Raw genomic sequence first — 72,089 nt, forward strand, 5'->3', positions numbered from 1 at the left:
TAACAGTATTGGTTTTCCTCACTGCACAAAAATTTCTAAAACATAAATGAACTTATACGCATCAGATTTTCTTTCACCAGATTTGGCTGTGTATATATTTTACCTCCTGTTTTTTTTAATAAAATGAATTTTTGGACTTCTTAACAGGAAAGTAGAAAATAGAACTGGCTTTCTCCCTCTCAAAGTATGATTATAACATTTAGACTGACCGTTACATAAGGCCGTGTAAAACTTATTCACTCAGTCAATAAATATTTATTATATACCAGGCACTGCTCTGGGCACTGGAGATACAGCAAGAAACAAAGCAAAGTTATTTGCCTCATGAAGCTTATAAACCATAAATAAATAAGAAAAATGTCTAATGTAAGATATGGTAAAATGCTATGGAGAAAAATAAGCAAGGAAAGCAGACAGCGTATGGGGGAGTTTAACTAGGGGAGAAGATGACACTTGAGCAACGACCTGAAGAGTGACGAGGCAAACCAAGTCATCTACAGAAGGACATTCCAGACAGAGTAAATAGGACATGTAAAGGCCCTGAGGTAGGAACATGCCTGTGCTGGTTGAGTATTCCTGACACATTCGTATATGTCAGAAAGTATGCATCTATCTATAGGAAAGAGAGACTTCCTGAGCCTCAAATGGCCTTGCAGATAACACAAACTCCCTCACCCCGAGTCTGAGAGAATCTATGTCACTGTCTTTGACCTGGATTAGTAATAAGTCTATGCAATCAAGATCCTGGTTCTGGGTCCATTATTGGCACCATCTCTAATCTCCAGGATGTAGTTTACTTTAGCACTTTGGGATCAGTATCCAGGTCGGGTATAGTTCCCATCTGGCAGTGCAAATGGCTGGGATAAGGGATGAGACATCCATTTAACCACGAATATCCTCATTAAAATAGCCCTGAGGACTGGTGGCTCAGTTTGTTAACCTGAGGGACTGATGGGGTCAAGGCTGAAGTTGGATCTCTCTCAAATTTCTGAGCACTCATATGACACAGAACACATAGGTAAGCCTAACCTGACAGCTCAAAGAGGTCAGCCATTGGTCTAATAAGAAATTGTGACTGAAGTCAAGCAAACAAACCAGAAATGTAACCCGCTTGAAGTGAAATTAGTATTTGAAACTCTAGCTTTTTCAAAAAAGGCTAAACTGGAGATTGACACAAGGATTTACCCCACACCTCTTTTAAATAGCAAGTTCTCTCCAGATTCATTGCCAAAGCGAAGCATATCTCTTCTGAAAGCATATTTTTCTTAATACTAAAAGACAATATTAAAGTACAAATTTAAAGCAGACATATAGTAGTTTAGTAATTTTATCACTGAATATATAGAACATAATGTACACTTGGTCTCTTTAAATTGGCATGCTTAACCCAAATAGGTGAGCTCACAATCAAAAATTACAGGAGTACCATTAATTATAAGACTCTTACAATAATAGCAGCAAATGACATTGTTTTCTTCATAACTACCATATCTGAAACTATAAAAGCATTGCTCCAACCACTGTTTTTGAACCATTTCTTGGTTCATACTAATAGTGAAAACGGACTTCCCTATATAACATTTCTTCTTTGTTTCTGTGCAGAGTGAGTAAGAAACATTTCAAGTGTGATTCATCTTTAGTAGGCCTACTTTTCCAGTCAGAAAACAAAATCATTTATTACCATAGATCAAGTCTTTCCATTTAAAAAAAAGTATTTATTTATTTGCCACTGCCATTTCAAAAAACTCTCCAGCTCTGTCATTTTCAAATACAATCTGATAAGTGGGATAACTGTGTGCCCAAGAAGCTGGCAAGTGGCATAGGTGCAGGGCAAATCCAACAGTTCTTCAGCACCCAAATACTGCTGAGTTTGATCTTCTTGGGACTGATTAAATTCATGGAATGGAAGCCCATTTTAAAATCAACCAAAGTACAGTATTTTCTATCTGGAATCTCAAGATTCCTACTCCTCCCCTCCTCACATTAAAAAAAAAATTAAAATACCTCTTTCTATACATAAAAGTGGGAGGTGCCCTATATTCCATTACAAGATAAACTATTTCAAGAAACAGTAAAATGATGGAAGTTAAAAGGTCCTCATATTATAGCACCTCATCCCTGCGTAGTGGGTTTAAATTTGTGTTACAATATTCCCCCCTTCTTAGGCTATTGCCCAGTTTAATTTTTATACATAATTTATCTAAATGGCAATAATACCAATAGCTAAATATGTCAGGCATACTACTAAATGTCAGGGGTAGGCAGAGACAGACAGACTTGGGACATGCCCTCATGGAGATTATACTATAGGAATATAATGACCATTATCTCCATTTTATAGTTGAAGAACCATCATCTTAGGTGGACAGTGGCTTGCCTGAGGCTATTCAACTACTAACAAGACTTGAACCAAGTCTATGTGCCTCTAAAACCTAAGCTCCTTCAACACCTGAATTAACTGAAGCATGAACAAATGGTGAGGGCTGCTGAAGGGCCATTCTTCAAGGTCCCCAGGCATATTTTAGTTGACTCAAACTGTAGGCAGAAAAATATCCATAGTCATTTCAGAGTCAGGCCTTACCCAGTCCCTTAAGAACTTTGACGTTCTCTTAAAAGACACATTCCAAAATACTTTCCCATGTTACAGGAGCAGCTGAGCCCAGAGTTTTGGAATTCTGAGCCCTAAACCACATAAAGTCCCTGTAAAGGAGTTCTCACCACGGCTCCTTCTGCCTGACACCCTCTGGAAGATTGTCACCTAATGCTGGCCACCTCCTCAGCACATGGCAAGAATTTCATCATTCCTCTTCCTTCCGAAGAAGCTTCTTGGGACTCATCCTCATACTTTAATGAATGCTAACATCCCTTTTTCACAGTATTCTCACTTCTCCTATGGACACTCTTTCCACATCCTACTTTGGATCTCCACAACGACAATAAAGAGACCAACTGTGCAACCCTGAAACATATGAAACAGGAAAGCTCCTACCTGGTCTGATTGGGATGAACTGTTAAACAAATAATCCTTCATAGTACTCAAAAAAAAATTGTGGTTTTGTTGTTGTTGTTGTTTGAGACAGAGTCTCACTCTGTCACCCAGGCTGGAGAGCTGTGGCACAATCTTGGCTCACTGCAACCTTCACCTCCCAAGTTCAAGTGATTCTCATGCCTCAGCCTCCTGGGTAGCTGGAATTATAGGTGCCTGCCACCAGGCCCAGCTGAATTTTGTACTTTTAGTACAGATGGGGTTTCACCATCTTGACCACGCTGGTCCTGACCTCAAGTGATCTGCCCACCTCGGCCTCCCAAAATGCTGGGATTACAAACATGAGCCACTGCGCCAGGTCCCATAGTACTCAAATAATTTCGACATAAAGTGACCTTATTTCCTGACATATTCTTTCTTGGTGTAGGAGAACTATTTTATTCTTTTGAAAGTATATTGTGAACATTAACACTGAAGTCTCATGGCAGGGAATGAGGAAAGTAAGTTGGTTTACCTGATACTGCTTTGAGGGAATCTCTCATTTGACCAAATCCCTCATTTGGTCAAAATGACTAAATATGATCAGAATTCATAAAAGACAATGTCTATATATTTCTAAACTAAGAGGAAAACAGCATTAAATAGGAACTAAGTGGCTCATTTCATGAGTGGGAGACAGTGTTTTAATGGTTTTTAAATATGTCTTCCTATCCCTCCCCCTACTCTAACTTACCCCATTTAATTCACTAACCAAAAGATTAAACACCCATTTAACCAAAAGGAATGATTTCCTAGCCTTTCTTCTACAACTAAAATGTCTGTGGATACCACACTTTGCTTGACTGAGATGTTCTGATGAGTGAGAAAGGAAAGAGGCTCCCAGAATCCACTCCCTTTTTGTTTTCTACCCTAACTTCTCAGTCAAGTCAATAAATACGTGGTAAGTTGGAATGTGGGTCATGGCACTGTAAGACTTGGCCTGCCACAAGAAATGTCTTTTACTTCATTTCAGAGTCTCAAAATGATCTTGATATTTGGTCTAGTCGCTCGAGAAAAATTGGCATTGGTGGCCCAACGGGGGCCTGAGGTGGCCGGCTGGAGATGAGGCGGTCATTTCCTATCCAGAGCAGTGATATTGAGCAGATGGGGGCTGCCAGCCGGCTGGCTTCTGGATAGGCGTCCGTGTCAGGAGCGATAGGCTGCAAAGTCGCGTGGTGGGGCATAGGGCTGGTAATGCTTGCGGGTGGGCCCGGGGCGGCGAGGAGTCATGTTCATGTAGTCGCTGTGCAGGAGCCTGCTCCTCTTACTCCTCATCTGCAGAAAAGAGAAGTGTCAGTATGGAGGGACAATATCATGGAAGGAGTTCTAAGACTTTGGACACAACTGTTGATATTATTAACTGTCAAATGACAGAAACACTAAAACACTAACCTTTTTTGAGCACCCTGGACTTCAGTAATGACTAATCACACCCAACTACTGACTCTTCACATTGAACTCGAAAAAATCTCAAAGAAAGTATTTTAGAGAAATGCGTCCCTGTTACTCTCAATGCTGTCATTTGACCTGAATTCAAAATGCATACTAATCAACATATCCACTATTGATATGTAAATACACTTGAAGGCCCTTTCTCCTTTGACTAGGTTAAGCCTGCCCACATTGGATCTTCTTACATTAGCATTTGCTTAACAAGCTGTTTTTCCATAATTAACCAAAGAGGACCTTCAGCTCCTGCAGAGTCTGGAATAATCACAAATTTGTAAAGATGGAGTCCAAACTAATGGCAATTTACAGTTCTAGACAACTAGCACATTCCTATTTCTTTATGGGTATGTATTTCTATAAAGACAATACTGTCACTCATCTCTCTTTCATAGGCTTGGCTCCCTCAGGATGAATTTCCACCAGAAGTGAGGGAAATAAGGGCAGTCACTTTGCCCACCATGAATCTTAGCAAAATTTTTGACTAAGGGTTAGGAGCATCATTTCTGGATCAACGTGATAGTAAAATTTTACATTTCTTACAAATGACCCAGAAAACATCTAAAAACAGAAAGCCATCAGATTTCTGGATTCAGAATTCTCTATTATGACAAAGGTGCCTAGTTCCTGGCATACAGGCCGATACCTAAGTAGATATGCTGTACATAAATGACATGATACCTAAATGAATAAATAAGTGAATGATTTCAGCCCTGGTTTTGTTTCCATACACTCCTGCCTGAGCACTTCACACCTTCCTCGTCAAAGGGGCATGAGTAAGTGCTAAAGAAAGGTTTGAAAAAACACTGACCTCCAGGTTACTAAACATAGCTAACATGTTTTAAGTCCTCACCTTCTTCAACTCTCAGCAGCATTCTATACTATTGATAACTCTCTTCTTTTTGTGATACTATTTCTCTTTGCATCTATGACATCCCAGTTTTTATCCTACCTGTCTTGTCACTCCTTCCCTGCCTCCTTTGCAAGCTCATCCTTCTCTAACCAGCTGTTAGAATTTTTCACTGCTTGGTCCTAGGCCTTCTTCTCTACTGTATCCTCTTTCCCTAGGCAATCTCATCCACATTCACAGCTTCAATTACCACCTACTCACCCAAATTTATATCTCTGGACTAAACCTCAAAGCCACTGTAAACTCAACATGTCTAAAATAAATTCAAGATTTCCCCAAAATGCTGGGTTTTTTTACTAGTGTTTCTCATCTGAGTGAATGACACTACCATACATACAGTTGCCCAAGACAGCCCTCCTAACCTCATCCTTGACACCTCAAGCTCCCTTAATCCCTGTCCCAGGGGACATTTAGTGAAGTCTAAAAACATTTTGGATCATCACAACGGGGAGGGATGCTACTGGCATCTACTAGGTAGAGGTCAGAGATGCTGCTAAACATCCTACAATGCACAGGGTAGCCCTCTGCAACGAAGAATTGTTTTGGTTCTACATCTTTTCTGTAAATGAAAGACTAGAGCTGTCTTGAGCACAGGATCACAGCAAGGCAGGGGTAAGACCAAGGAAATGTCTGTCCCCAGATGAGTGTAGAAAACAGCTGATAACCTGGGAAGCATTTTTAGTACTTACTCCAACCCTGCGGACTCCCTTTGCCAAACCTCCAGTGTCAGCCTCTGCCTCTGGACATCCAAACCAAATCACAGCTGGTAGAGAGGCCATAGTAATAAAGATGTCTTGATTCTCAGGTTCTTCACATTGCACGTAAAGATAATGAAAGGTCTGTTGCAGTCAACTCCCATGCTTATCCTCAAGCGATTGTCGATGGTGGACTGACTTACTATCACCCTAACTCTAAACACAGCAGTGGGATGAAAATGACAAATGCATGGCTGGGAACAAATACCATGAAGAACCTACAGTACCCATGTGTATCAAGTATGTGTGATATGTGTGCGGGAAGTACCTACCCTATGTGTCTATGTCATCTCTACCCCTTCAACAGTGAATGTCAGCTAATGGTATGTGATTTCTGGACCATTCCTCCTTTGCCCTTCTCCCCATGCCAGCCTTACCCCCTTGTTTCCTGGGAACAGCAGCAACACACAGGGCATACGCAAGGTAATCTACTTAAGTACATGGTCTTTAAGAATCTACTGGATTATTATACAAAGCAGACACTACCTGTACACACACTATCTACATTCCTCACATTGTGATCTGCAGTGGGGAACATAATGTTTTCTTAAAAGATTTCTTTAGACTAGGAAAACGGGCAGCTTTACCAGCACAGCTGTGTGAATGGAGAATTGAAAGACAGTGACAGGTGCTGGCCTGTGACAGCTTGACCGAAGGGAGCTCTTTATTTACTCAAATGTCAACATCAGGTCAAGAACTGAGATAGAATCTGCAGCTGCTCCCAGAAACCCACTCAGCCTAGAAACCCACTCAACCCAGAACTGCCTACAGTAGCATATCATAGGCCCTCAGGAAGTTCCGGAAAACAGCAACTTACATCAAGGCACACTGCAGACCGGCCAAAAATAGGATCTCAGAAAATTACCCAGGAAATAGCTAAACTCCAGGGATCCATAATGGCCTAGATGCCCAGCTCAGCAAGGTACTTGTTGCTTAAACAGCAACAGCAGGAAAAGATAAGCCCAGAGTAAAAATACTATGTTATTCTATGAAATATAGACAAACTTGTATTTATACTCTTTTGGTAAGAGAGTACAAAGACACAGGTTTGAGATGCAGATAAGTGGTAGTTTTTATTGGGTAACTGAATTGACTATAAGAGGCCACAAATGACAGGCCTGCCCAATTCACAGGGAGTCTGTAAGACAAAGTAAAACAAAAATAAATTTTTTTAAAACAAAGCAAGATGAATCTCACTAGGAATTAGTAGTGCTGCCAAGGAAAAACCCAGCGTGTCTGTGATGTGTCTGAGTCGAAAGCGAACAGTTTAAATTCATTGAAAGTGAGAAGCTGTTTTTGTCCCTTTGGGTGACTCAAGTCACTCAGCAACTTGATGTCTCATTATAGTAACTGGCATTCTAATGCACATTTATAATAAGTTTTCAACAATGAGCAGTGTCCTCTGCCACTGAAGGTTAAAGTAGTTCTCAAAACTACTTTCCGCAGAGCTAGTAAATTACTTTGACCTAGGTCAGCATATCACAGGGGAATGCCTTTCCTGGAGGGGTACCCAAAGGGCCACTGCACCTGGCCTTTAAGTTAGAAAGTTGAGATTCCCAATGAGAGGATTGAAAAGCCATATGGTAGGCATAAAAGCCAATGTCCAGAGATTAAGAAGAAACAAGAACTAAGAATTCTAAAAACTCTAAAATTAGCAGCAAACACCACGGAGGATCAAAGCTAGAAGTTAAGTTGGATGAAGACACTAAGATCTGGAAAGATGAAAGTAGTCAACTAACATCAGAGGCAGAATTCAGGCAATATTTTACAATACCAAAGTCCCACCTTCAGGGTTGGGCAACTTGCAGAAGGCAAGCCCGGCAAATTCTTAAGATGATACCTAGTATAAAGAATTTCCAGGAACAAGCGACCACTTTCTTTCCTACCCTGCAGCAGTACAGAGTAAGCAACAGGCAGCCTGACAAATGTCCATCTGAGCCCTAGGGTCTTCTGAATTGCAAGGAGCATGTGGGAAACAATTGAAAGGTAAGCTTCGGCAATAGGCCAAGAAGAGTCTAAAAGAATCTAAGACTGGATAATAGGAAGGCATGACTGTGGATCCAGGTCTGTACCTGCAGTCATCAAGCTGATAGTAAACAGAATGACTTCACATGATAAGGCTTTCAGAAATCACTGACCCATCTACGAATTAGGTAAATATATGGATTATGCCTTAAAGATGAGTATCATACTTCAGGCAGACTCATTTAAATCCTTAATTTGACCTCTCTGGAGGTTATCAATTCATCAATTCAATAAGCGTTCATTAAGCACCAAATGTACTTAATATCAAATGGAGAATATCAAGATAAATAGTCTTTTGGAGACTATCAAGAGAAATAGTCTTTTATCGGCCGGGCGCGGTGGCTCAAGCCTGTAATCCCAGCACTTTGGGAGGCCGAGAAGGGCGGATCACAAGGTCAGGAGATTGAGACCATCCTGGCTAACACGGTGAAACCCCGTCTCTACTAAAAAATACAGGAAACTAGCCAGGCGTGGTGGCGGGCGCCTGTAGTCCCAGCTACTCAGGAGGCTGAGACAGGAGAATGGCGTAAACCCGGGAGGCGGAGCTTGCAGTGAGCTGAGATCCGGCCACTGCACTCCAGCCTGGCCGACAGAGCTAGACTCCGTCTCAAAAAAAAAAAAAAAAAAAAAAAAAGAAATAGTCTTTTATCTTTGAAGAGAATACATTTCTCATTGAAGAAATGACTCATCCTTGCATGTAACTTCTAGAAAAAAATTCAAAGACAACATGGAGTCAATACATTCTGTACCATAACTGTGTACCTAAGAAGTTTCTGAGTATGAATAAGTGTCACTCAGGGGTACGTTCTTAACTGTAAATGCGTTCATCAAAATATGTTCAAACCCAGGCCAAAAATTCAATGTTGAGGAAGGTAAAGAAAAATACACCACATTTATTATGTAAACATTTGCAAAAGTTGGTACTTCAATTCAGTGGTGAGAGCTCAGAAAACTCTAACTCCCATTATAGTTTCATAATGACAGCACCATACTTGGCCTCACACAATTCAACTGCTTCAGAGGAGAAAAAAATATGACTCAGATAAACAGATCTAGTTTCTTTGCTAGGTTTGAATACACAATTTCAGTAGCCAAGTTTCTCATGATTTTTGATCAAGCCAACATTGTCCATTGGCTTCAGTTGCCTAGCTTCCCAAGTTGCCTAGGTGTTTATACATATATATGCATTAAAACTGTTTTATGTGTCATAATTATATTGCAAAATGGAGAGAAAAAAGGCAACTGCTCCTAATCCCTCTACCCTAATTTGCCCATTTAGCTTCTTATTTTGTCTCACCACCTACTCAATGCCTTCTGGGAAATCTAACTCATATCAGATTTTTATCTCAGATAGACTTGAACGGGCTAAAAGAGAACCTACTCAAGCATGGGGAAAAGAAAATCATCATCATATATTAAACAGAAAATAAACCACATAGACAAAATTCTTGAATGTGTTCAGATTGCATGTGCAGTGGAAAAGTTACATAAAAGCAGTGCTGCTTCTCTTACCCAGAAAATACAAAAGGCCACTGTTACTAGCAAGCTATAGCAAGCCAGGACTCCACCAACCACCACCAGTGCCCAAAAGGGCTTAGAAGGTCCAGGAAATAGGGGGCTTGGACAAAGGTGTTTCCCTGAAAAACAAAATAGAGTGGATTAAATGATACAGGAATAGCAATTGAGTACATTTCCTTCTTTGTGAACATCAGAGAAAAATGTGAAAGAAATAAAAATATTAAACATATTACCAGCTTAGAGTGAATAGATTTCCTGTTTGAGACTTACCCAACCCCACCACTGACCATGACCTGGTCAGTTTTCATGACTACAGTTGAAAGCCATTACGTTAGGATGGTACACTGGTAGACTTGTATTCACTTGACTTTGTGGATTCTACTGTGTGATTCAAAATGGTGACTTCCAATGGCCTTAACCTACTTTACCCCTCTCTCCCATCAGAAGGTAGTTAATCTAGACCCTAAACTGCATCGTTGGAATAAGTTAAATAATATACATGTTTTCAAGCCTTAAGAAAATCATCAGCCTAATATGGCAGTCAGAACACTGGACTGCTAATCAGAGAATAAATTTCTAGCTCCAACCCTGCCTAATCGATTATATGATGATGAACAAGTCGCTTTATATCTTTAGGAATCAAAAGGGGATGAGAAGGAACCTATAGAATTCTATTCAAAATTAGAGAAAATTAGAACTAGAAAGCATACCAAAAATCCTCTAGTCCATTGATTTTCAATCCTAGCTGCATATTATCTGAGGAAATTTGAAAATATAATGATGTTCAACACCCCTTCCTCAACCCATATCAATTACATCAGAATCTCAGGGCTGGAACTAGGCATTGGTATTTCTTTTAAAACCTACTCAGATTTATAATATATAGACAGGACTGAAAATTACTAAGTACAGGAGCATTGGTGTCCTCAGTTCTACTATAAATGATATGTGTATATGTGTGTATACATATATATAAAATACTATCCTAAAGTAGTATATCATTCATATAGGAAAAAATATTTCACTCTTAACTACAAGCAAGATAGCATAATTTTTAAACCTTTGACTTGATACAAGTGAAATATTCTGTTTGGACATTATAGATACTAGAAATCTAAATGGGACTCAGCAAACAAAATATTCACACATTAATTGTCTCTATTTTGCCAGAACACAAAATCTAACCTGCCACATTAAGTTAACGGTTCTTTCCTTATTTAGTATCCTATTTTTAATCAGCATGGTTCTGTTCCAGCATAGAAGAAAAACTATTTAATGGCATCATGCTAGGATTCAATACAAAACCGAACATATACATTTCTTATTATCATTCCACAAAAAGGAAAACCTATGATATATCCACAAAGTATACCAAAAAATCAAATTTTACTTGTTGCTACTAATAAACTGTATTCTTCTGAGTTGAGGAATCACGATTTTTTTCCCCCTAACATTTAGGCAGAACATAACACCAACAAAAACTCAGCAGACTTATTTTCACTAATTCACAAATACCGCTTAATAGTTGTACTGAGTTTTTGACTATGAAAAAGTTAGGTGACTTATCCAAGATCGCAGAGTTGATTAATAGCAAATTTTATGTCCCCTAGTTTCTAGTTCAGCATTCTTTGTATATTTTAGAAAACGGAAAGGTACAGGCTGGGCGCGGTGGCTCACGCCTCTTATCCCAGCACTTTGGGAGGCCGAGGCAGGCGGCTCACGAGGTCAAGAGATGGAGACCATCCTTGCTAACACGGTGAAACCCCATCTCTACTAAAAATACAAAAAATTAGCCGGGCATGGTGGCGGGCTCCCGTAGTCCCAGCTACCTGGGAGGCTGAGGCAGGAGAATGGCTTAAACCCGGGAGGCGGAGCTTACAGTGAACCAAGATCGCGCCACTGCACTCCAGCCTGGGTGACAGAGTGAGAGTCCATCTCAAAAAAACAAACAAAAAAAAAAAAAAAAAGGAAAGAAAGAAAGAAAAAGAAAATGGAAAGGTACTTTTACAAAGGAAGATTACGAAGCACAAAAAAAAGAATTAATTAGAAATAGAACTGAGTCTTCCTGAGTCTTAACCCATTAGACCCAGTTGTTACTTGAGGGCACCTGGGCTTACATTTTAATGGTAACCTCTTTTCTGTCATGATCCACTCGAATGGAGAAAAATGATCTATTCCCACATGCGGTAACTTCATCACTTACTCTCTCACTCAATGTCAGCAAAGGAAAATAAAGAGATTCAAAATATAACCTTAAATCTCCTCTACAGTAAAAGGAAAAAATTTTCTGAAAACGTTGTTTGTCTTTGTTAGTATCAAATCACTTAGGCCTTACTCAACCCCACCACTGACCATGACTTAGTTTTCAGGACTGCATTTGAAAACCATTATTTTAGGGTGGTACACTGGTAAAGTTGTATGTTACCTTTCACATGGATAATGGTTCCATTGCTCTTCTCATTGTCTAGGTAAGGAGGAGGATACATGACTTCAATTTTGCAGAAGTAAATATCTGTTTGGTTAACATACAAATTCTGGAGATAGAATGTCACTGATTCATTGCCCAATTTCCCATCACAGTTGAATCCCGTCTTTGAGTAAACCTGAAGCTGCTGGGAGTAATTCCCATACACAACACAGACTTCCACAGCACTATCCAGTCCTTTATGAAGGGATGCCCGGAACTCCCTTGAGAAGAGATTGTAGGAATACTTGCAGCTAAGGTTGACTGCATTGTCGTACGCTACAAGCATGGGCGACTGCTTCACCAAAATCTTGTTTCCTGGGGGGAAAAAAAATCATTTGCTTAGAACAAGAATATAAGGATAATTTTTCTTCCTGAAAGAAAAATGTATTAATTAACTAAATGAACAGATCTCCAGCAAAGGTTTTCTCTTGGCAGAAGATGTAGGACCTCTTCGAGGGATAATTATACTGAGAGTTCAAAAGTTAACATTTTGATATTATTTGCATCCTCTTTTGAATGGAGCAATGGAGCATGTTTACACCTAGAAGGCAGTACATGGCTTTCTGTTGGCATTGAGCACCACAGCTATACACTCAAAATTTTAAAATCTATATTCCTAAGACATTAATATTAATCATACGTTGGGCCAGTTTCCTGATTGAGTGATATATTTGGAGGTGGCTTTACTGCCTGACAGACACACAAATAGATTTGTTTCTTTGTTTGTTTGTTTTTGAGACAGAGGCTTGCTCTGTCGCCCAGGCTGAAGTGCAGTGGTGCAATCTCAGCTCACTGCAACCTTCACCCACTGAGTTCAAACAATTCTCCTGCCTCAGCTTCCTAAGTAGCTGAGATTACAGGCATGCACCACCACGCCCAGCTAATTTTTGGGTTTTTTTTTTTAGTATAGATGGGGTTTCACCATGTTGGCTAGGCTGGTCTCGAACTCCTGGCCTCAAGTGATCTGCCTGCCTTGGCCTCCCAAAGTGCAAGGATTACAAGCATAAGCCACCAAGCCCAACCTACAAATAGATTTGTTTTTAAGTTGTGATACAGGCTTTTGTAAAGGAATTAAAATATTTTGAAACATTTTTACTTTGTTTATTGACCATTCCAGGAGTGGGATGAAGAAAGAAGAAAAAATATACCCAAGAGTTTGCTTTAATTTGTTTTCCACACCAAATTCAGAGAATAGCCTCCTCAAGAAATTCATAGATTTATTCCCTTAAATCATAAAGGGTGAAAGGCTCCAGAGGGGAGTTACCTCTCTGGTCCGTCATCTACCTTTACTGCTATCCCAATAAAAGATCAAAGAATCTGGAGACCATTTAGTTCAATCTTTAAAAGCAAAGAAACTGAAATTAGGTTATCAACTCCATAAGAGAAGATAATACATAGATCTCATTTCCCATGGTATCCTCGGCGTTGGCACATGACAATATTACTTTTTTCTTCTTTTCTAATGACTGTATAAGGCCTAGAAACATTAGCTGGTTTGTCTGAAGTCACCAAACAAATGGTAAACAAAGCCAGAACTAAAACCCAAGTTATCTACAACCACCTGAGAAATAGACCACTGAAGCACTGAGAAACTGAGAATCAACTTTGCAACCAAGAGACCTTCCAAAATTTTTCTTTTTTTTTTTTTTCTGGAGAAGGAGTTTTGCTCTTGTTGCCCAGGCTGGAGTGCAATGGCATGATCTCAACTGACTGCAACCTCCACCTCCTGGGTTCAGGTGATTCTCCTGCCTCAGCCTCCCGAATAGCTGGAATTACAGTCATGCACCACCATGCCCAGCTAATTTTCTATTTTTAGTAGAGATGGGGTTTCTCCATGTTGGTCAGGTTGGTCTCGAACTCCCAACCTCAGGTGATCCACCCGCCTCAGCCTCCCAAAGTGCTGGGATTACAGGTGTGAGCCGCTGCGCCCAGCCCTCAAGAATTTTTCTAAAACAACAAACCACTTTGTGTCTTTGATTCAAATTTCAATGCAAACAAAAGCATTTTTTTTGTTCTTGTTTTGGGGTGTGTTAATAATTATTTACCTACTTGCATTTCTTTTAAGTTTATTTGAAGCAACATCCGTATACTCACACTGAAAAACCAAACAAAATCAGATTCATTTTTAAATGAAATTTACAATTTAACTGAATTTGAATTCATACACACAGGTGTTTTGTTTTGGTTTTGGTAACAAGGGAATGGCATAGAACTAAATTAATAGTAACTTTTTGTCTCCTATATAATCAACAATGCTGGCCAGGCATGGTGGCTCTCACTTTTGTGATCCTAGCAATTTGGAAGGCCAAAGCAGGAAGACTGCTTGAACCCAGGAGTTCAGACTAGCCTGGGCAACATAGAAAGAACCCATCTCTACAAAATTCTTTTTAAAAAATCGTTGCTGGCTTTATATCAAGAACTTTAAAATGAAAAAATATCTGTGCCCAGGTCCTCCCGCTTCCAGAAATTCTGATTTAATTGGTCTAGGATGGGGGAAAGGATTGATACTAAGTTTTTTTCTTTATTTTAGATAATAACTTTATTGAGATATAATTCAGGTACTATAACATTTGCTGTTTTAAAGTGTAAAATTCGGAGACTTTTTAGTATATTCACAAAGTTATGAATGAATCACCACTATCTGACTCCAGAATATTTTCATTACTCCATAAAGAAAGACCATACCCATTTACCATCACCCCACTTCCTCCCTCCCTTAAATCCCTGGAAACCATGAATCTACTTTGGCCCTATGAATTTGCCTGTTCGGGACTGTTTTTATAAGTAGAATCATACAATATGTGGCTTTTTGTGTCTGACTTCTTTCACTTAGCATAATGTTTTCAAGGTTCATCCATGTTGTAATGTGCATCAGAACTTCATCACTCTTTATGACCAAATAATATTCCATTGTATTGATATACTACATTTTGTTTTTCTATTCATCACCCTTTGGTTATATGAATAATGCTGCTATGAGCATTTGCATCCAGATTTTTATGTGGACATATGTTTTCAACTCTCTTAGGTATTTGCCAGCAGTAAAATTGCTGAATCATATGGTAACTCTGTGTTTAACTTTTTGAGGAATTGTCAAACTGTTTCCAAAGCAACTGCACCATTGTACATTCTCACCAGCAGTGAATGAGGGCTCCAATTTATCCTCATCCTTGCTGACAGGTGGTATTGTCCATCTTTTCTATTGTAGCCATCCTAGTGAGCATGAAGTGATATCTCATTATGGTTTGATTTGCTATTTCTCTAATAAGTAATGATGTTAAGCATGTTTTCATGTGCTTATTAGTCATTGGTCTATTCTTTTTAGAGAACTCTCTATTCAGATCATTTGCCCATTTATTAACTGGTTAGGTTATTTCTCTTTTTATTATTGAATTATTAGAGTTCTTTATACATTTTTTACACTTTTTTTTTTTTTACTTCTTGACAGTCTCAATCTGTCACCCAGGCTGGAGTGCAGTGGCACAATCTTGGCTCACTGCAACCTCTGCCGCCTGGGATCAAGCAATTCTCCTGCCTCAGCCTCCCGTGTAGCTGGCATTGGAGGTGACCACCACCACTCCCAGCTAATTTTTATATTTTCAGTAGAGATGGGGTTTTTCCATGTGGGCCAGGCTGGTCTAAAACTCCTGACCTCAGGTGATCTGCCTGCCTCAGCCTTGATACAAGTTTCCTATCAGATATGTGATTTGCAAATGTTTTCTCTCATTCTGTGGACTGTCTTTCATATTGGCTTAAAAGTTCCCCCACCTAATTCTAATATTCAATCGGGTTGAAAGCCACTATGGCCTAGTGGAATTCACCTGACAACATATTTAGAATCACATGGAGAAATCTAAAAGCCTTTGGTTTTCCAAGGCCAATTAAATCAGAATCTCTAGGTATAGGACCCAGACATCCATTCATATTTTTTAAGTTTCTCTAGTAATTCTAGATGGCAGTCAAGTTTGAGAACCAGTGGCCTAACAGAGGAAACCTAATTTCTTATCCTCAGATAGGCCTCCACAGGCTTTTCCAACCTCATTTCCTTAAATCAAAACCCTCCTAATTAGACAGACCATTTAAGCCAACATCCCAGGAACACACTGTGAGCATTCCTACCTCCGTGCTTTGTCTACTAACTCCTTGGAACGGAGCACCACTCCCTTCTCAGGTATCAAAGTGATTACTATCTGTATCACTCACTTGACATTTGGTCGAGTTCTACCTTTTGAACAACTCTTGTTTCACATGCTTCAATTTGCTTAGCTTTGGATTCACGTACAATTCCCCTAGGCCCCTGGTTTCCAAGTCTCTTGACAGAAAGGACCACATATTATGCTTCTTTACATAACACAGTATGACTAATAGACTCTCATTAAATAATTGTTGAGTGAAAGATGGTGATCCTGCTGTACTGTTGTTATCAGCAGCTAGGTTTGACTACCATCTCATTAAATCCTTGTTCAAAACCTGTGTCAACAACTTTAACTTCACTTATTATTTGTTCCACAAATATTTTGCAAAAGCACTGAAAAGTAAACATGCAAAGAATTAAAAGGTTCAACCTGTCTTAATACAAACATCCAATTTTTTTTTTTTTTGATTTATTTTTTTTGTTTCCTTTTTTCACTTTGAAGGAGACATTAGGTCAGTTCTGATTGGAAGAGCAACCAGCTCCAGCAAGCAATGCCTGCATCTCCCCTCCTTTTCAGAGAATGCAGCTTAGGCATTTGTATTCTGCTTGCTCACCCCCCTGGGAATTTTGTTTCTATTGCTAATTATTTGGATTTTGTTTTAATGCACATTCAAATTCTTGCTGATCTGCCTTTGTTAGCTGATTTAAAGAAAAAGATGAGAATGGCAATAGGACTTCTTCATGGGGATAAAAAAGGGAGTGCGGATGGGCTGGAAAGAAACCTCAGATGGCTCCCCAGTTTGACTCTCTCCCAGCACCCACAGTGAGGTGGAGAGAGGGAAGGGAGAGGGAGGAAAGAACAAAAGCTATGGCATCTAGAGTCCAGTGGTTTGCTGAATATGTCCTGTCTAACTCAGGGTGTGACGTGTTCCTAAGATGCACATGGGAGAGAAGAATTGATTTCCCAAAAATGAATGGCTTTCAATTCCTGTCCTTGGGCAGCTCATGATCTGATGGGGAAGAAAGATGTAAATAGACCCTACTTTAAACATAGTGACACAGTGATCTGCACAAAACTTCTGAGTTGGCATCTAGAGTCCAGTGGTTTGCTGAATATGTCCTGTCTAACTCAGGGTGTGACGTGTTCCTAAGATGCACATGGGAGAGAAGAATTGATTTCCCAAAAATGAATGGCTTTCAATTCCTGTCCTTGGTCAGCTCATGATCTGATGGGGAAGAAAGATGTAAATAGACCCTACTTTAAACATAGTGACACAGTGATCTGCACAAAACTTCTGAGGGGAACTGGGGAACCAGCTAAGGATCTACGGAGATGACTGCTGACCTGAGTCCTGAAGGATTATGCATACATGGATTTGACCAACTTTTACTAAGTAAAAGTTAACCTGGCTAAGATGTGTCTTTGTGTTGGGGACTGGGGTGAGGTGGGAGAGTGTGTTTGGCCTGGGGGTGAGTTAGGGGACTGTGGGGAGGATAAGACAAAGAGAGAAAAAGAGCAGTCTGGGCAAGGGAGATGAGGAGGGTAAGAAAGAGTGTGGCAGACTTGGGGAATTACAGCTACCTTCTTTTTGCTGGGCCATGAGTTATGAAAGGGAAGATTGTCAAAGTGAGCATAGTTCACTCCATTAGAGAGCCTGGGCTCTCTTCTGAAGGTGATGAAGATCTATTGAAGGCTTTTATGCAGAAAAGTGCTAAGATTTTGCTGGAAAAGAGCTTGAAAACTATTTGTTTTGAATAAGGCCATTTGATGAAAAGCCATCCAATTTATTGTTCATGTTTACTTCCCTCCCTCTTCTTTGTCAACATAGATCATTTTTAAATTAGTTAGCTCTCAAGCACAGATACTATACTTGAAATAGTTTGCTTACTATGTGTTAATATGTGACGAACAACCTCCTAGTTTAGAGTTCAAGCTGAGTTCAAGGTTGGCTGATAAAATCTCGTTTCTCAATATTTATATCCTCATAACATTTGGTCCCACTTTGGTTCATGTCAATAATTCAGGGAAGCCTAAATGGGAAACTATCTCATAAGACCTCAGAATCTCTATCTGCTTTGCAAGACACTAAAATGAAAGAAATTTACTTTTGGTGCTAGAAAAAGATAACCAGTGACTCTCAGTGATATTGAATATGTGTGATCATTGTGACTTTGAGTAAACACAGTAATTCTGATTTCTCTTATTTTCTTTTAAAATGGGGCATGTGTAAAAATGCACACCCCTTGCTCTATGACAGTGAAGTAAAAACATGGAGAAATCAAAGTAGCTGATAATCAGAATATCAGGTGACATTTGGCTTTGACATGTATTTTGGTCCTCTGAGTTTCTGAAAATCCACAGTACTTCAAATAATGTAAGAACATACTACAAATGTAAGGACATATCTAGACTCAGAAGTAACCCAAATATTTAGCTCCCTTGTCCTAACTTCTGTTTGATTTCTTTTTGCTTTCCAGTTCATGCTAGGAGTAGAAGACATTCTTCTTAGGCTACTTGGGTATTAGCAGACCCAGCCCTTTCCCTATGAATATTTGATTTTCCTTCTTGTGGGTGTTCAGGTAAGGTCTACCTAGGTCAAACCTACTAGGTTAAAAGGAACATTGTCAACCCATCCATTTTCTTTGCTTACGTTATCAAAAGATTGGCCTGACTGACATTTCTCTAACTGAATTGACAAGTTGTTTTGATGATGAATTTAGTGCTTTGCTTTTCAAAGCCTTTCCTAGCAGCTAAACCAGCTAAAGGTGTGGAGACAGGAAGCACTAACCTCAAACCTCTTTCCCTCACAGCTCCTGCTTAACAACAGGCAACATGAAGAGTGAGACTGGAGGTGAGAAGGTACTTATCTGCTGCTTGTGAGCAAGGTACTGAGAGCTAAAAGATTTCCCACAGATAATCTGTGAATCTTGTGATATAGTCGACTTCAGGAAAATTGAAGTTGCTTGAACTTCCATGAGAATGGCAGTGGGTGGTGGGGAAGCTTGGTTACAAAAAAAAAAAAAAAAAAAAAAAAAAAAAAAAACTTGCCGTTTACACCTATTATAAACAGGTCAATTACCATATTTAGTAACGAGGTCAACCCTCTGCACAGGTGGGGTGGTAACCACCTCTAAGGTGTGGCTCCCAGCATCAAAGAACTCTGACCTTAAAAGGACCCTCCCACCAGCTCAGTTAATGTTTAGATTTCCAAAGAAAATGAAGCCTAAAATGCAATATGGGAAACACATTGGCTTAATTTAGTATCTATGGCTTACATTCATAGGGCTATAAAATGCTCTTTCTTATTTTATCTCATCTGAACTCTATATTATCTCATCTGAACTCAGATATATATATCTGCACTGTGAAGTAAATAGGCAGGACAGTCATCTTTATGCCCATCTTACAGACGGGGAAACTGAGGTCGAAGAGGTAGATGAGTTGTCCAAGGTTACAGGAAACATAAGTGATCCTTGAAATTTAAGCTCATACCTCATGACTTCTAATCTACTGTTCATTTCCCTCTGCCATGTTGCATCACAATTTCAACACAATTTCAGTGATTGGTTCTAGATCCTCTCAAAGTTGGACTTGATAGGGAGGATGGTACTAGATGTCTGGAGTGAGGGTTAGGGAGGAGATTACCATTAAGTAGGGAAGTGAATGGAATGGGAAGAGGATCAGAACAAAATCAATTTCATTTTCCCCATCATTTTATTAGAGTCTTATCCTGCAAAAAAAAAAAACCACTCAACTGGAAGGAAACTTGGAGATGATCTACGTCAATCCCTTATTTTAAAAAAGAGGCCATTGGGGCAAAAAAAGAAGAAGAAGTAAATGACTTTTCAAACAAGGTCACACAAATAAGGGGAGAGCTAAGATATAATTTATTTATTTAGACATCTAGAAGTAATGTTTTAAATCATGAATGGACAGAAAAACAACTTTGTTCATTCAGCAAGACTGAATTTATTTCATGCTCCTATCTAGAAAAAATCTGTTTCCAAATTTTTTGCCTCTAATGCACATATACAAAACATTTTGCTTACAATTTTGAAGCCTTCCTAAAGGTCATAGATGGATCCCAAATAAGGCCTACAGACAGTATGATCACATCAAATGATCTTATAAATTATTTCTGATGCACAAGTAATAATTATACCATTGAGATCTTCCATTCTAGCTTACCCAAGTGTACAAAAGGGATTGAACATAGACATGAGTCAACACATAAAGTCACATTTCAGTCTGAACTTCACTAGGAAAATCCTTAACTTCGGGGCTTTTGTGAATTACATTTGTTTGTCATTTTTTTCTTTTTCTTTCTCATAGCACCATAGAGAAATAAAATGACACATAGACACTGGTGAACCAGACAGTAAAGTCAGCAGCACTCATGAGTGGAACATGTACTGGGAAGCTAAAGAAGCAGTTAGAGAGCTGGAATACATGATTAATTAGCAATGTGATTTTCCTCCAGAATCTAAGAACTTTATCAGGTTCCATTTATACACATCATAGTCTGACTTTCTTTTGCAGTTGAGAAATCAGGTTGTAAGATTCTAATTATCTGGTTTCCTTTTAAAAATTCGGACTGAACAGAATTTCATGTGTTAGGTAGAAACCAAAAACAATGAAAGCTTCTACTTTCAGCCGTCTTGCCCTGTGATATTTGTGAGCATACTGTGAAGGTGACGCTGATTTCCCTGGCATAGAAGAGCACCTCCCTCCTGACCACAGAGCTGGTTAAGTTACTGTAACTTTCCTCTGAGTACATTTCCTGTTCAGGCCCAGGATGCCCTTCAACACGTGACCATCTGTCCACTGGCTCCTTTTCAGGCTCTGTAAGGGGTAGGTTCCCCCACAAGACAACCTGGTGGTTGCTCAGGAACCTGTGAGACAAACTGTGCTCCCTGAGAAGAAAGGGGGACTCAACAGTCTACGGCTCTGATAACCTTAGCTGGTGGCCTGGCTTCCTTCTGATAAGAGAAAGAGAAGTACAAAACATTCACCAGACTGTAGCACCTTTCCCCATCCTCTCTGAGCTTCAATTAAGATAAAAACAAAGCTATTCATGACCCACCATGCTTTGAATGGACCCACTTTTTCTCCCAGAAATTCATGTTAAAATGAAAAAATGGTAATAATAATGCAGGTTATGGTTTAAAATAATTCTGTGGTCATTTCATCTAGTTTTCTGTTGACTGTTATCTTGGAACTCTTCCCATTTTCACAAGAAATGAAGGTTTAAGGAAAATCTCTTCACAAAAAAAAGGTGGGGGGGGGACTTTGAATAAGCTTGATAACCATGCATATATAGTTGTCCTCTGGATCCATGGGGGATTGGCTCCAGGACTCCTGCAGATACCAAAATCCATGGACGCTCAAGTCGTGCAATTGTTGGTCTTCTGTATCCATAGCTTCTGCATCCCACAAATACTGTTTTTGATCCATGGTTGATTGAATCCACAGATGCATAACCCATGGATATGGAGGGCCAACTATATGTTGTCTCATTCCAGATCCCAAATGAAAACAGATGGCACACACAAAAGTGGGCAAGAGTAGAAGGATTATTTATGAAAGGACTGTTGGCAAAGGTGTGGCGACAGCAGAACCACAAGGGGTAGTGCCAGAGCCTGTGACTTGCAGCAGCAGAATTATGACCACCCTTAGGTCTAAAGAGACCAGGGGACAGCAAAGTTACCAGAACCAGAAGGAAAGAGAGTAGTGTAGAGGAGGCCACCATGACAGAAGCAATGACTTCCATCAAGAAAAGCAGACCAAGCAACCAGCCTTGGCCAAGATTGTGTATGTCACAACTATCAGTTACACCAAGCACATTAACTGTTCTTGACAGAAAGTACGGTTTTAAAACAAAATCTAAAGAGGTTTTAGTTCGAACAAGGACAAATGATTATAGGTAACAATAGAAATAGAAATAGAATCCTGATTAATAAATTTACTAATTTATCACACCTGTAATCCTAGCATTTTGGGAGGCTGATGCAGGTGGATCACTTGAACCCAGGAGATGGAAACCAGCCAAGGCAACATGGTGAGATCCCATTTCTACAAAAATTACAAAAATTAGCTGGGTGTGGTGGTACCTGGCTGTGGTGGCATGTGCCTGTAGTCCCAGCTCCTTGGGAGGCTGAAGTGGGAGGATCACTTGAGCCTAGGAGGTCAAGGCTGCAGTGAGTGGTGATCGCACCACTGCACTCCAGCCTGAGCAACAAAGTGAGACCCATCTCAAATAAATAAATAATTTACTAAAGAAGTTGCTTTTGGTCAGCACTAATCCAAGCCCCACCTTTAACCTTTATTTGTGTTCCTACACAGGCAGACACTATAATATAGAGGACACTTGTTCTTGTCCTCTTAAAAAAGTTATTGTGCTACATATAACTGTCAGAAAGTAACTCAAAGGTCAGATAGTTCAGTAGCAAAAAGTCCCATCTGAGCACCAAGACCTAAGACATTCATTTTTGAGAGGGAAAAGTTATCAAAAACAATCAATGAGTACTTTCTGAGAAGAAATTTTGATGTGTCAGAGAATTGTCCTTTGGTATTCTGACTTCTGCTGTGACAGCGTCATTCATTCATTTATTCATCGAGTACCTAATGTACTTGATTCTTAAGAGATGGAAAGATGTAAAAGACACAGCTGTTTCATCCTAGGAGAAATCCTAAGGCAAGTACACAATCAGCTACTCTCTGAAGCCATCTGTGGTACATGGACCCTATAAAGCGTCATTGATAGTCACGTGAAAGAGGCCTTGTTTCCAGACAGGATGATTCTGGAGGCTTTTGCAGAGGCTTCGCATTTAGCTGAGCCATAAGGTCTGGGGCAAATTTAGACAGGCTAAGATCATGGAAATGACCTTAGTGTGAAGGTTTATTGGGAACTGGCAGAGCATTCCATTTATGTAGGATGGAAACAGATGAAGATGGCCAGTACCAGTCATGGGGAGCCTTAAATGCCAACAAAAGGCACATGGATCTTACCAGAAAGACCACGGGAGATGCTGAAGATGTCTGAGTTGAGAATGTTGTGGTACATGCTGCTTTGGGAAGGTTAGCATAACCTTGAGGAGTGCAGCAAGCAATCTTGGCTGCCCTTGGCTTGGAGCAAGGGAAGAGCTGAGGCAGAGACCAATCAGGAGGCTGATGCAAGAGCACTGATGTGAGTTCATCAGGCCTGAGCTGCGGAGGTGGCAGCTGGTATGAAAGGGTCGAACAAGGCATTGGTGCTCAGTTTTACAAACTGATAGTGAACAGGAATGGAAACTGACCCAGAGTTCATGCACTCGGTAAGGGTGTGAGTGGAGGTACCATTGACAAAATCAGGTAAGTTAAGAGGAAATTTGTTCATCCTGGGGGAAAGATCCAGAAGTTGTTAGAAGCACAGGACTAGAGTTCAAGGAAGCCAGTTGGGGACAGAAATGTACAATAGGAAGTTCATATGTATTAGGATGACAGTTAATATTAAAACCGCTAAAAACCATCACCTGTGCTGTAATCCATCCCTATCACTCAGAGATGCCACCCAGCAATGCAGGATGTGAGTGCTCTGGGACCAAAACTTCCTAAACCCAAAGCAACATAAACTCAGGTGCAGTGTGACCCAGTCCCTACCGTTCATAGGTCAAATCTGCTATTTTCCTCTGATCTCTTAATGTTAGAAAGACAATCTAAGGGGACAACGTAGCAAGAGTACCTTAGCTTACATGAAAGTGGAACCCGTACCAAAAGCCACCAAACAACTCCCCAAAATCAAATCTTACTATCCTAAAAGGTTGCCTGTAGTCCAAATAGAAGGGAACCAGGTAATTATAGCTTTCTGTACATATATATTATTATAGTAATTCAGTTAACAGATCAAAAGAAAACCCATAGGTATAAAGAGACCTCCTCTATTAATTTATTATTTTCTAAATATATGTTTTAATCTAGTAACCAAATTTGAGAGCCATATTTTCCTCCTGAGCCACGATTATCCTGATCCCTCATTCAAAACAACTCTGTAATGAAGACAACAGTACATTTTTCCTGTCTGTTCCATTCTGCCTAAATCACATACCTCTGAAGAATCTGCTCAGGATCACCTTGTCATATACAGAACCCCCAGGTAAATATCATGGCCCAGAAGTTTACATAATTACTGTGTTGGACCTCAACATTGCATAGGAAAATAGGAGACAGCAAAGGCAGCATTGCCCCCTCAAATCCAGCAGTCATTTCTAAGCACATTAGCAGCATCTAGGATCCCAGTTAGCAATCCCTGCAAGAGATTTCAGAGATGGCTGGTTTGTAATTTCTTCTATTTGCTCTATCAGGTCATAAGAGCATCCACAAGGGGTGGGGTAGTTGAGCTGCCTTGTTAGACCTGACAAAAGCTAGCTTTTTAAAAAATTCCACCTCAGAAGCACTTTTAAGCCAGAAAGTAGACCTGAGATATCCTCCAGCCCAAACTCTTCATGTATCAGATGAAGAAACCAAGGCCTAGAAAAGTTCTGTCACAGCATGACAGACTAATACTCCTAATCACATCCCCCACCTTGAGAAATCCTTGGGATTAGCTTTTGAGTTTGAAAAAAGAGAGGGCAAAAGAATAGCGGACTGGCCTCCCTAAGCCAAGGTCAAGCAACCATATCCTTGTTCCAAAACACACAGGGAAATGCTAAGATTAACATCCCTGACTGGAAACTGGAGCCCCGCCCATAATGTTGGGCAGGGTTGGTTTGAACCCTGTGACCCTGTGATCTCAGCCATGAGCTGAGGTCAAGCCTAGCCATACTGTGCATTGTTGAGGGCTCAAGCAAGAATTTAAAGTATAAATGGGCTAAGTCTTCAGAGAGAAGGCGTGTATTACCCAGTAGCCCTTGTTGATGTAGGTTTAACACTATGACCTACTCTGAGAGATTTGTTTGTTTTTAACCTCAGGTTCACCAGTATAGAATCACTCATCTACCATAGCATCATCTAACTTATCTCTACCCCCGTAAGTCTCTTCTCTTGCTCCCCATCTTCTTAGAGGTTTGTCCTCCTCTCTCTAATACACCCATCTCCTATGCAACCCTCCCCATCTCCTTGAGAAAACTGCCCCCACCCTCTTTTTTTCCTCTCTCTCCTCCTCCTTTCTTTCCTAATAATAGCCTTCTCTACCTTCCAGCCCTGCAATGCTACACATACACACACTCTCTCTGCCCCCCTCCCCTCAGGTCCAGCACTTGGCTCCTTCCACATGTCAAATATACTTAAGTCACTAAGCCATTTGCAAACATTTATTGTTACATGCACAAAATACCATGGTAGATATTTTAGATGATATACGTTCCTGTCTTTACCTTATCTATTTCCTCTCCTTTTCACTGTCTCTGTTTTGTCCCCCTCCACTTTTTCTTAATCCTGTGAAGTCTTATCCTCCTTCTCCATGTCTCTGCCTAAACTCAAAAGTCCCAGCTGGTGTTTCAGCCAAATCCCAAACCATTATTCACACCTTTCCCTCCTATGTTTAACGCCATCAACCACTATCTTTTTGAAACTCTTTCCCTCGTTGGCTTTAGTGGCATTCCACTAGCCTCACTGTCCCCTTGCCTCTCTCACCACTTTCTCTGTCTCCTTCACTAGCTAACCATCCTTTTCAGCTGACTCCCATCAGAGCCAGTTTCCAAATTCAGCTCCACTTTCTGCTTTTCTACAGTTATGCCCTCTCCTTTCGACTAGCCATCCATTCCCATAACTTCAGCTTCATTCCAAAGATGAGGATTCTGAAATATTTTCTTCTTACCCAGGCCATTACTTCAAAATGACTTGAAAATAAAGTTTGAATTTCTGTTATCAGTATTCAATCCTTTGCCTAACTGGATTCTCCCCTGCTTCTCCATGACCTCACACATTCAGATTTGCCATCTGTTCTGAGAACATGAAACAGTACTCCTGGTTTAATTTCTTTATTAATCCACCTTCTCCTTCCTGAGACAACACAGCATGGGTAAGAACATGAACCCCAGAGCAAGCAATCCGGATTTACACACTTAGTAGCTTTGTGACCATAAGCAAGATGCTCTACCCACTCTGTGCTTCAGTTTCCCCATCTATGAAATAGTATAATCATAGCAATCATAGTAACTACCTCATAGGACTTGGGGGAAGGTTAAACGACTTAATACAGGGAAAGCCAGGCAGAATGCTACCTGGCACATTATAAGTAAAAATAAATGTTAACTAGCAATTATTGTTAATAACATTCATTCAAATCTTGTCTACTGTCCAGTCTAATTCCCAACTCTCCATAAAGGCTTACCTTTCTACATAAATCTTACCAGAGTATTTGTTTTATGCTTCCTCATTTTGTTACTAATTCATTCATTTCCTTCCTCAACAAATATTTATGGAGTAACTACATGCTTACAGCATTGTGCCTAATACAGATGTCAGAAGGATGAATAAGACATGATTCTGCCTTCAAGGAGTTCATAGTCTAGTGGAAAAGAAAATAGATGTGTCAATACACAATAATAATTTGGAGACACTTGAGAAGAAAAGAAGTCCCTCTCTTTGCCGTTTGGGGTCTCAGAGAAGGCTTCTTCAGGTGAGAGGTATAGAGGACATGTCAGATTATAAAAATAATGTATGCAGACCAAAGTCCTTAAGTCATCAAATAGCATGGTGAGGTAGTGACTGCCAAGTGGTATTTATCTGTTTCCAGATGTTATATCCTCCTGTTATATATAATCTACTCAACTAAAACATAGAGGCTGTAAAAGCAGAGAGAACTCAGTTAACTACCTAATTACTTGTACTACACAATACTTGTGTACTGATTTTACATATATATATATATACTTTTTTTTTTTTTTTTTTTTTTTTTTTTTGAGACAAGTCTTTCTCTGTCACCCAGGCTGGAGTGCATTGACACAATCTCTGCTCACTGCAACCTCTGCCTCCTAGGTTCAAGCAATTCTCCTACTTCAGCCTCCCCAGTAGCTGGGACTACAGGTGTGCACCACCACGCCTGGCTAATTTTTGTATTTTTAGTAGAAATGGGGTTTCACCATGTTGGCCAGGCTGGTCTCAAACTCCTGACCTCAGGTGATCTGCCTGCCTTGGCCTCCCAAAGTGCTGGGATTACAGGTGTGAGGCACCACACCCAGCCTATATTTCTTTTTATATTCTCTGAGACTCCAATGGAGATTAAAATATGAGAAGTTTAATAAATATTTGTTAAGTTGAGCTACACTTCCATCAGAACTCCTCTTCCAAGACCACAACAAAGGCTGAAGTCCCCAGAAGCTTCTTCAAGGAGGTGGATCTTTCACCAGAAGTCTAACATGAAAGACAAATAGATTACATGGTGGACTGTGAGCCAATAAGGTGATTCAGATGTTGCAGAAAGGGGCTCACAATTAGATCAGAGGCCAAAATGAAATATGAATGAGTAGTTCTGAATGACAGCATCAGGAACCATTAACCTGGTTACACTGTCAGCCAGAGTACCCAAGATAATGAAGATGATGACAAAGAAAAAGATGACGACAATGGTGATGCAGAGATAAGGGAGCAGCTCAAAGTTAAGTAAATTCTCCACCACCTTGCAGGTTCTCTTCCAGCAATGAAAACAGAAGCACGTGTAACCTGCATGGTGACACCAGACTAAATAAACATGCCTTTGAAATTAACATTGAAATAGTGAGAAGTCTAAACTCTTTTTTCCAAGCCTTTACCAAATGACTGAGTAGTTCTTGATCCTATCCAGGGCACTTCTCTTCTAGTGTTTGGAGTCATCAAAATGAGATTAACAAGGAAAAAATTAGATACTTGCATGCAGCCACCTCTCTGTGGGGCCTGAGTTACCTTCCCCCCAGCTTCAGGCACCAATTCTCATGCTATAGTTATCAGGCTCAAAGCTCTGAGTGAATTGTCTTGGTTTTTTGGTTTGGGGTTTTTGGTGCTAACACCCTGTCATTGGCCAAAACCGGCCAAAGAAATCACCGTAAAAGAGACACAGATATCTTAACACAGCTTAACCAGAGACCTGTTCAGTCAGTCACAAAACCACCCAGATGTAATTTTTCCAGATGCTCAGCTCAACTATCTACTGAGGAGAAAAGTTCCAGCCTCTGTGAAGTTCCATAAATAATACATTTCTTGAAGAAAAAGGCAAACAAAAATTTAACCAACATGAAAAAGAGAAGATTCTATCCCTTGCCATGACCTGCTGGGAAACAATTGTGCTTTGAAGGAGTGTCTGTCCTCTGATTTTTAGACAACAAAGTCTGAAATGAATTGTGTATCCTTATCAATGCTACACTAGTTAATAAAGGGCTTTTGTGTTAGAGATGATAAATCACAACAAAATTTTCTTCTGGGATGTTGGTGGCATAAAAATTTTCATCTTGTAAATGTCAGCACACTGCATGCAGGAAATACTTGGAGGAAGATATCCACACAAGATAAAAGCCAAATGGTAATCATATGGCATTTCTCCACCCTTGAAAAAAAGAATAAAGACGTTAAAAAGGAGGAGGGTCTATGTCTTAAAGAAGGGGAGGCAGCGAGATCCTCTCCCCTTCCATAGTAAAAGTTTGAATGTGAGACCTTTGAAGTTACAATCACAGATTCATTTCTATTTCTAATCTATCTGTGGCAATGACTCATTCCATTTCCTGGTATTGATATATTGATATTAATTTTACAGTCCTTGCTGTAAACGTCCTTGCTGGATGGTCGCCTTAAAAAACACAATGTGGGCCGGTGGCGCAAGCCTGTAATCCCAGCACTTTGGGAGGCCGAGACAGGCGGATCACGAGGTCAGGAGATTGAGACCATCCTGGCTAACACGGTGAAACCCCGTCTCTACTAAAAAATACAAAAAAAAAAACCTAGCTGGGCGAGGTGGCGGGCGCCTGTAGTCCCAGCTACTCGGGAGGCTGAGGCAGGAGAATGGCGTAAACCCGGGAGGCGGAGCTTGCAGTGAGCCGAAATCGCGCCACTGCACTCCAGCTCGGGCGACAGAGCGAGACTCCGTCTCAAAAAAAAAAAAAAAAAAAAAAAAAAAAAAAAAAAAAAAAAAAAACAATGTGTTAACTAGGACATGGTAGTAGAATAAAACAAATCCTTAAGCAATGCCTATACTTTTGAAATATCCATCAAATTTACTTGAAATGACAAAATATCCAGTCAATTTCTTTTAACAGAAAAACTGGCCACCACGTTTTGGAAGTCATGTAAATGTGGCAACCTGTTGATTTTTCGACATCCATCTTTTCACCTTACTTTCCAAAGCCCAGTCTCAGAACAACCCTTAACTGTGAGAAACGAATTACTTCTTTCCATATACAACTAGCTCAGGGGGGTGGGAGAAAAAAAAATGAAAGAAAGAAAAAAAAAAAACAACTAGCTCAGGAGAGTCGTTGGCTGAAGATTAGAGTAAAAATAAAATTTTTAATTACTTTGCTTTGCTGATGACTTTTTATTAAATGTCAGTTATTTTCCTGCCTTCCGTGCCTCTCTCAGAAAAATAAGTGCTGAGGGGAAGGCACTGGAGAAATTAGCTCTGTCCAAACTGGCCATTTTGACAGTTTTTTGCCCAAGTTTTGGAGAAGTGAAAAGGAATGGCCTCATGGAAAAATAAGCGGTATTATGGTGATTTTTCTCTTCATACTGCATGATTAGGCTTCCTAAGAAAAATAGCCAATATGGCCTGAAACATGTGACCAATGTCATGTATTTTGTGCATACCATCCTTCTATCATCAATCCCAGAGCATTTCCCTTTTAAGGCTCTGTAGTTCTGGGCTGGACTCCTATCCCAAAGTCCAGCAAAATCCTCTCTGTGGATCTCAGTTGCGCAATTATCCAAGTCTGGTAGAAAAGATGCAAAGGGTTTATCTAAGTTATGGTTTCCTCACTCTTCCTAAATCACACTTCTTTAACTTAGCCATAAATATCTCTCTACACTGTCATCCAACTCATAGGGAATCAGGTTGGACTTAACCTTTATAGAATAAATATTTTAAGCTATGCTATGAACAAATAAGTTACATTTACATTATTAAATTAATAGAAAAAAGAACTATTCTTCATATACATACATACCCATACATTATTAACGGAAAGAACGACTATTCTTCATACACATACATACACACACATGCGTGCACACAGATACACATCTCAACACAGGCATAACAGTGGTTTCTCAGACCTAGCTAGGACAATTACACTTTGACCAGAGAATTTCCTTATCTGTAATTTCTTAATGGAAGGTGTATACGGAGAAAGGGAAAGCACACAAGAAGCTTTGCACTATTTGATTAGAATGCATCATAATTTTTTTGTGTGTGTGTGAGACTGTTGCCCAGGCTGGAGTGCAGGGGTGCGATCTCAGCTCACAGCAACCTCCGCGTCCCAGGTTTAAGCAATTCTCCTGCCTCAGCCTCACAAGTAGCTGGGATTACAGGCGCCCGCCACCACACCCTGCTAATTTTTTTGTATTTTTAGTAGAGATGGGATTTCACCATGTTAACCTGGCTGGTCTCCAACCCCTGACCTCAAGTGACCCACCCGCTTCAGCCTCCCAGAGTGCTGGGATTGCAGGTGTGAGCCACCGCACCCGGCCGAATCATACATTTTTTTATGTTGTCATTCTTTTCTTGCTCCTAAGTTTTCTTATAGGAAAAGACTGGAAAAGTGTCCCCTTCACTCCCATCCCTTTCCTTCTTCATTAGATAGTCACTCAGTATTAAATGCTAAACATTATTAGAAAAGTGAATTGGCATTTGAAAAGTAAATATATCTCAAAGCAGAAAACAAAGGCCCTACGTGTGTGAACTCTCCAACTACTTATCCAGCTAGCCCCCTTTTAATAAACGTTCTAAAGAAAACATGCAAAGTTTTGAGTCTTACCAAAAACTCTTCAAAAGAGAGTGAATAAGTTGATGACAGATAGGTGTCCACAAAGCACATCAGAAAAGTATTTAGTGTACAATTAACAATTTTAAATAGTTTTCAGTCAGGGTAGGCTTCCTTTGACTAACAAATTAAGAAATTTTAAATATTCTTTTAAATAAGTTTTAGACCTTTTTAAAATAAAATTTAAGGATTCTTGTAGAATATATTTGGTAGCTGTAAATGCTTGGTACCAGATCTCATTGCCAACTCATGTCTTTCATTATATCAACACGTTTTATAAATATACACAATTTGTGCTCACTGGTACATCAGCCCATAATATAAACGGGTATATATGCAACTACTGTACCTCTGAAGATTGGAAAATTATAGTCTTTGGGCTACATACACTTAATGTTTAAGAATAACAACAAATAATGCAGTCTCTGTACTGCCAAAATAAGAAAGAAAATTGAAGACACTGGCTTTTCAATGTATCTTTCAGGGGAAATAACTGTCCTTATTTAAGCATGACTGTTGACCCCTATCAGTCCAGTTTTTGAACCAAGCGGGGGCCTTTTTCTAACTCTGAGAACAAGTTGAATGAGCATCTTACTCCAGTCCACCCGAGCAACAAGTTCTTTCTGTTAGGAATTGTGCTTGTGATTTTCCGAAGTTAATTTAACCCTGGATTTACCTGGGTCCATGAAATTACAAATCACACCATGTTAGATGGAACAGCATAATAATCAACAACACTGGCTCTGAAGTCAGACTAAGGTGGTTCAGACCCTGCCTCCAATAGCTGCCACCTGTACATCCCTGGGCAAATCCCTTAATGTGCCTACCCCTCAGTCTCTTCATCTGAAATGAAGTTAACTCTAATACCTACCTTCTAGTTACGAGAACTGTGTGCTGCTCAAAGTGCTAGATGTATTATCCTCCTCATCATCGTCACTGGGAACTTAAAGAATTTTAAATCTAAGAAAATGTATTTTGACCGATTGTAAAAGGAAACTAATTTATTAATATTGGTATTGCAGCAGCTTCTGTGGTGACTCCAGGATTCATGTTGGAACTCATTCAATTCAGGTAGATAGAGTAATTACAATTCACATTTATCTTGCAAGCCAAGCACAGACTGAGCTAAGCCCTTCACATGGATTATTTCATTTTACCTCACAATGACCTTGAGGTGAGGTTTCTTATTATTCCCACTTTACAGATAAGGAAACTGAGATTTAGAGAGTTTAAATTGTAGCCTAAGCTTATCTAGTGAGAATTGGCCCTGTGATAGGAACACAGGCGGCCTAAATTCAGAGCTTCCAGAACCAATCTACTTACAGCAGCTTTCTTAAATTTAAAAAAAAAAAAAAAAAAGAAAGAAACTATATATAAGTTAAAAATTCTTGCCGGGCATGGTGGCTCATGCCTCTAATCCTAGCACTTTGGGAGGCAGAGGCAGGTGGATTGCTTGAGCTCAGGAGTTCAAGACCAGCCTGGGCAACATAGTGAAACCCCGTCTCAATTAAAAAATAATAATAATAATAGTAATAATAATAATAATAAATTCTTGAGACACTATCAACTAATAGCTAGAGAAACATCACTTGTTTCCAAGGGACTTTTGTTAAGATACTATATTGTAGTCTGAGAATCATTGATTTTCAAAATAACACATTGCCCTATTATAGCAAAACTACACTTCAAATGTTCAAATTTCACACATTGTTAGAAATTTAAAATAAACTAAGCCAGTCGAAAGACCTCAAAAAATATTTAGAGAAAGTAAGAAATTAAAATTGTTTACCTGTTACTTGAATTGAGGGGAGTAAGTTGAGAGCCAAGAGCAGCCTGAGCATCTTTGTCCTGACGATGGGCTAGGGTTCCAGCCCCTCCTCCCCGAGGAACCCGAAGTGTGAGGGGAACTGAAAGACGCACCTGCCAAGGCCTGAGAGTCTCCGTCATCCACGGCCACCACCACCGCCACCATCCCCTTAAGGCACATGATCAAGGCACTCAAACCACAAGGCATCCTGACTGCAGCATTTCACACAGGATATAACATTGTTTTGATGACTTTAGACTTTTACTTCTATTTTTAAAGACTTTTTTGTCACTGAAAAACAGTCGGTCACTACATGATGGGCTTATGGGAATTATTCTTCACTGATAGATATCAAGAGTTGTGGAAAAGGGGTGCTTGAAATCCAGCAGAGATTAAAGGGGAGACAAAGTGTTCTTAAGAAAGAACAGGCCGGGTGCAGTGGCTCACACCTGTAATCCCAGCAATTTGGGAGGCCAAAGCAGGTGGATCACTTGAGGCCAGGAGGTCAAGACGAGCCTGGCCAACATGGTGAAACCCCGTCTCCACTGAAAATACGAAAAATTAGCCAGGCATGGTGGCGGGCACCTGTAATCCCAGCTACCAGGGAGGCTAAGGCAGGAGAATCGCTCGAACCCAGGAGGTGGAGGCTGCTATGAGCCAAGATCATGCCACTGCACTATAGCCAGGGCAACAGAATAAGAAAAGAAAGACAGAAAGAGAGAAAAAAAAGAAAAGAAAAGAGGTAGGAAGAAAGGAAGGAAGAGAGGGAGGGATGGAGGGAGGGAGGAAGGAAGGAAGGAAGGAAGGAAGATGGAAAGAACGAGAGAGAGAGGGAGGGAGGGAAAGAAGGAGGAAGGAAGGAAGGAAGGAAGGAAGGAAGGAAGGAAGGAAGGAAGGAAGGAAGGAAGGAAGGAAGGAAGGAAGGAGGGAAGGAAGGAAAGGGAGAGAGAGAAAGAGAGAGAGAAAGAATAAAGTCTCTCGCAGAGGAGAGATTTTCATAGGATGGGGACAGGTTGTGTCAAAAAGACAATGGTAAAAATTCTATTGAGGAATTGGGAAACATCCACATAAATGTTTAAAGGAGTTACAAATATTAGAAATGTAACATTTGTGTGGAACATAAGGTAGCCCTCTGGAGCATTTAGCACACAGTGCTTGATTTGTGTCAAGCCTCCTCCAACTCACTTCTAAGAACTTTGCAAAACCCATTCTACTTGCAAGCAGCCAGCCAGCTGAATATCTGGGGGAGGTTCCCTAAGCAAAGGGAAAGTCAAAACAACATTCTTTGTTCTTAGCGGGATGGTAAGACAACCAAAAGCCCCTGTGTCTCATGCTATCTATGTCCCTCAAGGTTAAGTAATAGGGCACAAAAGGAGGCTCTGTAGCAGGATTTCTGAGACTCATAACCACTCCTCTGCACCCCTCTTCCCAGGCCCTTTGCAGAGAGGGTTATTCCACCAGCACAGCCAAATGCTCTCTTCTTCCGGCACCTACGTCAGTATCTTGTACTCAATGGCTTCTTCAAAACTTTTCCAGTAATTTTTTTCTTCTTTTTGATAATTTAAGCTTTGTCTAATTATTCTAGTTGGGGATTTTGTGTTTGTGGGTTGTTTTAAAAGATAACTTGTATCGCTTTTTATTCTAACTATAAAAGTAAGACATATTTCATAGAGAATGTTTAGAAAAATTATAAGCATTAAAACAAGATTCATCCATAATCTTACCACCCTAATATAAACACTGCTAATATTCTGGTCCACTGCCTTGCATCTGTTTGTCTATTAAGATTTTTACATCTTTAATATCATGTTTTACTTACAGTTTTCATCAGATATGTACTATTATTTGTTATATCTTGAACATTTTCCCACGTCATTTAAGTATCTTTATAAACATTATTTGTAACTGATGCATAATATTCCATTCTATAATTATATCATAAATTGTTTAACAAACCCCTAGTGTTGTTACCTTTTTTTTCTTTGCTATTTTAAAATGCTAGAGTCAACCTCTTTGATGACCTAGCTGTAAGAGGAGGCAGGCTTCATGTCCCTCCCTCCTGATCTGATAAATGACAGATCAAAAGTGTTTCCTCTCCTGGTAGACCTTCTTTGTTCACACTTCAATTTTGCCACAAACACAGTCTTTGTGAACCCCCCTTACTAGCACATCTTTTGGTCCTTTGGAGAAATTTGTCCTTGGAAATGATTCATTCACACTTCTGAACTGTAGGTAAGTGACAAAGCCATGCCCTGAGTCCTGGAGAAGATTCACTTCTGGAATTTGACTCAGCCTTCCTGGCTCTGATCCTCTATCCAGTTAGGGGAACCCATGCCTTACCCAGGGCCTGAAGTCTATCTGGGGAAAATTTACAGATGGCAAGGTGACCTTTCCTAAAAGGTCATCCCTATTCTAGAGCCACCAAACTACCCAGATCTTAGAACAAGAGGCTCTGAGACTCGTTATACATACCAAGAATATATACAGTAGAAACATAGGTACCCAGTAGTTTTCCATAATCAACAACAAAAGGCTAAGGAGTGAGTTAATAACTGTCTTCAAGCATGTTAAAGATGACTACATAGCATCTAGTTAATACTACGTAAATAGTAGTAATCAGGTCAAACTTCGCTGAAAAAGAAACAGTTCACTCATCTGGTCTAACTCCTTTATCTTGCAGAGAAGGAAGCTGCAGCCCACAGAGGTCAGCTGACTTATACGAATTCACAAAGCAATAATTAAATATTATTGGCCTTATTATTTGACCAGCCATATTTGATTTTCATTTCATAGAATAAAAAGAAACACAAACTTTGACATTTGCCTTCCTTTGTTTTAACATGTATGACACTAAAGAAGCAAACCATTTCATTAGAATCCTTTCACATTTGCTTTTGAAATCCAATGGCATTCACATATACCAAGAGGTAGAAATTACAGAAATAACATAAGGACCTTAAATCCAGCAATACACAGGACACTGAGACCCTACAACATTTTCGGTAAAAATAATAGCATTTCCATACCAAGAACTTTACATTCCAGATCTCATTTAATACACAACCTGTGAGGAAGATTATTATTATCCCCATTTTACAGATGAGCAAACTGATCTGAGGGGGGTTAAGAATTATCAGAACAAAAGAATGTCATTTTTCACAGAATTTGCAAAAGCAATCCTAAAACTCGTGTGGAATCCAAAAAGAGCTGAATAGCCAAAGCAATCCTAAGCAAAAAGAACAAAGCTTTGAGGTGTCACATTACCTAACTTCAAATTATATGATAAGATTATAGTAACCAAAACAGCGTGGTACTAGTATAAAAACAAATACATAGAACAATGGAACAGAATAGAGAACCCAGAGATAAAGCCACTTTACCTACAACCAACTGATCTTCAACAAAGTTAACAAAAACATATGCTAGGGAGAGGACTCCCTATTCAATAAATGGTGCTGGGAAAATTGGCTAACTATATACAGAAGAATGAAATGGGGCCCATACCTCTCACCATATACAAAAATTAACTCAATATGCATTAAAGCCCTCAATGTAAGACCTGAAACTATAAAAACTCCAGAAGAAAACCAAGAAAAAACTCTTCTTTACATCTGCCAAGGCAAAGAATTTATGAACAAGTCCTCAGAAGCAAAGGCAACAAAATAGACACATGAGACTTAAATAAACTAAAAAGCTTCTGCACAGCACAAGAAACAATCAACAGAGTAAGCAGACAACCTGTAGAATGGGAAAAATATTTGCAAACTATATTTTCTGACAAAAGGCTGATAACCAGAATCTACAAGGAACTGAAACAATTCAACAAGAAAAAAACAACCCCATTAAAAAGTAGGAAGAGGACATGAACAGACATTTTCCTTTCTTTTTGTTTTTTTAAATTTACTTCAAGTTCTGGGATACATGTGCAGAACATGCAAGTTTGTTACATAGGTATATATGTGCCATGGTGGTTTGCTGCACCTATCAACCCATCATCTAGGTTTTAAGCCCCATACGTATTAAGTATTTGTGCTAATGCTCTCCCTCCCCTTGCCCCCCACCCCCTGACAGGTCCCAGTGTGTGATGTTCCCCTCCCTGTGTCCATGTGTTCTCATTGTTCAACTCCCACTTATGAGTGAGAACATGCGGTGTTTGGTTTTCTGCTCCTGTGTTAGTTTGCTGAGAATGATGGCTTCCAGCTTCATCCATGTCCCTGCAAAGGACATGAACTCATTCTTTTTAATGGCTGCATAGTATTCCATAGTATATATTTGCCATATTTTCTTTATCTAGTCTATCATTGATGGACATTTGGGTTGGTTCCATGTCTTTGCTATTGTAAATAGTGCTGCAATAAATATACGTGTGCATGTCTTTATAGTAGAATGATTTATAATCCTTTGGGTATATACCCAGTAATGAGTTTGCTGGGTCAAATGGTATTTCTGGTTCTCGATCCTTGAGGAATCGACACACTGTCTTCCACAATGGTTGAACTAATTGACATTCCCACCAACAGTGTAGAAGAGTTCCTATTTCTCCACAGCCTCGCCAGCATCTGTTGTTTCCTGACATTTTAATAATCTCCATTCTAACCGGCATGAGATGGTATCTCATTGTGGTTTTGATTTGCATTTCTCTAATAATCAGTGATGATGAGCTTTTTTTCAGGTTTGTTGGCTGCACAAATGTCTTCTTTTGAGAAGTGTCTGTTCATATCCTTTGCCCACTTTTTATGGGGTTGTTTGTTCTTTTCTTGTAAATTTGTTTAATTTCCTTGTAGATTCTGGATATTAGACCTTTGTCAGATGGATAGATGGCAAAAATTTCTCCCATTTTGTAGTTTGTTTGTTCACTCATGGTAGTTTCTTTTGCTGTGCAGAAGCTCTTCAGTTTAATTAGATTCCATTTGTCAATTTTGGCTTTTGTTGCCATTGTTTTTGGTGTTTTAGTCATGAAGTCTTTGCCCATGCTTATGTCCTGAATGGTACTGCCTTGGTTTTCTTCTAGGATTTTTATGGTTTTAGATTTTACATTTAAATCTTTAATCCACCTTAAGCTAATATTTGTATAAGCTGTAAGGAAGAGGACCAGTTTCAGTTTTCTGCATATGGCTAGCCAGTTTTCCCAGCACCATTTATTAAATAGGGAATCCTTTCCCCATTGCTTGTTTTTGTCAGGTTTGTCAAAGATCAGATAGTTGTAGATGTGTGGTGTTGTTTCTGAGGTTTCTGTTTTGTTCCATTGTTCTATATATATGTTTTGGTACCAGTACCATGCTGTTTTGGTTACTATAGCCTTATGGAATAGTTTGAAGTCAGGTAGCAGGATGCCTCCAGCTTTGTTGTTTTTGCTTAGGATCCTCTTGGCTATATAGGCTCTTTTTCGGTTCCATATGAAATTTAAAGTAGTTTTTTCTAATTCTGCAAAGAAAGTCAATGGTAGCTTGATGGTGATAGCATTGAATCTATAAATTACTTTGGACCATAGGGCCATTTTCATGGTACTGATTCTTCCTATTCATGAGCATGGAATGTTTTTCCATTTGTTTGTGTCCTCTCTTATTTCCTTGATCAGCAGTTTGTAGTTCTCCTTGAAGAGGTCCTTCACGTCCCTTGTATGCTGTATTCCTAAGTATCTTATTCTCTTTGTAGCAATTGTGAATGGGAGTTCACTCATGATTTGGCTCTCTACTTGTCTATTAGTGGTGTATAGAAATGCTTGTGATTTTTGCCTATTGATTTTGTATCCTGAGACTTGGTTGAAGTTGCTTATCAGAAGGAGTTTTTGGGCTGAAACAATGGACATGAACTCATTCTTTTTTATGGCTGCATAGTATTCTATAGTATATATGTGCGATCTCAGCTCACTGCAACTTCCACCTCCTGGGTTCAAGCAATTCTCCTGCCTCAGCCTCCCAGGCAGCTGGGATTACAGGCAAGCACCACCACACCCAGCTAATTTTTGTATTTTTAGTAGAGATGGGCTTTCTCCATGTTGGTCTGGCTTGTCTCGAACTCCCAACCTCAGGTGATCTGCCTGCCTCAGCCTCCCAAAGTGCTGGGATTACAGGCATGAGCCACCACACCCAGCCCATACACGTGCCATAGTTTCTTTATCCAGTCTATCATTGATGAGCATTTGGGTTGGTTCCAAGTCTTTGCTGTTGTAAACAGTGCTGTAATAAACATACATGTGCATGTCTTTATAGTAGAATGATTTATAATCCTTTGGGTATATACCCAGTAATGAGTTTGCTGGATCAAATGGTATTTCTGGTTCTAGATCCTTGAGGAATTGGCACACAGTCTTCTACAATGGTTGAACTAATTTACATTCCCACCAACAGTGTAAAAGACTTCCTATTTCTCCACAGCCTCGCCAGCATTTGTTGTTTCCTGACTTTTTAATAATCACCATTCTAACTGGCATGAGATGGTTTTCTAAATATACAGTCTAAATATTCAGTTTTCTAAGTATACAGATAGGTTTTCTAAATATACGGTCATGTCATCTGCAAACAGAGACAATTTGACTTCCTCTCTTGCTATTTGAATACCCTTTGTTTCTTTCTCTTGCCTGATCGCCCTGGCCAGAAGTTCCAGTACTATGTTGAATAGGAGTGGTGAAAGAGGGCATCCTTGTCTTGTTCTGATTTTCAAAGGGAATGCTTCCAGCTTTTGCCCATTCAGTATGATATTGGCTATAGTTTTGTCATAAATAGCTCTTATTATTTTGAGATATGTTCCATCAAGACCTAGTTTATTGAGAGTTTTTAGCATGAAGGGGTGTTGAATTTTATCAAAGGCTTTTTCTGCATCTATTGAGATAATCATGTGGTTTCTGTCATTGGTTCTGTTTATGTGATGGATTACATTTACTGATTTACGTATGTTGAACCAGCCTTGCATCCCAAGGATGAAGTCGACTTGATCATGGTGGATAAGCTTTTTGATGTGCTGCTGGATTCGGTTTGCCAGTATTTTATTGAGGATTTTGGCATCAATGTTCATCAAGGATATTTGCTTGAAATTTTCTTTTTTTGTTGTGTCTCTGCCAGGTTTTGGTATCAGGATGATGCTGGCCTCATAAAATGAGTTAGGGAGGAATCCCTCCTTTTCTATTGTTTGGAATAGTTTCAGAAGAAATGGTACCGGCTCCTCTTTTTACCTCTGGTAGAATTCAGCTGTGACTCTGTCTGGTCCTGGGCTTTTTTTGGTTGGTAGGCTATTAATTACTGCCTCTATTTCAGAACTTGTTATTTGTCTATTCAGGGATTCGACTTCTTCCTGGTTTAGTCTTGGGAGGGTGTATGTGTCCAGGAATTTATCCATTTATTCTAGACTTTCTAGTTTATTTGCATAGAGGTGTTTGTTGTTGTTGTTGTTTTGTTTTTTTTGTGTGTTTTTTTTTAAGACAGAGTCTCACTTTGTTGCCCAGGCTGGAGTGCAGTGGCACGATCTCGGCTCACTGCAAACTCTGCCTCCTGGGTTCACACCATTCTCCTGCCACCATGCCCGGCTAATTTTTTGTGTTTTTAGTAGAGACAGGGTTTCACCATGTTACCCAGTACCCTATTTTTTTGACTGTTAAGTCCTCCAGAAATCTGGGTACTTTCAGTTTCTCCCAGGAGCAGCCCTATATTAAAATTCTGAAAAATTAAAAATCTTAAGAAATACTTCTTGTTATTAAGCCACTGTTAGAGTTTTGGAGAGGGCCCAATAAACAGAACATCCTGGGGAATGATCCAAATGACTGGCAGATGAAAGCCAAAATACCATGTTTGTGATTGGTCAGGTTAGGTTGGAGGAATGGCTTAGTGTGAGGGAGGACCTGTAAATCTACTAGCTGAGCCCAGAATTCATCAGTCTTTCCTACCCAGTCTCAGATGGCATGAAACCATGTCAGGGAGAGTCTATTCCCAGAGGAAAGTAGAGAGTGTTTACTTTTTTTTTTTTCTTGAGATGGAGTCTTGCTCTGTTGCTGAGGCTAGAGTGCAGTGGTGCAATCTTGGCTCACTGAAACCTGCAGCTCCCAAGTTCAAGCGATTCTCCTGCCTCAGCCTCCCAAGTAGCTGGGCTTACAGGCATCTGCCACAGTGCCCATCTAATTTTTGTATTTTTAGTAGAGATGGGGTTTTGCCATGTTGGCCAGGCTGGTCTCAAACTCCTGGCCTCAAGTGATCTGCCTGCCTCGGCCTCCCAAAGTGCTGGGATTACAGGCGTGAACCACTGTGCCGGCCTAGAGTGTTTGCTTTTTGTGGGCAATTACTCTCCCGGGCAAAGCTAGAAGGATAGAGTCTGGCAAGGGCCCCATGAAGGCAGCTTATGGTCAAGAGGAAGCCAGGTAGGGCTGGGCCACTCATACCTAGTTATTTCTTCAAAACTTAACAGGCTTTTCTGCTGCTTTGGAGCAGAGTGAATTAAGGGCGTTGGAGGGGAATGCCTTTTCTCCACATTTTCTCATTCTTTAATTCATTCAACTTACAGACTTTCAGGAGTTAGCCACACTATTAAACAGATAATTACTAACTTTTACAGATGGAGCACTGAAGCTTGGAAAAGTTAAGGGACCTGCTTAAAGTTACAGAAATTAGTTAATGGCAGAGCTAGGATTCAAATCCAGGCAATGTGGCTCCAGGGCTAGTATTCTTAACTCTTTCCCATGTCACAGGCCAGTGCTGGAGACAGGCCTGTGAGCAAATAATTACAGTGTAAAGAATGAGGTAAGTGCTAATGGAGGGACATACACTGCGCTAAGGGAATGAAGGAAGGAGTGACTAAGGTTTTGTGTAGGACATTTGTGCAATTTCCCTTGCCCACTGCCAGAAATTAACAAAGCAGAGTCTTTTGGGGGTATGCTTTGTTTTACTATACGTGGATGCAGATATAGAGCTCGATTCATGTTGCCTTGCTGCCCCTCCCAAACATAACAACACTTAAAATAATTTGTTCCTGACATCCTGGACCCCCTCCAAGAGTTTGTCCCAGCTTTTGGACAAGGCAGAAACAGGAAAAGGATGTCCTAATGTTCCCTGACCAGAGACCTAAATTGGAATTTGGAATAGTTTTGTAATTTAAATCATTGTTAAGATTTTATTGTCCTGTACTCTGTAGTGTGTGTGTGTGTGTGTGTGTGTGTGTGTGTGAACATTATATATCAGCCACCACACATGTACTATATACAGTCACTAAAATCAACTGTGAGATTCCTTAAATTTTCTATAGTTTGTAGATCTATGTTTAAAAGATACTTTGTTTTTTCATAAAGGAGAATTAATATTTCTCAACTCAAATACTTTTTTTGCTATGACTTAATCATAATTTGGTAGTAATATGTCACAATTTCTGCTAATAACACAAAAACAAACTCACTTCTATGTTTCATTCTCTCTCACTAGAAATTGTTTCAATTTGGCCCCCTATACTGATTCATTTCTCAGCTTATCTTTGAGATATTGAACATCCATACCTTTGGTATTTTTATATTACTTGATATTAGAGCGTCATTGAGTTCATTTGAATAGACTAGACACCATAAACAGGTGCTGTCTGCCATCACCAAGTGATGGCCTATTCATGCCAGGATATTAAGCATATCCTGCAGTTTGGTAAACAGCAGGTGGGATTCTAATCCATTCAGCATGGAGCCCCTCGTTCTTTCCTCTGTAGTGAAGGAAAATCTCTGGGAAGTCCCTGCTCAGGAATTCTCTATAGCTTTAGCAGCCAGTGAGTCTCATTCCAAAACGACCCAAGAAGAGGACTGGATCAATTACCCCCAAGCTTCCTCTCCACATCACCTATTTCTTGAAGTGACCTCAGAAATCCCACAAAAGTTCCAAGTTGCCGTGTAGCCCCTTTCTTTTACTTTACTCCTTTGGGGTTTCAGGGTTGGAGAAATCCTCTCTCCTTTCCAAAGCTGAAACTGCCTGGGAGCTTTGAGTCTCTGACTCACTACTAGATTGCTCTCCTATTAGGGCCATAGAGAAGACAGAGTGAGACAAGGCCATTCTCACACCATGGAATAACCTCTGGGGCTTATGGTCATCAAAGCAGATTCTTTGGTCTACAGGAAAAAGGTAACACTCTTAGACCCAGCAGAGGCATCATCAAGGGAGTTTTGCAGGAGGAGGGACAGCCCTGCTCAGGGGTTAGGGGTTAACCAACTGGTCAGGGGTTACCACACAAGTAGCTCTACCCTCACAGCCTTTCCTTGCTTAGGCATACCAGTGTGTCATAATGGTGCAGCTAGTCTGATAAATGGAACAGTTTTGGAGGGAGGCACACTGCAATAGCTTTGCAACAAAAGAGGCTATGTCTTGTCCATCATTCAAAGGAGTTATCTGAAAATCAACGACTGTAGCAAACCACCAGCTGTCCTCCAGCATCAATTTTTTTTTTCCTATAGTAACAGAATTCGCAACATGTAGCTGGGAACAGCCATGGCCATATAGGTCTGAGGTCAGCAGAGTTACATGATAGAAGGCACCTGGGTTCCAGACCCTTGGCCTGCCATACTGGTCCTGGACTGCTTAGTTCCAGATTGTTAGATGAGACAAAGGAAACCATCTAGTGTGCTTAAACTGCTATTATTTTAGGTCTCTGTCAAGGAAGTCAAGGTTTATCCTAATTCAGTGACTTTGGATTTCAGCAGAATACAGTCAATGTTAGTTGAGAACATGGCCTCATTACCCCAAGTTACCTGTTTTCAACAGGTAGCCTTACTTCTCTCAGAGATAGGTTCCTGGGACACTCTGTAGTTTCCATTGAGGATGCAGCCTTTTGGGGACTACTATAGAGATGATTTCTCCTGTCTCATCTAAAAATCTGGACCTAAGCAGCACAGGACTGGTATGGCAGCTCAAGGATCTGGAACCCAGGTGTTTTCTATCATGTAAATCTGCCAACCCATATGGCCTGCCTCTTCCCTTTAAGGGTACAACCCAGAAATGGCATCACTTATGCTTACAAAAAGAAAGAAAGGGCTATGATATTAGGCCTCAGAAAAGGGAGTAGAGATCTAGACTTTTCACTTCAACTCAAAAATCCTGCCCAAGACTGACACTTACTCCTTTAAACATTGCCATATTTCTCTGGCACACCCAATGATTGATGTCTGAAAGAGCAGCAGCACTTTCTCAGACATGACTACAGTGTTTAAATGTGTTGCTAGGGCATCTATGGAATTTTCATATTCTATCTTGGGAAAGAAGTCTGATATTTCTTTGATGCTACATTCTTCTTTAGCCAGAAATACAAGGAAACCACTGTTTGCTGTGGCATTTTGGCAGAACTCTGAAGTGTGGTCTGGATCTGGGAACCCACAATCCAAGAATAAGGCACCATTTACGTACAAAATTGTTGAATTTGGATGGAAACTAGGTTCAGCCATACTTGTGAAGCCACTGTCTTGCAGGGTCAAAAAGAGCTTATTTTTCAAGTAAGTGTGTTTCACTGTTTACTGGTGACTACCAAAATAATTATTTCCTGTGTGGGTCAGTAGGAGTGAAGTAATCTCAAGGAAAATGTTCCATTGTGCTTACTGGGCTGGGCAGTGCAGCAGCTCCAGACATTCTCTTAAAGCAACAGTAATTGCGTTGAATGGTAAAGTCTGGTTCATATGCCCCTGGGAGGGAGATTCATTTTTCTCTGATACTTTGAGGATCTTGTCAGAGACAACAGATGTGAATATATACATACATATACACATGAACATATCTGTGGATGTGCTTAGCAGGTTGGTTCATTTAAATAGTTTTATAGATGTTTTAGAAAGATAGTTCTGGCTGGGTGCGGTGGCTCACGCCTGTAATCCTAGCACTTTGGGAGGCCGAGGCAGGTGGATCACGAGGTCAAGAGATCAAGACCATCCTGGCCAACATGGTGAAACCCTGTCTCTACTAAAAATACAAAAATTAGCTGGGTGTGGTGGCACGTGCCTGTAATCCCAGCTACACAGGAGGCTGAGGCAGGAGACTCGCTTGAACCCAGGAGGCAGAGATTGCAGTAAACCGAGATCTCACCACTGCACTCCAGCCTGGCAACAGAGCGAGAATCCGTCTCAAAAAAAAAAAAAAAAAGAAAAAAAAAGAAAGGTAGTTCTTTATGAGCTACGATAATGTGCTCTGCTTCTCTCAATGTGAAAGTAGAACCTCACCTTGTGCAAGTTGTCATTGGTTTACTTGTCTGTTACAAACCACTTGAGGGCATGCTTTATTTGTCTTTGTCTTCCCAGGCCATACTAATGGGTCTATCACTGAGTAAAATTCTGATTAATCATTTGTTGGATGAATGAATGGCTTGCAGAGGAAGTGAATTGCAGGAAGGTGACTACCACCCAAAAGTTGACTTGTACCATGACACTGACATGAGAGAGTTTGCCAGAAGAAGTGCTTAGCCAGCCAGGATTGGAACATCCTTGAGGTGCCACAGTCCATGGTTCCAGAGATTAAACAGCTCTGTGCTTCATATCACCATCTTTCCTGGAATCAGAATTATCCACCCCAGTTGTTAGATTCTGGCACAACAAGTAGGGTGAATGGTGGCAGCTGGATCAACATGTGACAGACAAACTAGGCCAAATGGGATATCACTTCTGGTCCATGAAATGGAGGGATGCTTTTGAATATTCGATACTTCACCCCACTCACTACCTTCCATGACCACTCTCATATAGGAGCAAAGAGCGTACATTGTATATTATAGAAAATATTCCCCTATTATAAGAGGGAATACTCACTATTGATTAATCCACTTACCAAATTTTTGTTGTGTGCCTGCTATGTGCCAAGCGTTGTACTGCTGCTAGAGTACACAGGTGGACAAACAAGATGTGGTTCTTGCCCTTAAGAAGTTCACCCTTTGGCCGGGTGCGATGGCTCATTCCTGTTATCCCAGCACTTTGGGAGGCCAAGGCAGGTGGACCACATAAGGCCGGGAGCTTGAGACCAGCCTGGTCAACATACTGAAACCACATCTCTACTAAAAAACACAAAAATTAACTGGGCGTGGTGGCACACGCCTGTAATCCCAGATACTCAGGAGGCTGAGGCATGAGAATCACTTGAACCAAGGAGGCAGAGGTTGCAATGAGCTGAGATTACACCACTGCACTCCAGCCTGGGCAACAGAGTAAGACTCTGTCTCAAAAAAAAAAAAAAAGAAAAAAAAAAAGTTCAGCCTTTAGTGGAAGAGTCAGACAAACAAAATACATAAAACAATTATGTTTTATGTGGCCAGTTATGAAAAATAAACTAGATATTGAGGTAGGGATGAAATGGAAGTACATAGAGGGGTGAGAAATAACTGTCAGGAGGAAGGGAAAGGCCTGAGATTAGTAAAGGGGAAGAACACTTTAGAGGAAAAAAACACATGTTAAAGACCCCAGGCCTAAAGTAAATTGGCGTTTCGGAGGATAAAAAACAATGCCCATGAGTCTATAGCAGAGTGAGTGAGGGGGTGAGTGTGTCCTCACTGGCAGAAGTCTTCTAAGGATTTTTGGATCTATTGTCAAGGACATGATACCAAATGGTGGATGCTGACTGTTTGCAGAGCGCTCAGGAAGCTTTACATCATTACCCACAGCAAGAGGTCTGAGCTTGAGTCTGGTCCTCTCACTGCACGTGTAATCTCAGATACTACATATTCCACCCTGCTGAGTAATAGTGTGTAGAACGGAATGTTGGACTTTATCTAAAATGTGGGAGTGAAAAAGTACATGTGAAACTGTAGAGTTTATCATTCTGGTCCAGGTATCATGAGGAAAGGAGAAAACCATGGTTGGGAGCGGCCATCCACACCCAACTAGTATTTGGAACTGAAGGCTATAGAGAATTCTGCTACTGAGGTCTACAGTATTATTTGCACTTTCTGCTCCTTGATCTTTCACTGCATATACCATCTGGGAAGTGTCCTTTATGGTTGTCATTAAAATGCTGCCAGATTCCAGTATTGAGACCATAGGGAATGCAGTGGTGTGCATTTGTGTGTTTGTGAGTGTATATGTGTGTGTGTCATCCACGTGTGGGTAGATGAGATGCTAACTGGAACAGGATATACTGACATATTCAGGGGTTCTTAACTAGGTGTCCAATGTAAACTCAGTTGAGAAAAAAATTACACATTCATTTTCATTATCATCTCTAACTGAAATTTAACATTTCAATGATATATTTAAGTAACAAACTACAGTATTTTTTGCAGTACTTGTCACTTTGTCATCAATAGAATCACAGATATTTTCATGTCACATTATAGTTGTTGCAGGTATCTCAAAATATGACTTATGCTTACCACACTTCAAAACTATGGTAGTTATCGACTGGATGCAGAGGCTCATGCCTGTAATCCCAGCACTTTGGGAGGCCGAGGCAGGTGGATCACGAGGTCAGGAGATTGAGACCATCCTGGCTATGGTGAAACCCCATCTCTACTAAAAATAAAAAAAATTAGCCGGGCGTGGTGGCAGGCGCCTGTAGTCCCAGCTACTCGGGAGGCTGAGGCAGGAGAATGGCATGAACCTGGGAGGTGGAGCTTTCAGTGAGCCAAGATCGTGCTACTGCACTCCAGCCTGGGAGACAGAGCGAGACTCTAAAAAAAACAAAAAAAAAATTATGGTAGTTATCATACCATAGTTAGATTTAATATGTTAATGAAGCATATTTATTACTATATCATGAACACTTGTTTTTAAAAAATTTTTGAAAACTACATTTCAAAACTTTCCGTTTTCTTTGCAATCCTATGTATTTTATTTTATGCATTTCAAAACATAATTGTGAGAAGGGGTCTTCAGGTTTCCAGACCACCAAAGTGGTCCCTGACACAAAAAAATGGTTAAGAGCTGTCAGACCTATTGGGCACAGTCTTGCCAGCTGGATATAAGAGGAATGTTGGGGACAAAATGCCCACACATCCTCTTTCATATGAGACCTTTTTTTTGCATTCTGACTGAGTGGAAAAAGGGAAGAGGCAATAAGTACTTAATCTCATGCTTGCACAGAAACACATACATAACTTTGTCCAGCTTGCAGACTAATTCAGAGACTGAATTTCTGAGAAATAAAAAGAGAGTAATGGATATAGAGAGCTTAGAGAGAGATCTGAGAGAACAAACCCACAATCTTGGGTACATATTGTGCATTTCCATAAACCTTCCCTAAGTAGAGATCTGGGAAAAGAAGGGACATAATTTTCTTGAAACTCTGACCCCTAGGACCTGAAGAAAGTCCATTCAGCCAGCCAGAGCCCTCCCTATTCCCTTGGGTGGTAGCCTCAGAGTCCTCAGGGACAACATCTGCAAGCGGAATGCAAATCACTAGCCTGTCTGCCACCCGTCATTGCTCAGCACCTTATCGATGCTATTTATAGGAAGTCTGACTTTCTCAATAGAGACACAGCATCAACAGCAAGCCCTGAGAAGTTAGCCTGGTTTCCCACATGTCTGAGGGTGGACCCAGAGTAAACACTTCACCTTCACTTCCCTCTGCTGAAATTAAAATGCTTCTATTTCTGCAGCTTGAAGGGAAGAAAGAGAGAGGGAAGAAGAAATGTTTGTTCATTTCTTCAGAGATTTTAGAAATTGAACTTGCAAGGAGGGTCTGTCTCCAGTTAATCAAATAAAAATTCTTCGTAGTAGCACAAGACAATTTAAAACTAGAAAAACTCAGAAACTGCATCTGACAAAGGTCTAATGCCCAAAATCTACAAGGAACTTAAATAATTCAACAAGCAAAAAACAAACAACCCCATTACAAATTGGGCAAAGGACAGACTTCTCCAAAGAAGACATACATGCAACAAACAAGCATATAAAAAATCCTCAACATCCTTAATCATTAGAGAAACACAAATCAAACCGCTATGAGATGCCATCTCACATCAGTCAGAATGGCCATTATTAACAAGTCAAAAAATAACAGATAATGGCAAAGTGGCAGAGAAAAGGGAACACATACACTGCTGGAAAATGAGGCCATTCACTCACCCCCATCCTCTGCTTCCCACCCTCCACCACACAAACCGAACGATGGTTTCTGATAATGCCCCTTTCACTCATTCACACAGTCTAGTGGAAGCTCATTCTGAAGTGATGGTTTAATGGTAAAGAGCAAGAAGCCAGAGTCAAAGAATCCAGCAGCTTTCCCAAGATTACAATCTTAGACAGGAAGGATTGTGTTTGAATCCTTTTCTGCTACTTACTAGATCTTTCCATCTATAAAATGGAATAATCCTGACTCCTATACAGTATTTCTATGAGATAACATGTGTGAATTGAAAAATGCCTGATCTGGCCGGGCGCGGTGGCTCAAGCCTGTAATACCAGCACTTTGGGAGGCCGAGACGGGCGGATCATGAGGTCAGGAGATCGAGATCATCCTGGATAACCCAGTGAAACCCCGTCTCTACTAAAAAATACAAAAAATTAGCCGGGCGAGGTGGCGGGCGCCTGTAGTCCCAGCTACTCGGGAGGCTGAGGCAGGAGAATGGCGTGAACCCGGGAGGCGGAGCTTGCAGTGAGCTGAGATCCGGCCACTGTACTCCAGCCTGGGCGACAGAGCCAGACTCCGTCTCAAAAAAAAAAAAAAAAAAAAAAAAAAAAAAATGCTGCCTGATCAACGCTAGTTCATCTGTAACTGCTATAACTTGTTTTCCTAGACAAATGTGACAGTCTCAAAGGAAGCTTGCTCCTGTTTAATGAATGCTAAAGTATTAGCTGGCATCCTAGGGCCATTTCTCATTGCCTCATTTTTTTCTCCTGCAGATTATCCTCTACTGCTTATATCTTCAGTCTTTCTCCCTCTGCCTCCTGCTGCCACCTGCTCCCGCCTTGGGGACCTGCCTCCCTGCAGAAAGCAAGCGTCCTGCTCTGGACCATGTGGTAGCTTAGTGGTAAAGACTCTCTCCCTTGAGGTGGTACCTGTGGTTTCTGGGCAGGAACTGTGATGGGTGGGTAGGTCTGCCTAATAATTCTGGGGTGCTTGTTGTGACTGCATAGCTCAGCCACATTCTCGGGTAGTCCTCTATCAGTGACATTTTCCTCTGTGTCTGCCTGACTCCTTTGTCTTTCTTGGTCTGTCTTATAGGATTTAGAACTGAATTAGCAAGTAGGAGGAGTAATTTATTAGCCACCTCAAACTCCAACAATGGAAAAATGCCAAGATTTAAGGGACAGGTGGGGAACAGCAGCCTGCAATCTGATCTGGGTTCATGGCTTTATTCTCACCCTGACCTGGGAGTCTCAGGAGTACTATTTCCTATGCACCTCCTCCCCTTCCTATGCTCCCATTGAACTGATATGAAGTTTCAGAAATCCTGTACAACACAGTGAGTCAGACAGCTGATTTCAATCCGTTGGCGCTGCTGCAAGAGATTCAACTTATTTGAAATCCTGGCTTTCATATGCTGCTACCTCCTAAATCTGTCCCGGCAACCCAGACCTGTGGGCTGACCCATATCATGTCTTGGGCTGTAGCCTCTTTACTTTTGCTCTTTACCTTACTATTGGGTATCTTGCAACATCTCAGATTCTGGTGTTTCTTTCTCCCCGAGTTCCTTTATTTTTCCTCCAATATTTCTAGGTGAAAGCACACAGTCTTCAGTTTTATTGCCTGTGCCTATGAGGGTTCCTCATTGCTCTCAGTACGAAGAGCAAACTGCTTAGCAAGGCATAAAAGGCCCTTTGTCACCGACCTCAACTACCTGTCACCTCCTGGGCCCTTCCTCAGTGTCCTTTCTGTTCTAGCCACACTGAGCTCCTTGTGGTTCCCTTAGTAAGCCATACACTTTAAAACTTTTCCAAGTAGTGTATGCTTTGCTTGGACGGGAAGGCCCTCTCTTCGCCGTGCTGATCTGGCCAGTTTTGGTTATCCTCCAACTCATAGCACCTCTGGCCAGAGAAACCTTTTCAGGCAAGTTAGGGCCTTCTTCCTCAGTATTTCTTCTAGACTTGAGCTCCCTGGAGGCAAGAGGACTGCCTTAGTCTTTCCTGGCCCCACAGTGTAGGGCAACACCTTCTGTGTTGTAGTCACAGAACACAGGGTTTGGGGTAAGCAAGTGCAGTTTCAAGGTCATTATAAGCCTTCCTACCCTCCTTTTTTCTGCTTAGAGGCCAGTTACATAATTCCGATTTTCTAGAAGTCCTATAACAATTTGGCATAGCAAAGCTGGGTGCATTTCATACAATGAACAACCTAGCATGAGAGGTCAACCTAGATCAGATTCCTGAAAGGGATGAGATTTCCTCGTGTTTCCACTATTGACTCTGGCTCCTCAATGAAGAGAATGATGAGCCAAGTACCAGTCATTCCAAATCTGAGCCATCTGTAACATAATGGAAGCTAAATTCTGTAAGAACAAGTTTAGCCTGGAATTTTCCTCAAGACAATGTATACATGACATCATATGCACTGTGATGTTAATGGGTGTTTCTGGATGGATTCTCAGACAAATACTAGATTTGTTTGGACCTTGTCTTGGGCTGTAGCCTCTTTACTTTTGCTCTTTACCTTACTATTGGGTATCTTGCAACATCTCAGATTCAGGTATTTTTTTCTCCCTGAGTTCCTTTATTTTTCCTCCAGTATTTCTAGGAGAAAGCACACAGTCTTCAGTTTTATTACCTGTACCTATGAGAGGTTAATAAAGACTTCGTGTGTGTGTATATATTAAGATGTGGAAGTATAGTCACTTAGGGAGAAAGAAAATTACTGCCTTTTCTAAAACTTAAAGGAAAAATTAAGGCTTAAAAACTTTTTGGGATGCTTTTAGCTTTGTGCTATATCTAGCAGCTAGCAAATGCTTGATACATTTTGGCCATAATTGTTATTATAATTATTAATATTATTAATAGCAATGATAGGATTTGGTACATGAAAACAGGTTGTATTTTTATTCCAATGCCAAAAAGCAAGTGTGGGGAGTATACTCTGCTGGCCCTAAGTTCCCCATAGGAAGTAGAGATTGCATATATTAGCTGGAACTCGCCCAAGCTACTTTTGGGACAAACAGGATAATGTGTTCAGAACAGAGGTCAACAGCTGTTACTCCTCTGTGACATTCTGGAGATGTGGACAGATGTATTCAGATTGACCTTCCTTATTCAGTGAGTGTGGGAACTGGTGGGAAGGGGTAGGGGGAAGGGAGATGCAGTGAGGGGGAAGATGAGAAGGTTCCCATGGGGGCCTGGTAACATGAGAGACCACTGAGAGCAACGTTGAAGTTAACGGTTCTATTTCCTGGAGGGGCTGTACTAAACAACATGTTAGGGGAGGAAGGCCCTTAACATTGTTCCAAAAGGAGGAAAACCAAGCATGACAGTTTTCCCAAGGCTAGGACAAGACTGCAGTTCCTGAAGGGGCCAGAGGTTGCTTCCTTACCATTCCACTGATTGCACAGTAGGGAATCAGAGAGGGTCAAATTAGGTTCAATACAAGATGTGGAGTGAAATGCATTCCTTACCTTGCCCTCTCAACTCCAGTCAAATTTAATTAACATTCCTGTTTCCAGAAAATATACAAATGTCCTAGTGGTTTCAAAAAAAATAAAAAAAAATCAGCCAAACACAGAGCTCTTGATACCTTTGTGGAATGTCAGCAACAAGGCAGGTGGCTGGGCCTCAGTGAGCCCAAAAAGAGCACAGCTCAGTGAGACCATTAGATCTTCAGAATAACAGGATTTTTGAGAAGTGTAGATTTCTCTAATAACAATCTCTTTGGGTCCTAAGACTTATAAGTTTATACTGTCATAATAATTTAGATGGAATATGATTGGTGATAGTTTCCCCCGCCTTTAGTGATGGCAATTGACTTTTTTTTTTTTTTTTTTTTTTTTTTTGAGACAGAGTCTCACTCTGTCACCCAGGCTGGAGTGCAATGGCGTGATCTCTGCTCACTGCAAGCTCCGCCTCCCAGGCTCACACCATTCTCCTGCCTCAGCCTCCCAAGTAGCTGGGACTACAGGCACCCGTCACCATGCCCAACTAATTGTTTGTATTTTTTAGCAGAGACAGGGTTTCACCATGTTAGCCACGATGGTCTCTATCTCCTGACCTCGTGATCCGCCTGCCTCGGCCTCCCAAAATGCTGGGATTACAGGCGTGAGTCACTGCGCCGGCCTCAATTGACTTTTTTCTGTCACACCCCCTCTGCTTTTTTTCAGATGATCAAGTGAATGGACCTTTTGTCATGGAGCTGTCCTGAAGCTCAGATCAGCATTGCCTGGGTTCATGATGTATCTCTCTTGCTGACAGTACACAAATTCATGATCTGGTCAGGATTAATTTCTCCAGGATGATGTCACAACTACACAAGTTTTGCATCTTCTATTGTCTGGATCTACATGAATATAAAGTCAGCAGGGAAGTAATAAGAACCGCATCATATCGTAGAGTAAAAGAAGACTTTGCAAGTCACACATAGACTTCTGCTGAATCTTTATAAAGTTGGTGGCTGAAGGTCAGATTTGCCTATACAGAAGGTACATTTCTCTGTAAAAACCTTGCTCTTAACCTCTGCATTATCAATCAATCATATGATTAAGCTGCTAGTTTGTCAGGACTGTGTCTATCTTTCACATGATGCTCAAATCTAGAGTTTCATTTTTTGAGTCAAAGTTGAGTTCAAATCTCTTCTTTTCTACTTGTTGTATCATTGTGGACAAATTACTTAAGTTTTGTAAGATTAGATTTGCTTATCTATAAAATGGAGATAATGGTAGTACCAACTCCCTAAGTTGTTATCAGGATTAAATGAGATAATGCATGCATAATGCTTAGCACAGTACCCGGGGGCAGGATGCCTCTAATAAATGATAGCTGTTGCTTTCATAACTTGAAGTAATAGGCCTGTCTCTCTAAGTGATCAAAAGGTTTTTAGGTAATTGTTTTAAGCGATTTTTAACCACGTTTTTCATGTAACACATTATTTTTCGTGTAATCCTTGATAAAGCCTCATGAATTGTTCCTGCAAATATGTCTTTTTGTAATATTTGTTTATTCAGTGGGATTAGTCAATCAATATGGCCATTATTTCTGATTTTTCTTTCTCTTAGGTTTAGCATAGTGTTTGTTTGTTTGTTTTCAGGCTTTGGTCCTGCTGGTTTGTGATAATATGCATGATTTTCTTAACTTCATCTTTGTCTATTTTTTTTTTGACAAAGTTTTTCATAGCAACAGCTAGAATAATACCACACAGCTCAAACACAAAGTCCCAGGCTTCATTATTTCCCCCACAGTCACCATGTGATAATTCGAATCTCTGTAAGGCAGAGCTTTAAGGAAGATTAGAAACTGAAATGAAAGCAAGTTTCTATCTGGAATTTAGATCAAAGAAGATACTATCCTGGTAGGCTTGCTGTGTATGAGAGAGCCATGGGGCTTCTCATTGACCAGCTTGACCACAATAATTCTTAAAGACTCTTCAATGATACTTTGCTGTTTATACTGGTATATATTATTAAAGGATTGTACATCAAGGAGGAATACTACGCTAATTTAAAAATAGGTTTCTGGTGGCATTCATGCTGTAGAGTAAAATCAATCCACATAAATATATCGAACATATATTCAAGGATACATTCTGGTTGCTCCAACAAAGATTTATTCAGCCCCTACAGTAAGTGTGAAATGGAGATTCATCAAACCTTCTTTGTGTCTTAAAGGCAGGGGAGATTTACACTTTGTGTAAGATATGGACAATATATCAAGTGAGGTATTCTCATCCCTATTTGACACATGAGGAATTGCGGCTGTGACTTTCTGAGATTATTATATAACTAGAAAGTGGTCCAACTACATTTGATCCCTAAATCTGTGGGTCTTCAAGTCTGTGTGTTAGCTGCTGGAATTCCCAAGTCAGTTACCTTTCCTGTTCTGCATTCTAAATGGTAAACTGAGTCTGGGTTTGCATTCTGTGCAGGAAGCTCCTCATCTCTCAAGGTCCAGAAGGGAACCACAGGAGGCCCAGGAGAAAGAGGAGGGAGATGCTGAGTGGCTAGGCATGACTCTGGCCTTGGCTGTAAGAGAAATGAGTTGTGAAGATATTAGGTCTTTGAGTCTTCTGCATCATTGAGCACAGCTCAGACAGGAATATAGGGTAGAGAACAGACAGCAATATATATGTCCTAGCTAGTGGCAAGATGCTATTTTCAGCAAGAATATATCTATTATCATATCCCTGGGAAACCAGGGATGGGAAGATTACCATGACCAGAGTACCAGAGAGAAAAAGATGCACAATTGCAAGTATATTGATTGGGGGTCACAAAGCAATGGTGGAGTGTTTCATTCCTTCAGTAAATGCCTTATTGAGCCCTTACTATGAGCTAGACAGAGGGGATACAGCTGGAAATGAGAGAGACATGGATTCATCCTCATCACGTTTATAGTCTACTGGAGGACACAGACATTAAACACTTAATGGCACGAACACAACTGTAGTTACTTTTTCTTCTTGGCATTCCCACTATGCCGTATAGAGTGCAGTGGAGATTATAGCAGGGAGACCTGGTTTAGATGGGTCAGAAGTGGGGAGTGTGTGTGTGTAGTCTATGGTGGCTGGAGACAGTATCTTTGAAGAGGTTCTGTTTACTCTGAACCTGCAAGAATGAGGGCAATTTACTCAGATTAGAGAGAAAAATCCTGACCAGAGAGCAGTAAGTGGTGAAGGCCCTGAGATTCATTCCTCACTCAACTCCCTCACAGGATCTTATTTTCAACCTTAGTTCCTGTTATGTTTCAAGCAACCTATAGAATTTGGTCACCTGTATTATATTTTTCTCTAACAAGCAATGTGGTTGGGACTTCAATCTGTTCACTGATGGACTAATGTTGTTTGTTTCATCATGATGCATATGTCCTTGAATATCAAGGGCTTGTGTGGATTTAACAAATCTGGAATTTCTCCAGAAAAATACAGGTACACTTTTATGAAGCACAGTTAATTATGACTTCCCAGAGCCATTTGGGCCACTCCATCATTTCCTAAGTGACTCCACTCAAGCTCTAAAGAGATATTAGAGCTTATTACCATATTAGATGTCTTGCAACTGAAAGGTAATGAATACCCTTATGTTTTTGTCCTGATAACTCTTAAAATTAAAAAAATATATACTTAGGAGGAACAAATACAGGTTTCTTACATGCATATATTGCATAGTGGTGAAGTCTGGGCTTTCAGTGTACCCACCACCCAAATACTGAGAATTGTACCCCATAGGTAACTTTTCAACCCTCACCCACTTCCCACCCTCCCACCTTTTGGTGTCTCTAATGTCTGTTATTTCACTCTGTATGTCCATGTGTACATTGTTTAGCTTCCTCTTTTAAGTGAGAACATGTGTGTTTGACTTTCTGTTTATTAGTTATTTCACTGAGAATAATAACCTCTAGTTCCATCCGTGTGGCTGCAAATGATTTCATTCTTTTTTATGGCTCTGTATTATTCCATGGTATCTGTGGATGTGTATGTGTATATCTGTGTGTGTGTGTGTGTGTATATATATATACGTACACACATACACACTACCTTTTGTACATATGTGTGTGTGTATATATATATCTTCCATGTGTAGCTATATCCTATATTCTTTATTCAATCCTCTGTTGATGGACTCTTGTGTTGATTCCATATCTTTGCCACTATGATTAGTGCTGCACTAAACATGGGAGAGCAGGTATCTTTTTGACATAATGATTTCTTTCCCTTTGGGTATATACCCAGTGGTGGGAGTGCTGGATCAAATGCTAGTTCTATTTTTAGTTCTTTGAGAAATCTCCATACTGTTTTCCATAAAGGCTGTACTAATTTACATTCCCACCAATGGTATATAGGCATTCTCTTTTCTCCTCACCATTATTGGCTGTTTTTAGACTGTTTATTAATAGCCATTCTGACTGGTGTAAGATGGTATCTCACTGTGGTTTTAACTTGCATTTCTCTGATGATCAGCGATGTTGAACATTTTTTCATATGTTTATTAGCCATTTGTATGTCTTGTTTTGAAAAATGTCTGTTTAACAAGCAAATGCTGAGGGATTTTGTCACCACCAGGCCTGCCTTACAAGAGCTCCTGAAGGAAGCACTAAATATGGAAAGGAAAAACTGGTACCAACTACTGCAAAACAAAACCAAAATATAAAGTCACCATGAAGAAACTGCATCAACTAATATGCAAAATAACCAGCTAGCATCATGACAACAGGACCAAATTCACACATAAAAATATTAACCTGAAACATAAATGGGCTAATGCCCCAATTAAAAGACACAGACTGGAAAATTGGATAAAGAGTCAAGACCCATCAGTGTACTGTATTCAGGAGACCCATCTCACATGCAAAGACACACATAGGCTCAAAATAAAGGGATGGAAGGGTATTTACCAAGCAAATGGAAAGCAAAAAAAGCAGGAGTTGCAATCGTAGTCTCTGATAAATCAGACTTTAAACCAACAAAGATCAAAAAAGACAAAGAAGGGCATTACATAGTGGTAAACAGATCAATGCAACAAGAAGAGTTAACTATCCTAAATATATACGCTCTGAAAACAGGAGCACCCAGATTCATATAACAAGTTCTTACAGACCTACAAAGAGACTTACATTCCCATACAATAATAGTGGGAGACTTTAACACCCCATTCAATATTAGACAGATCAACGAGACAGAAAATTAACAAGGATATTCAGGACTTAAATTCAGCTCTGAACCAAGTGGGCCTAATAGACATCTACAGAACTCTCCACCCGAAATCAACAGAATATACATTCTTTTTAGCACCGCATAGCACTTATTCTAAAATTGACCACATAATTGGAAGTAAAACACTCCTTAGCAAACGCAAATGAACAGAAATCATAGCAAACAGTCCCTCAGACCACAGTGCAATCAAATTAGAACTCAGGATTAAGAAACACTCAAAACTGCGCAACTGCATGGAAACTGAACAACCTGCTCCTGAATGACAAAATTAAGGCAGAAATAAAGAAGTTCTTTGAAATCAATGAGAACAAAGTACCAGAATCTCTGGGACATAGTTAAGCAGTGTTAAGAGGGCAATTTATAGCACCAAATACCCATATCAGAAAGCGGGAAAGATCTGAAATGGACACCCTAACATCAAAAGTAAAGTAACTAGAGAAGCAAGAGCAAACAAATTCAAAAGCTAGCAGAAGACAATAAATAACTAAGATCAGAGCAGAACTGAAGGAGATAGAGACATGAAAAACCCTTCAGAAATTCAATGAATCCAGGAGCTGGTGTTTTGAAAAGATTAACAAAATAGATAGATGACTAGCCAGACTAATAAAGAAGAAAAGAGAGAAGAATCAAATAGACACAATAAAAAATGACGAAGGGGATATCACCACTGATCCCACAGAAATACAAACTACCATCAGAGAATACTATAAACACCTCTATTTGGCCGGGCACGGTGGCTCACACCTATAATCCCAGCACTTTGGGAGGCCGAAGTGGGTGGATCACGATGTCAGGAGATCGAGACCTGTAGTCCCAGCTACTTGGGAGGTTGAGGCAGGGTGCTGGTCATTCTCTTTTTGCCTGTCCAGATCTATTTTTAGCACTTCTCTTCTTTGCTGCCTCTCAGGAGTGGACCACCTTGGACCGCATCATCTAGGCTTTCTTCCCTTCTGGCTTCCAGTTGGGCTCCACCAATTGCAGGAGATTCAAGGGTGAAAAGAGAGAGACCAGAGTATTTGCTCTGCCTACTCTTTCCCTAAGTGGTTGCATTCCTCTACTTGTGTCCACAGCTTCTCTTAGATGCCCCTCTCCCAGGGCTACTGTTCTTTCTGGGTCTCTAACACCACTCACTCTTCTTGTCCCTGCAGGCCTAGGAGCAGAAGTAACAGCTTCCCAACGTTGCTAGTCCCCTAGGTGCTTCGTCATCTTTGTTAGTCCCCTTAATCCTACCTGCAGCCCTACAAGGAGTTCCTTTGTTGAAGTGTCTTTCTCTTAAAGGAAACCTTTGACTGTGCCATCTCTTTCCCACCTGGACCATGATTGAAATAACTGATGAAGAAGGACAGGAAGACCCATTTGGGGATGGACACATAGGCCATGCAAAGCCCAATATCAATACACATTTGTCTCATTCAGAAAAATTACCCTTATTTTGATTACACCTCATTTAGCAGCCTTCTGATAGTTTGACCTTCCATGTTGTTTTGGCTAAAGACATAGAAGACTTTGGTCAAAACGTCCCTATATACAGAGTCTTGTGAGAGCTTAATATCTCTTCTCAAATCAATAGATACTACATGGGAAGTCAAAAGGAAGTGGTTGTGACTCAGTTTACTTTTAGTTCTCCAGGAAAAAAAAAAAATCAGCTGGGCGCAGTGGCTCATGCCTATAATCCCAGCACTTTGGGAGGCCAAGGCTGACAGATGACCCGTGGGAGTTCAAGACCAGCCTGATCAACATGGAGAAACTCCGTCTCTACTAAAAATACAAAATTAGCCAGGCATGGTGGTGCATGCCTGTAATCCCAGGTACTCAGAAGGCTGATGCAGGAGAATCGCTTGAACCTGGGAAGCAGAGGTTGCAGTGAGCCGAGATCGTGCCATTGCACTCCAGCCTCAGCAACAAGAGCAAAATTCCATCTCAAAAAAAAAAAAAATCAGAAATTTGAAGGGGTGGCATTCTAAGATTGAAGAGCTCTAAGATCTGGGTTCAAAGATAAAGAATCTGAAGTTTAACAGGCACAAGCTTCTGAGAATACAGCCACTAAGTGAGCTTGGATTCAGACTCAATTTTTGTAGTCTAACTTTCTGATCTATTTCCATCTGCCCCTTTATAGTTTAACATGCATGACTATTGACCTATGTTTACAAATGAAGGCAATTTCTCACAACCTAAAATTTTAATACAAGAATAAATTCTCACTCAAAAGATAATATCAGTAAAGATTAGTTCATTGAGGCTGGGTATGATGGTTCATGCCTGTAATTCCAGCACTTCAGGAGGCTGAGGCAGGAAGATCACTTGAGGCCAGGAGTTCAAGAATAGCTTGGGCAACAAAGCAAGGCCCTGGCTCGACAAAAATAATTTTTCTTTAACTAGCCAAGCATGGTGGTGCACACCTGTAGTCCTAGCTACTTGGGAGGTTGAGGTGAGAAGATCACTTGAGCCCAGGTTACAGTAAGCTATGATGGAGCCACTGCACTCAGCCTGGGTGACAGTGCAAGACCCTGTCTCTCTAAGACACAAACACAAATGATTACTCCATTGAGAGAATTCTAAAAGGCAGCAGCCAAACAATAATTACTCTTCTATAGAAAAAGCGGGGAAAAAAAAAAAAACCAACCACCTTGGTCTAGCATTCCAAACCTTTTACAATCCAAAGCCATCACACCTCCTAAACTCACTGACATCAAAAACATACCATGCTCCTTCCTGCCATTTGGCCTTTGCTTACTCTATGACTCATAACCCGAAACACCTTCCCCTGTCCTCTCCATCTATCCCACCTGATTCTTTGGCCTTCAACCCTCAGATGCAATCCCCATTCCTCCACAATGCTTTTCCAACCATGGCAACACATAATGTTTTCTTTCCTCTGAGTATCTCTGGCACTTACCAACATCACTTACTGAATTACATGACACTGTATTCTTTGATCATTTCACTATCTCCCTCCAATTACATTCCTGGGGTAATTCTTAGTGATTTCAGTATCCTTCCAATAACCTGGCCTCTGCTGTCTTTTTATTTACCCCTATTTAGTTGTCCTTTACAGCACTTCACCACCTAATCCCTTCTTGTCATTACCATTACTACCATTAACTGAACCCCCTTCATAATCTTAATTTCAAGCATTTCATCCTCTAATCACAACCTGCAACATTTCAGATGACTCTGACTATAACCCAATGCCCTCCAGTTGACAAAGCCTACCATCTTATCATCACCTCTCAAGACTTTCGTGTTCTTGTTTTTCTCCTTAACTAGCTTAAAGTCCAATATTTATCACAATATTCATTAACCTATTAGGTACACCTTTAATTCCCTATACCTTCTCTACCTCCTTCATGCTCTGCCTATTCTGTACCTGTATTTGAACATGGCTTGGAAGAAGCATAGAATCACTTTGACTGTTCTTAATTTAAATTGTGACTTTCCTTACTGACTCTTTCTTAAAGCATTCAATTTGGGTTTTGTAGAAACAATAATCCTCTTTCCTTTTGCATTCATAGACTTACCTCTTATTTCATTAAATAATAACTAAGTATAGTAACAAAAGCAACCAGTATAAACGGGTTTGGGAATAAACCAAGTTTACTCTAAGTAAGCATAAAACTGAAGATAACAGAAGTGTAGGGTATAATAGTGAGTAGCCTACTAACATAGAGTGTGCAGAGTGCCATGGACCTCAGCGGGATGTATTACAGAGGATATGGAGAACCTCTATTAATCTGGCAAGTTAATTAAGTGAGAGTCAGTTGTGAAAATGTCTACTGTACATGTATCCCTGAAATTATAGACTCTGTAAATTAAAATCTGCAGGCCAGGCACAGTGGCTAATGGCCTGTAATCCCAGCACTTTGGGAGGCCGAGGTGGGCAGATCATGAAGTCAGGAGGTCGAGACTAGCCTGGCCAACATGGTGAAACTCCGTCTCTACCAAAAATACAAAAAAAAAAAAAAAGTAGCTGGGCGTGGTGGTGTGCGCCTGTAACGGGAGGCTGAAGCAGGAGAATTGCTTAAACCTGGGAGGCAGTGGTTGCAGTGAGCCAAAATTGTGCCACTGCACTCCATCCTGGGCAACAGAGCAAGACTCCGTCTCGGGGGAAAAAAATAATCTGCAAATAAGCAAAAACTGATTTACCTCTTATCACTTCTTTATTTCCAGTACAAATAGTCGATTTGGGGCTATATTTGTTGGGTTTATAGTAAGGCTATTGAGAAGCCTATCCATTTGCCTCAAGCTTCTCCACCATTTGGTAGTCATGGTACCATTTTGGCTTCATTCAATAATGGTCATTTCCTAGTTGGTGTTGCAGTATAAATATCAAGCTCTTTAAGATAAAGTAGCTTCACCCAGAAGTAAATTACCTCCTCTACAAAGCATGAAGATACAATTAAGGCTAGTGTCTCTCAATCATTTGTTTTCATTATTGTTGTCCCCCTAAAAAACATTTTCAGACATTTTTTCTTAATTGCCCCCATGAAATTTTAATATTATATAAACTATCTATGTGTTTTTATATATATATATATATATATATATATGGCTTTATACATTAAAAAGTAAGATTACATATACTCATGACCAATTTTCACTTCCTTGGGGGTGACATAGCCCTTGTTGAGGATGCATGACTAATGGCATATGAAGTGCACCCTGTATAAGGTTCTTATTTGGTTGTCCTCCATGGTTGACAAGGTAAACACAAATGGGAGGCTCATTGGGTAGGTGGAGAAAGTCTACTATAATAGTGAAGCAGTGAGTAGTGTCCCATATTTCTATTTTTTTTCTTTTCTTTTTTTCTTTTCTTTTTTTTTGAGATGGAGTCTCACTCTGTCACCCAGGCTGGAGGGCAGTGGTGCCATCTTGGTTCACTGCAACCTCTGCCTCCTTGGTTCAAGCAATTCTCCTGCCTCAGTCTCTCACATAGGTGGGATTAGAGGCATGCACCACCACGCCCAGCTAATTTTTATATTTTTAGTAAACCCAGGGTTTCTCCATGTTGGCCAGGCTAGTCTCGAACTCCTGACCTCAGGTGATCCACCCACCTCAGCCTCCCAGAGTGCTGGGATTACAAGTGTGAGCCACTGCGCCCAGTTCACTTATTTTATTCTATCTTTCTTTCTATCTCTCTTGCTGTCTTTATTCTTACCAACTCAGCTCTCATATTTTTATTAAAATGGTAAGCAATTCAATACCAGACTAGGAATAAAGAAGACAGTATTTTCATCAAACATTTTATAATATTAAGCAACAGTAACAAATATGCCTTTCCTTTTTAAATGATTAGCAGTTTCTTTTACCTGAGAAGTAAAATATCTGTGAATACTATTATCCAGTGTCATCACACCATTTCATGTGCCCTCTCACCTTCATACTTGCTTATTGTCAGTAGCATATATATCATGTGTGTTAGCAGCACAGTTCAGAGATCCACATGATAGCATTCAGAAAAAAAGAAAAGAAAAAAAATCAAAAATGAGAAAAATGTGGAAAGAAAGGGAAAGAACACTGGGTGGGGGAAGAGGAATCCTGATTTACATCCAAAAATTTCAAAGAGAACTATGAAATATCAACTTAATAGTAGTTTATTGTCCTACTATATTAAGGTCAGTTTGTTCCTTCACTGTTCATCTTCTAATACAGAAGAGTTATTTTCTTAGATCTGGAGCCAAAAAAACATGTGTATCCTGTTCTGTGTATAATTATCTCATAAGCTTCTAAGAGTAGTCTTTCTTAAAAAAAAAAAAAAAAAAAAAGAGTAGTCTTTCTGACATTTGGAGAGCAGTGCAAATTATTATTACTCCTATTTTCTATCTCTATATCCATCTGTCATCTCATTTGCTTTTTTGGTTTGTTTGTTTTCTTCTTCCATTTCCCTTTCCTGGTATATCCTCTCATACTCTTAATGTGCAGGAATAACATCCCTGATTATAGACGATGGTAATTTTTTAGAGCTTTAAAACTTCCGTGCAAAATTGGATTCTGACTTGCTTAATAGTTATCAGGATGACGAGAAAACAACTTTGGGGAAAATCAAAGTACCACTAATGATTAGCTGGTGTTTGCCCAAAAAATGGATTTTTGATTTTACAAACTCAATTACTGCAAGAGGCTAGAAGGGAAAAGAGGAAGCAAATATAAGACACATTTCTTACAGGCATCCAAAAACTTGGCAAAACTTTGAATTTTCCTGCCATTTTCAACTCAAATCTTTTATTTCAATATTTTTACCTACATTGTTTCTTTTGATAGAATTAGGAATTAAGTATTTGAGTGACTATTTATATAAAGTTTGTCTTCCTCCATCAGACTGTACACTCCACAAGAGCCAATGCCTTGTCTATTTTGCTCACCATTACATCCCCATGACAAACACGTGGCCTGTACATGGTAGATGCTCAATGCATTAGTGTTATTGAATAGACTGGATGGGAGATTCGGTTAGTTGTGCAATTAAATAGATTGGATGGGAAGAATAGTTTGACATGACACTTTTCTCGATGCAGAATGATGCCGTGAGAACAACTGTTATTTTTATTCAATCATCTTAATTTCTTTATTTATTCATCCTAGGGCTATGTGGTGCCTGAACAAAGACTATTAAGACAGTCCCTGGCCTTTAGTGACTCCTAATCTATAGAGAGAGACAGACGTAAACCAATAAATCATAATACAGTGAGAGATGAGAAATAATAAATATCAAGTCAAAGGAGAGAGAAAAATAGCAATCCAATTGTCTCTTGTTGAAATCAGAGTTGTATCTCAGGCAGGCAATAATCTAAAGTAGAAAAAAACAAAGGATTTAGAACTGAGTTTTTGTTTTGTTTTGCTTTGTAATGGGATCATTGAAAATGAAGCCGAACTAAACTGGGGGCTTTGTCCATCTAACCCTATTCAGGTCTTGGTTTAAATATCACTCCTTCAGAGAAATCTCCTCTGATCCCTCGCTGCACACATTCACTGGGTTAGGGCCCCTCCATGTCCTTTCACTTGACTGAGAAGTCCATAAGGCCAAAGAACACGTTCGTCTAGTCCACTAACTATTATATCTCCAGAGACTAGAACTATCTCTGGCACTTAGTAGATGCTCAACAAATGTTTAATGAATAAAGTCTCCCTTGCAATGTATTTACTTTTCTCTTTTCAAACCAATTTATCTCACTTTTCCACTCTACAAACAGAAAAAAGTCTACTCCTCTCCAAATAATCTTCTTTGCCTTTTCCTTCAAGATGACTGTTTTTCTAATGTTTCAAGACATTATCATTCAATAACTGGAAGTAAATTACATTTTGTATATCTATATCCAGTAGGGAATTGGCCCTGAAGAGATACCTGAGGCTTCTTCCTCCACCCCTGCTGAGCATCCTCAAAGACTAGGCCTGTTTGTAGACTCCCAGTTTTCCCATGGGATTTCTCCACACCTCATGTGCACAGTTTCCACAAGATTTGGGCTGAAGAAGGGAGACTTTCTCTTGGAGAGTAAAGTGTTCTCGAGGGAACAATGAAAAGTCAGCATTTACTATCTGTGCCCGAAATTAATTCTCACCCTCTGCTTTCAGTAAAGCGAGGAGAAGCAGCTCAAAATCTCAGTTTAAGGCTTGATGTGCTTCAGATATTTAGAAACAGAAATTTAAGAAGGACCTTGAAAGAGGCTCCATTCCTAAAGCCCCAAGTTCTGAGGTCAGTGGATCCTGTGTTTGGTGCTTCCCCAGGCCATCTGGCAGTCAGACAGAGATATTTTAAGTCATGGCAAGGCATGTGGCAACCTCAAAAACCACACCCTTTGAATGTCAGCCTCCTCCACCAACATGGGTAAGTCTGACATGTGGCAAGAAATAAAGGCCAGGCCATGAGGATACCAGCCCCACTGAAGTGCTGTTGACTTTTTTTAAAAAAATATGATTAGTACAAATTTCTTATTCTTTTATTTACTAAATGTTCTGCTGAAAACTGGAAAAGTCAGTCAAATTTGGATGTTTCCAGATGTCCAGATGTGTCCTAGATACAGCCTAGATGTCAAGAAGAAACTTGAATTGATTTAAATATGGGGTATTTTTTTCACCGTAGAAATATCTCTTCTGAATTATACACAGTCTTTCACATGACCTGGGAGGAAACAATAAAATATAATTACTGAGGAAGGATATGATTGATGCTCACAAATATTGGCTAAAAGTAGACACAGAATTAGAAAAGTTGAAAAGTTTCTTTTAATAGTGTCCTTTTCTCACACACACATTAAAATGATTACTAAAAGAATATATGGGGACTTTTCAGCTGGGATGTCCTGTTTAGAGGGGGGATTGAGACGTGAAGCCAGCAGGACTTCCTTGGTCAAGTGGGGACTTGGAGAACTCTTCTGTCTTACAAGAGGATTGTAAAACACACCAATCAGCAATCTGTAGCTAGGATTGTAAAATGTACCAATCAGTACTCTGTAGCTAGTAAGAGGATTGTAAAATGCACCAATCAGCACTCTGCAAAACACACCAATCAGCGCTCTGTAAAATGCACCAACAGTGGTCTGTAAAATGCACCAATCAGCAGGATCCTAAAAGTAGCCAATCACGGGGAGGATTGAAAAAAGGGCACTCTGATAGGACAAAAACAGAACATGGGAGGGGCCAATAAGGGAATGAAAGCTGGTCACCCCGGCCAGCAGCTGCAACCCGCTTGGGTCCCCTTCCACGCTGTGGAAGCTTTGTTCTTTTGCTCTTTACAATAAACCTTGCTACCCTCCAAAAACAAAAAGAAAGAAAGAAAAGAAAATAAAATATGGGGACTTTGTAAAAGTATATTAAATATATACTTGCTGTTTTCATTGTAACAGATGTTATATCACTATATAGCAACTGTAACAACTGATATAACTGAAATCTCCTGGAATTTCCTGTTGTTTCTTATTTCATCTAGAAATAAGGATTTCTCTTTGTGTTTTTTTAGTTAAAATAATTCACCTTTAGGGAAGGAGTACCACCTTCTGAGGCCCTGAGTTGATGGCAGCAGACAGAACATCTCTGGATGACCTGGTTCTGGTACCAGCCCTACTACATATTATTCACCAGAAAAACAGACCAAAGTTCTCATCATAAAAAAAAAAAAAAAAAAAAAAAAAAAGAAAAAAAAAAAAAAAAAAAAGATAAGTATGTGAGGTAATTTATATGTCAATTATCCTGCTTTTGCCATTCCACAATGTATACATATATCAAAACATCATGTTATACACCATCAATGTATACAATTTTTGTCAGTTAATTGATTGATTAATTAATTGAACTAGATCAAAGAATATCTCTAAGATTCTTCTTCATGCCAGTGTCCCACAATTCTTCAGTGCCCCCACAATTATTTTGAAGACAAATTAGGGAAGGACTGGGTCAAGGGTCTGCCTAAATACGGCATGCAGCTAACTGTTCACTGGAGTTTTAGAGCTTGCTCTCAAAACTTATGAGCCAAATACTACTTAGCCCAGGGCCTGGTAGTTAGGTTGGTTCTCTCATTTCTAGTCGAGGGCCTTTGCCGCAAACTTGCTCTGCTAGATCCTCAGTTATTCCAAGAAGCAGCCAAGCTTGATGCCCTCTTTGTATTTATTGGAGCTGGAGGTCCTGGAGCAGCAGTGTTATCTCTTGTGTCTGGCATTGTTCAATCCAGATGTTAGTTGGGACAGAAAGAATAACCCAGGGCCCTGGAACAAACTGGGTCCCAAGAATCAATATAAGTTCTACTCAGTGCATGTGGATTACAGCAAACTGAAGAAAGAAGGTCCAGATTTCTAAGTGAAATGTTTCACTATAAAGCTGCTTTAGAATGAAGGTTTTCCAGAAGCCATCCACACAATTTTCCACTTAACCAGGAAGTATTTCTCCTCTAAATATATAAAATCACGTTGATATAATGTGTTGAAGATTACACTTTAATTAATCAATAACTGAAACTTGAAAAAAAACTTATGAGCCTAGAAAAACTTGCTGCTTTGTATTTTTCGTTTCTACTTTTTGTTTTTGCAGAGATGAGGGCTAAACTAATGAGGAAGAGGAAACACAGAGAAGACAGTTAATGCTTCAAAAATGACAACAAACTTAGGAGTCATCAGCTCATAAAATATACCTGAAGCCATAAATTGGAATGAAATCACCCTGGGAAGATATATAGAGTGAGAAAAGAAATAAGACTGAGATCTGGGCCGGGCGCGGTGGCTCACGCCTGTAATCCCAGGACTTTGGGGGGCCGAGGCGGGCAGATCACGAGGTCAGGAGTTCGAGATCAGCCTGACCAATATGGTGAAACCCCGTCTCTACTAAAAATACAAAAAATTAGCCAGGCATGGTGGTGAGCACCTGTAGTCCCAGCTACTCAGGAGGCTGAGGCAGGAGAATTGCTTGAACCCAGGAGGTGGAGGTTGCAGTGAGCCAAGATCACACCACTGCACTCCTCCCTGGGCAACAGAGCGAGACTCTATCCCAAAAAAATAAAATAAAATGAAATAAAATAAAATAAAATAAAATTCAACAAAACGTAAATTCAATTATTCAGTCACACATTTCAAGTATTCAATAACCACATGTGGGTTACTGAGTACCAGTAGCTACCATGTTGGACAGCATACATATAGAACACTTCCATCAGCACAGAAAGTTCTACTGGACAGTACTAATCTAGAAAATCTCTGGCCACCATCACAAAGAAGCAGAAGAAGATGTGCTATCTGCCTCAATCTTTGGATAAAGGTGGAAAACTCACCCAGTGAGAAATTGATGCATTAAGCACGTGTCCCTTCCAGGTGTGAGGTACAAATTTGTACCACCCTTATGTGCTAGAATCCCAAGCCAAAAACTGTACACTTAGAGTCCCAGCAGAAGTAAGTGCAGAACTTAATACACATCCACAAAACACTCCAGAGTATATATTCACAACCCCAGACACACAGGATTCCACAGTAAAAAGTAATCTTATCTAAAAATGATCTAATGATAAACAAGTACAAACCACAGAAAGAATTTGGACAGGCACTTCACAAAACTCTCATATACTATTGGTGAAAATGTAAATTGTGTGTCTAATGACTTAGCAATTCCATTCCTAGATATACACAACAGAAATGGGTACATACGAACATGTACCTAAGAGCATGTGCCCAGAAACAGTACAAAAGACAAGATATTCATAATAGACTATTCCTAACAGACAAACTAAAACCAACTTAACTGTCCATCAATAGCAGAATGAATAAATAAATTATATATATATTCATACAATGGAATAATTTAAGGCAATGGGAATAAACAAACTACTGCTACACCTAAAGACACAGATTAATCTCTCGAAAACAATGTTAATGGAAAGAAGCCAGACAAAAGAGTCCATATAAAGTTCAAAACAGGCAAAACTAATCCATGATCACAGACGTTAGGATCAAGATTACTTTTGAGAGGGGTGGTGACTGAGAACCGCTTTGTGGGGCTTCTGGGGTGCTAGTAATATATTCTCTTTCTCCATCCGAGTGGTTGTTACCTGGGTTATATTTCCTTTTTGAAAATGTTTCAAGTGTGTACTTATGATTTGTGTACTTTTCTATATGTATATATAAAATTAAATTTTTGTTCAAATAGTAGTAACTGGAGGGATTAAAAACAAGATGGAACTAAAATTCTGGAAAGCAACAATATGGAATACAGGATAGGGATGTCAGAGCTCAACTATTCCATAGTGTTTATATTGTTCTGAGGGAGAATAGAAATATTTATTAATGTTAGTTAAATAGGCATGTTAAGTAAGTATGTTAATTTTTTTTTTTTTTTTTTGAGATGGAGTTTTGCTCTTGTTGTCCAGGCTGGAGTGCAATGGCGTTATCTCAGCTCGCTGCAACCTCCACTTCCTGAGTTCAAGCGATTCTCCTGTCTCAGCCTTCTTAGTAGCTAGGATTACAGGAGCATGCCATCACACCCAGCTAATTTTTGTATTTTTAATAGAGACAGGGTTTCATCATATTGATTAGGCTGGTCTTGATCTGCTGACCTCAGGTGATCTGCCCACCTTGGCCTCCCAAAGTGCTGGGATTACAGGTGTGAGCCACCGCACCCGGCCAGCATGTTAAAACTTTTAAGGTAACAAACAAAGAATAAGAAAAAAACGTAAATTTTTAAAACAAAGAAAAGAAATATTTCTTTTTTAAAAGTGATGCTAAAATAGTAAAAGAAAAGCACAAAGAAAAAACATAAAATTTCTTTCAAATGGTGATATAAATATACCCAAATAAATCAGTAATCACGATAAATATAAACAAGTTAAACTCACCAATTTAAGAAGCTGTTATTCTCAGATTGGAATAAAAACAAAGCAAAATGCAGCTATAAATGTCTTACAAGAAACACACCTAAACAAGGAAACACATGTATAAAGTAAAGGGATAAAGCTGTTGTATTAGTCAGGGTTCTCTAGAGGGACAGAACTAATGGAATGGATACGTATCTACAAAGCAGTTTATTAAGTATTAACTCACACAATCAAAAGGTCCCACAATAGGCCGTCTGCAGGCTGAGGAGCAAGGAGAGCCAATCTGAGTTCCAAAACTGAAGAACTTGGAGTCTGATGTTAGAAGGCAGAAAGCATCCAGCAGGGGAGAAAGGTGTAGTCCGAGAGGCTAGGCCAGTCTCTCTTTGCACATTTTTTTGCTTGGTTTACATTCTAGCAGAGCTGGTAGCTGATTAGATTGTGCCCACCCAGATTACAGGTGGGTCTGTCTTTCCCAGCCCACTGACTCATATGTTAATCTTTTTTGGCAGCACCCTCACAGACACACCCAGGATCAATACCTTGTATCCTTCAATCCAATCAAGTTGCCACTCGGTATTAGCCATCACAGCTGTCTAGTCAGAAGTTGGGTTGATCTAGGGTTAAGGACTTGGTGGGTGAGTGCAATGGATGGAAAGTAAAATAAAATGGTGAGAGACTGCTCCAAGGGATAGGTTACAAGTCTAAGCTGGCTTTTAAGGAAATGATGCCAGAAAACTGCTGACGGTGGGGAAACAGAACAGTTGAGGAAGTGGGACAGTCAAGAAAACGAAATCTAGTGGGTCCCAAAGCAGATGTGATAACACAGAGCAAAGGAGCAAGCTTGGGTTCCGTCAAATTTAAATTTAGATTTAAAAGGCAATTCGGTCTTTTCTGTATCTTATCCAACTTTCTTATTGTAAATAATCTATAGGGCTCTGCAAGTCGTAAAGAAGATAATTCACAGCAATGTTCTCTAAAGTTGAAGTAATCAGTCTTTAAACTATAGACAGCCTTGAATTCCATTTTAGAATTGTGTAGGCAAGGCCAACAGAAAAACCAGGCATCTGGTCAACAACCAAAATCTCACTGGGTCTTGAGGCAATCAGGGCAGAGAAATTTAAAACAATATCTAAGCAAACATTGACCTTTCATGTAACAAAACGTAACACACATTTCCTTTGGTAAAGTTCATTTCTATTTTTCTGCATTACATACCACTTACTTCAGGGGAAATAACCCTTACAATGTACGTGAGGTTCACCAAGTGGAAACTTTAGATTTAGGTTCAATATAGTAAGTACATCGCTATAAACTCCTTAACAGGCCTCCATCTACTGAAATCCTTTTTTTTTTTTTTTAAGAGACGAGGTCTCACTCTATTGCCCAAGCTGCAGTACAGTGGTGTGATCATAGCTTACTGCAGCCTCGAATTTCAGGGCTCAAGCAATTCTTCCGCCTCAGCCTCCCAGGTAGCTGGGACTACAGGTGCACACCACTATGCTTGGCTAATTTTTTTTCAACTTTTTTACAGTTGAAGTAGGGGAGGGAGTCTTGTGATGCTGCCCAGGCTGGTCTTGAATTCCTGGCATCAGGCAATCCTCTCACTTCAGCCTCCTGAGTAACTGAGATTACACGTGTGCACCACCATGCCCAGCTATGAAATCTTTTTCTTTTTTTTAAATGGAGTCTCGCTCTATCGCCCAGGCTGGAGTGCAGTGGCGTGATCTTGGCTCACTGCAAGCTCCGCCTCCCAGGTTCACACCGTTCTCCTGCCTTAGCCTCCCGAGTAGCTGGGACTACAGGCGCCCGCCACCATGCCTGGCTAAATTTTTGTATTTTTAGTAGAGACACAGTTTCACCATGTTAGCCAGAATGGTCTTGATCTCCTGGCCTTGTGATCCGCCCACCTCGGCCTCCCAAAGTGCTGGGATTACAGGCGTGAGCCAGGGCGCCTGGCCTGAAATTTTCTTAAAGTCTCAGCCCACATGCCACAGCCTCCTTAAGCCATCTCCAACTTCCTCAAGCAGAATGTATTATTGTTTCCTCTGCATTCCTTCTTCATATTGGTAGTATGGTTGATATGTCAATTTTTCTGTTCTGTCTT

The 72,089-nt window shown here is 40.1% G+C and overlaps 1 protein-coding gene across 2 annotated transcripts; it reads right to left on the minus strand.

The window, feature by feature from the left end:
• Window positions 1–235: 235 nt before the first annotated feature.
• CD28 (CD28 molecule) lies at window positions 236–33,248 on the minus strand. 2 transcript variants are annotated; one of them, XM_050750911.1, is made up of 4 exons: window positions 33,121–33,248; window positions 12,105–12,461; window positions 9,674–9,798; window positions 236–4,300 (listed from the first exon to the last, which is right to left on the minus strand). In XM_050750911.1, the coding sequence occupies exons 1-4, from the start codon at window positions 33,212–33,214 to the stop codon at window positions 4,172–4,174; spliced, it is 705 nt and encodes a 234-aa protein (XP_050606868.1). In that variant the 5' UTR covers window positions 33,215–33,248; the 3' UTR covers window positions 236–4,171. The 2 variants fall into 2 exon arrangements, with proteins under 2 accessions (XP_050606868.1, XP_050606867.1); XM_050750910.1 differs by having other exon boundaries at window positions 32,990–33,213.
• Window positions 33,249–72,089: the final 38,841 nt, after the last annotated feature.

The sequence above is a fragment of the Macaca thibetana genome, chromosome 12 (assembly GCF_024542745.1).
Source record: "Macaca thibetana thibetana isolate TM-01 chromosome 12, ASM2454274v1, whole genome shotgun sequence".
In the NCBI taxonomy this organism is placed as follows: Eukaryota; Metazoa; Chordata; class Mammalia; order Primates; family Cercopithecidae; genus Macaca; species Macaca thibetana.

Bases quoted from the DNA above. Each gene is read 5' to 3' on its own strand.
- CD28 (XM_050750911.1), bottom strand. From the start codon at position 33,214: ATGCCTTGTGGTTTGAGTGCCTTGATCATGTGCCTTAAGGGGATGGTG. The intron at 12,462-33,120 runs GTGCGTCTTTCA...TTTTCCCCCCAG, and splicing joins AGACTCTCAGGCCTTGGCAG to GAAACAAGATTTTGGTGAAG. The intron at 4,301-9,673 runs GTAAGAGAAGCA...TCTTTTCTGCAG, and splicing joins TGGCCTTTTGTATTTTCTGG to ATGAGGAGTAAGAGGAGCAG.